The 72,089-nt window shown below is 40.2% G+C and overlaps 1 protein-coding gene across 1 annotated transcript; it reads left to right on the top strand.

Moving 5' to 3' along the window:
* Positions 1–17,891: 17,891 nt before the first annotated feature.
* On the top strand, positions 17,892–46,519 carry MAL2 (mal, T cell differentiation protein 2). Its single transcript, XM_087447520.1, has 4 exons — positions 17,892–18,075; positions 31,910–32,080; positions 41,198–41,353; positions 44,197–46,519. The coding sequence occupies exons 1-4, from the start codon at positions 17,944–17,946 to the stop codon at positions 44,266–44,268; spliced, it is 531 nt and encodes a 176-aa protein (XP_087303646.1). The 5' UTR covers positions 17,892–17,943; the 3' UTR covers positions 44,269–46,519.
* The last annotated feature ends 25,570 nt before the right edge of the window (positions 46,520–72,089 follow it).

Genomic DNA, 72,089 nt, shown 5'->3' with positions numbered 1-72,089 from the left:
GTCATCATTAGAATTGCATTTCTATAGATCTTGAAGAATTTGATTATCAAGACCCATATAAAGACGGCTTGATGATCAATAAATGGATGCCTGAGTAATATAGATGGTAAGTGGAAAGTGGCAGGTGGTAGGTAAGTAGTAGAAATTTTGTGTTAGAGGATGTTTCAATTAAGGGTCCTATCTGCAACTGAGAGAAACACTCTATTTTAAACATAAAATGGTTTTCTTAAAGGATATTGATTCCTCAGGAACACAAGTCTCTAAGAAATAGCTATGAGACCATCTAGCACTTGCCTTCTTCTCTCCTCTTCTTGGCTCCCGGGTTTCTGATGAAGTATAGGGCTTTTGCTCCACCCTCCTCAGAACTGAGATGCAGAATATAAAATTTCTTAGCTTCCATCTAGAATTAGCTCCTCAGCAACAGGGTATCTCACAACTTGCGTTTCATTTATCTGGCTCCTTTTGTTTCGAGGTTATCCTTTTTGGTGTGAGGGACAAAGACACCTTTGGTACCTTTGGCTTACTCTTGTGACTGCTCTCTGTGTCAGTCATAAACTGTCCAAACCTAAAGTGGCTCATTTTATCTTTACCAGTCAAACCTGTTAGGCCTTTGCCTTGGCCTTACCTTGTCTTATATGCATGTCAACCCAAACCTGCTCAAACAGAAGAACACGTATTGACCCATGTAACTGAGAACTAGACCCAGGAGCTCAAATGAAATTATCATGATGCGGTCTCTTTCCTCATTGCAGACTCTGTTTACCTCTGTGTTTGGCTTTGCTTTCAGACTGGCTAGCTCCACAAGATGGTCCCTGGAATATCCAGGTTCACAAAATTCTTAGAGCTAGCAATCAAGTGGAAACAGAATTTCCCTTTCCCAAACATTCCAATAGGAGCCACCAGATCGACTCCCACAGCCCTGATTTGAATTATAAATGGAATATGAAAATGCACTAGGCCTCTGTCACTTTCTTACCCTTGGAGGCAAGAATGGAATTATCCCCATCCAAGCTATGTGGACTGAGACTGGGGAGGTGTGGCTCATTAAAGGAAATATAATCTCCTATTACCAGAAGGGGAAAAATAGATGCTAAACAGTCAAAACTATTGATGCTAACCTCAGAGGATAACTCCCAAAGGTGTTATGAGCTCACATCATGTTCAGGAGTAGTTGAAAGACAGATGGTAGTGACCCTTCCAGGAATGAGATCTGGTAGAAATGGGTGGGGAGTGAACATGAAAGCCCTGGGAGGAGAGAGAAGAGGGCCGATGGAGAAGTAGAAAGCCAGAAAACGCTGACTTTGTGACGATCCCAATATTTCTGTAACAGAGGCCAAGGTACCACTCATTCTATGATGCACATATAAGAGGCTACCCTAAATGCAGTTAAATAGTTAGACACTTGAGAAGTCAAAAATAACATATATGTACCAGGCAAACATTTGTGAGAGATGCATTATCATCTATGCGTAGAAATCACCTGGGATCTTGGTTAAATGCAGATTCTGATTCAGTAAGTCTGAGGTGGGCCTGAGATTCTGCATCTCTAACTAGCTCCCAGGCAACACTGAGGCTGCTGGTCCACGCTGGAAGCAAGGATCCAGGTGGCAGAAACTTGTGATGGTCTAGTCACAGCTTCACAGATGGTGTGAATCAAATCCTGGTTTTTGTTGTTGCTGGTTTTGGTTTCTATAGCAGGGAGCACACATCTGATTGGTCAAGTGTGGGTCATGTGGTCACCCCTCAGCCAAGAAACATTAACCTTTGCATCAATGGGAGAAAGGCAGTTCCCCAAGAGCAAAATTAGGCTGCTGGTACCACGAGAAAAGACAATGGATGCCAAATGGTCCTGCAGGGTCATAGGTAGTAAGGTGCACAGCTGGAATCTGAAAACAGATTGCCAAGTCAGGCGTCTTCTACAGCTGCCGGGGATCACCACACCTAGAGTGATGTATCTCAAACAGTGCTGCACAACCTATTTATAGCCCAATTTCAAACACTTCAATCTGCATTGAAGGGATTAAAAGGCACAAATCAATGTGAAAGTATGCAGCAATCATTACAACACAATCGCTACAACAGGACCAAAGGAATCAGCAGCTACAGAGGAGTCCACTGTTATCACACTGTTCACTGGGCTGCCCTGCAGGCCTCAGTCCCTGTCTGGAAGAAACTGTTTACTGCCCTGAAAGAGCTCTCCTTTATACTTACAGGACAAAGTTGTCTTTTGTTCTAGTAAAGAAACTCTTTCTGCAGGTTTAATCCTATGCTCCAGCGCCTACCTCTTACAACTCTTCATCAAATTCCATCACCCTCTCAGCCCAAGGTCCCATCTGGTAGAATTGCTAAAACAACAAAACAACAGCAACGTTAAAGAATGACCATCTTATGAGTGTGTCTTATGTGTAGGTGCTGCTCTAAGACTTTAGACATATTATCTCATTTACTGCACTATGTGGGGTTTTGTACTGGTTGATTTAGCTGAGCTAGAACTTCATTTCTTGGAGTCCCTCACCTGTATACTTCCAGGTTACGTTTGGCCACCAGCAAGATTTGGGTGAGATTTGGTGAGGTGGAAGTGAAGTGGCAGCTGCTATCTGGTCATCGTTGGTTGGAGGTGATGACGGACAGATGCAGAGGTGCTGGTGGGTTCCTGTCTATTACTGATTTTCCCTGCTCCATACCCAGCTCTCCATCCCAATGGCTGGCTCTGTTGACTAAAAGTGGCCACAGGCTAGGGATGCCAGATTTAGCAAATAAAAATACAGGGACATTGAGCTAAATTTGGATTTCAGATGAGCAGCAATTTTTTAAAAGTATGTCCCATGCAAAAAATTATTCACTCTCTATCTGAAATTCAAATTTAACTGAGCATCTTGCAGTTTACCTGTTAACATGCCATCAAGGGTCTGGTAACCTACCTCAAGAGTCTTTACTGAGAACTCACAGAGGCAGCAGCCGCAAGGAGCCAACAGCCTTCCATAAACTTCTATAGCAGCTGGATGAACCTAGCTTCTGGAAACCTGCTACTCATTCACCCATGCCAGGGCTTCTGGTTAGCAACTTTTTTCTGATCTTTTCAGACCTTTATTCCCTCAGATTCCTCCCACGGTTGTGTAAGGTTAAATTCCTACAAGACATTCTTTATTCCACAGTGCTCAGAGATTTCTGCTCCCTGATTAAATGCTAACTTAATACTCATTCTGTCTTTAGGAGGAAGGTGGTTTTATTATTCCTATTTCACAGGAAAAGAAACTGTCACACGAAGAGGTAATGTTACTTGCCCAAAGTCACACACCTGATAAGTAGTGGAACTGCGATATAAACGCAGGCATTTTTATTTAATAGCTGACTTAACAACCATAATATATTGCCATAACAGACTACACATAGAGAGAGGTATTATGTAGTTGCTATAACAGTATATATAGAGAGCTATAATATATATTATGTATTTCTAGTATATATAATATATACATATACCATATAGGTTATATATATTATATGACATATATAACATGCATTATAAGTAGTATATATCACACATATATAAACTATGTAACTGATTAGATATAGATATTCACCTTACATAGAGAATTTAGCTCCAGGATTTCATAGAAACTGAGTTTCAACTGTTTTCGCTAGTGGATAACAAAACGCCACCTGTGTGTAATGGGGGAAAATATACACACATACACGCATATATTCTCAACTGTATACATTTGGTATTTTGATATCCGTTAGTGACAACAGTTGAAAAACCAGTTTCTAAAAAATCCTGGAGCTAAATTCCCATATAAACAAAAAGAAATAGGTAAAACGGCTTCTTTGGATAATATTGGTGACTCCAGAAAAAAAAAAGAAAAGAAAAAGATGGCTCACTAATGTTCAAATGAGGAAGTGTTTGAATAGAGAAGGTTAATAAGTACTCTGTGTGCGAGGATCCCCGAGACAGTTTAAGGCTGTGAAACAAATTAAAAGTTTAGAAGAAAATGAGAGATAATTCCACTTAATGAGTACACAGCAGACTAATGATTGTAATGAAATATGTTTGATTAAAAAGAAGTCTGCTTTCTATTGATTACACTGACTGTAAATCAGTTTGGAAAACCCCATAGATGGCTGAAGACAACACATATAAAGGCTGCAAGGAAAGTTTACAGAAGGAGGGTAAGTATGTGTTTATTACTGTGGGTTAAAGTTAGCATTCTAGCAATCCTAGGCTCTTTCAATATACTATTCCCTGATTTCTTAAAGCAATGTGCAATTGAAGAGAGAAGAGACTACTTGGAAATAAAAGAAAATCTTAGGAGAATCATTTAAATATATTTTAATATGAATTTGGATAAAATACATTTTAACACAAATTTGTAGAAAAATGTGAAATTATAACAAGTTTCATTCAGGATATTGGTGTTAAAATCCATTCATGGAATCAAAATACCAACCAAGCCCATACAGCTCCAGTTTGTAGTGGGACTTAAGAATGGCGTATAAAGCTTATTTCATGTTCTACTTCAGTCACACAACCATTGGCGGTTCAGTGGATAGGGAACAACACAGCAACGAGAAGAGAGTAGATTTGGAGTTTCAATCCAGGGCTGCAAAAATGTAACCCTTTCTGCCTCCAGTTCCTGTGAGTATTGGAGTGTGGGTAGTATTATCAGACATATCTTCAAGCAAATTTTAATCTTGGGGAAAATCCATAACAATTCATTTTCTGGGAATATTCTGCCCTTGAACCATTCACTTCTTTTGCCTCTTCCCAGACTGATGGTAGGATGGAAGCAGTGGTGTGCTGGAGCCCACCTGCACCAGCTCATGAAAGGTAACTGTCAAATTTTTGAGAAACTTGCAAGCTGCTTATTAAACACAGCCACCATTAAAATTTAAATTATATAAACTTACAAGTAGATAAAGTATACTAAAAATAAAGGTAAATACTCAACAATTCCTAATTATTTTCTTTTTTTTATTATCTATACTCTTGAAGTTATCTATAACTGTCATACCTGTATAGTGGATATTCTATATACTGCTGCACACCTCCTCATAACTCCACTTTTAGTGACTTCACATTGGTAGCTTGAAATTGATCACAGTGGAAATATTTGCACCACGGAAATCAACCCATGCTACAAATTAGAGCTCCCCTCTGCCCTAGATGGTTGTTAAACATTTACCAGCACACCACTGGATAGAGGTCATTATGGGAACTGAGTCACGCTCTATAGATCCTACGTTTGGCGGGTGGAACTTGAGCTCTGGCTGCCGTGTGGAGCAGAGGAAAGTGATAACAGGAGAGTTTACAGAAGAAGACAAACAGATGTAATCTAAATAGGTTGTCATTCTGTGGAAGCCAGGCAGAGAGAAATCAAGATTCTGGCCAGGACCTGTTGAGAGGAGAACTTAGAAAAGCAAACAAAAGGAAGATCTAAATAATTGGGTGGGTGGTGACACCAAAGGAAAATTATTGAACTAAGTAGATTAGTAGGTTTTACAAGGTGAGTCCCAGACACGGACAGGAAAGAAGCATTTAAAGGCAGGGACACTGATTCTCACATTTACCCTATGTCACATCAAACAAAACCCAATTTTTCTGAAATTATCTCCTTTCCTTCTATTCAAAGCTCTCAAACCTTCAATGTGTGATCTCACCTAAAAAGGAAAGAAGCCAGAATAAAACAATTTACACAAAGGTATGATGAACATTCTTTAATACTAGAGCAAATGTTTACACACACACACACACACACACATACACACATGCCCCCTACATACAGTTCGGCTAGAATAGCATTCATTGGGAAAATTTTTGTAGATAGAATTTGTAGCAGGTATAGATGTTCCCAGATGCTCACTCATTATAGCAGGGCCAGACATACGACTCAGATGACCCTAAACCTTGAGCTGTGAACTTTAAGCAGCATGATTTAAGAAGCGCTGGCTCCTCCCTGGTGTGATTCCCTTGCTGTGACGTGGCAGAAACTTGGCTCCAACTGTATCCTGCCAGTTTAGCATTCATGGAGGGTGGGAAACAGTTTCTGCCCTGGGCAATGGGTCCAGACCATATACGATACACCAAACTAGCAGTAAGAGTTGCAATATCAGAATTTATTGTTGGGGAAGCATCAGTCCTCCATCAAGGGTGGGAGCCCAAGCCTTGCATTTGATGGGGATTGCTCATCCTAAGAAGTGGGCCAGCTACCAGAGAGTTTGTGGAAGGCCAGCTCCTTTTCTTGGATGCCAGTCTACAGGGTATTGTTCTTGGACACTTTATCCTTATTTCTCCTTGACAGATAGCATTGATCCTCCAAGAGATTCTGGAAATACAATAGATGAGTTCATCAACACAAATTAATTAGTCTCTATTTGATGGGAAGTTCAAGGATATTTTTTATTAAAGCAGAAAGGTCTGGGGGCCAGCCCCGTGGCTTAGTGGTTAAGTGCGCATACACCACTGCTGGCAGCTGGGGTTCGGATCCTGGGCGCGGACCGAAACACCAATTGTCAGGCCATGTTGAGGCGGCGTCCCACATACAGCAACTAGAAGGATGTGCAACTATGACATACAACTATCTGCTGGGGCTTTGGGGAGAAACAGGGAAAAAAAAAAAAAAAGAAAGGTCTTCTGCCTATTTCCCAGTCTTCTAGAATATCTTATCCTCCTACCAGAAGAACATTATTGGCAAACTAATGCTCCTTTTATGAACGCCTAGAACAAAGATAAAAGATTTCTTTTTTTCCCCAAGTGCCAACTGCTCCAAGGTAAAGAGTGCTATGATTTATTACTGATGTCTGTCTTGGGTACGGGGTGATACCTAGTGCAACGCATGCCAAATATTTATCATTTTACCTAACTTCTTTGTAAATTATTTTCCTCACTTCAAAAAATGTATTTTTGTAGGCATCTGTTTGTCTCCTTAAAAACCACAAACTACTGATTTTTGTTATGATCTTTTGAAGGGCTATGCCTTCATATATGATAATTAGAGGAAAATTAGCTTAATAGGCTATATCTATCCTTAGATTATTTTCTAGTAAGGTCAGATCTGATTATATCTAAGGTTTGAAGAACAGTGATAATACAAATTCCCTGGGGAAAGATCTCTTTCTTTCTTGTAGTGTGATGAGGTGCTGAATGTAAAATTGACCATCTGAAATGTACTTGTTTTTTTTCTGTGAAAGTAATGGCAACACTTGCTCTCTTACCTTTGTAAACATCAACCCATTTCTCTGTTTCATGGATTCTAAAGTCATTTTCTATTGGGTAAATTTAAATGATTACCAGAATGAAGAACAAACACTACGCATATTTCAGGAATAATTTCTGTGATTCATGCAGTATTACTAACGACATTTAGCATTGATTAGGTGCTTACTATGGATTAGGTACTGCATTTGGAGCTCCACATATAATATATCAAACTGCAGAATAACGCTGCTTCCCTACAGAAGTGTAGTTAAAAATAGAGACCCGGACCCACAAGAATAAAGGACATTCTGTAAAATGTGAAACTGGAATATTTCCCCAAAGTTTAATAAATTTGTATACTCTCCACCTTGCTTAACAAAATAATTGAGCACTCACCAAACATTTATTCCAACATCATATTTGTGAGCATTCTACAATTAAAAGTCACATCTTCTATTTCATTTCACCTCACAATAACCTTGAAGGTGGATAAATACAGGAAAATAACTCCCATTTTAAGGATGAGGAATGAGCCTCACAGAGGTTAAATGATTTGATCAAGATAAGCAGGTCTGTTCACTGCAAAGTTCCTACTTTTACCCCCTCACCACACTGATTTCCCATTCATTGTTGAAAAGTTTCAACACTCTAGTGTCAATTTATTCTTCACAAAGAGTCCTGAATTATCTTTTGAAAGCTTGTGCTTCAGAAGTTCACTCCCCTGCTCTAACCTTGCACTGTCCTTATAGAGTTCTTAGGATAAAGCTCACAGACTTAGGCATGACCGAGAAAGCCCTGGAAAAGCAAGCTTTCACCTAACTCCCTGGCTTTGTCTCAAAGTACACAGATTTCATTCAGTTTCTTAACACCAAGCTCCTTCTTGATTACAGGTCTTCACATATGCTCTTTCCTTTGTTTATAACAACCCCTTCCCATCCACCCTTCAGTCAGGCTAGCTTGTATTCATCCTTTGGGTCTATGACGAACTCACTTACTCATCAAAGCTTTCCCCAACTTCCCACATTAGGTGAAGACTTTTTATGCTGTACTGCAGATGAACAAATTCCTTATTTGGTCACTTTCCCAAAGCATGAATTATAGAGAGAGATGGAGCCCACCTTCCATTATGGAGGGCTAAAAGTAGATACTCATGTTCCCAGCTTTCCTTTCAGCTAGAGTGCCAATGCATGGGCTAGGTTTAGCAAATTAGTTGCACCTGCTTCCAGGTTCCAAAGAGAAGGATTTATTCCCAAGGTGATGACAGTGGCTGTGCTGACATCCAGTTTTGAGGGAATTGTAGAGGCAGCAATAGCATTGATGCTGATGGTAGAATCTTTGATCCAGTTCTGGCAACGTAAGGAGTGCAAGTCGTGGATTCCATTGATTAGTGGTGCTGGAAGTAGTGCCATCACTGAACTAATTCTGTAGCTTAATTTTGGGCATGGCTTTGACTATGCATCTTCCCTTATTCCCATCCACTTTCTGAGCTTGGTTTCCCAACCTCCCTGCCAAATCTATGAACTACCACATATCTTTTCAGTAAATTATATTTCTGTTTAAATCAGCCAGGTTCAGTTTCTGTGGCTTGCAACTTAGAACCATGAAAAAATATTCTTGCCCTTTATAACTTTATGATTTAAAATGAATACTTATTTCAGTGATGTCTGCTTCCCCCACTGAACTACAAGCTTGAAGAAAACTTGTTCTTTGTCTATTGTATGTGCCACTGTATCTCTAGTGCCTAACACAGGCTCATATACATAGTACACATAGTAGTTTGTATACATAGTACACATAGTAGATACAAAGCAAATTTGCTGAATGAAAGAATGAATTGATCTATGTAAAGCACTGTGCCTAAATGATGGAGAGGGTAGGTGACAATAGAGTATACAAAGGAAAAATCATAAACATGATCAGAGATCTCATCACCCCTCTCTCAATAATTGATAAAAGAAGGAGAAAGAAAGTCAGTGACAATATAGAAGACTTGAGCAATACTATCAAACTCCCTGTCTTCAATCTGGATCCCCAGAGGCAGACTCTGAGATATGGGTTGTCTATGTATATACACACACACATATATACATATGCACTAATGAATGACCACTATGTAAGATAGAACATGAAAAGTGTTAGAAAGATAGAAAGGTCAAAAGGAGAAGAACTGAAGGCATCATGATAGAGGTGGCTTTCAGGCAGGATCTTGAAACATAGATCAAATTCGGATATTCAAAGGTTGGAGGAGGGATTATTCAAGGGAGTCCAGACAATCGGAGGCATGAACAAAGGCACAGAGGTCGGAATGTACAGAGTTATGAGCGGTTTGCCATTTACTTAGGATGTGTTGGGCAGCCATCAAAGCTATTAGGGAGGAAAATGACATGTCTAGGCTGTCCTATGTGCAAGTCAAACTGACAGAATTATTTAAAATTTACTACAGAGTAGAAGGACTAGACACACAAAAAATCAGATATTAGAAACTACCAGTATAATTCAAAGGAGAGGTAATAGGCATTGTTCTAAGTATTGGAAATGAATGAATGGGGCAGATTACAAACTATCAAAGATGTGGGATTGCAAGGATTTAGAAACTGATTGGATAGTGGAAGCACAATAGAAGAAAAGTTTTTAAAGGTAAAGTTAAAGCTTGGATAACTGGGAAAATGGTACTTCCAAGAACAGAAGGAGGAAACCAAAGGGAAAGGTGAAGTTTATAGAGAAAGAAAAAGTTTCTTGTAGGACATTATGAGCTTAAAGTACAAGTCCATCCAACAGACAATTGGAAGCAGAGGTTTGGAGTTCCAGATAGGAATCGGAGTTAGAAATCAGGGTCTAGATCCGGAAGTGAAGCAGATGACGTCAGCGCTCTCCTAGGTCCCCTCAAATCCCTTTATACCATTTCTGTGTGCCCTTCTCCCCGTTATGGTGTGGGTTCAATCATCAGCACCCGTGGGCCATTTTTGGAAGATGACCGTTAGCTACCGGAAGTGCATTGCCTGCGTGTATAGACTGCTGGAAAAGTATGGAGTTTATGCATCCTCTTTCCTTCCCTCAGCCTTTCCCAGTGAAGGTAAGGTGTATGAAAGCCTTGCCTTGAATCATGCAACAGTGAGACATAACTTACACTCCACTTGTTCTGCAGGATCAGGCTGACCTCTGCCTGAGTTCCCACCCTTGCCTGGGTTCCCCTCCTCCCTGTGCTGCTTTACTCACTCCTGTTCCAGTCTCCTCCAAAAGCACTTCTTTACTGAATCCATTGCACAGGAATCCATATCTCAGGGGCTGCCTCTGGGGAACCAGATTGAAGACAAGGAATTTGATAGTATTACTCATGTCTTCCATATTGTCGCTGACTTTCTTTGTCATTCTTTTATCAATTATTGAGAGGGTGGTGATGAGATCTCTGATTCTAATTGTGGATTTCTCTATTTCTCCTTACATTCTATTAATTTTACATGACTTATTTTTAAAATTCTGTTATAAAGTGCATAAACATTTAGGAATTTTAAGTCCTTTTGATAAATTGACCCTTTTATCATTATGAAATAACCCTCTTTACCCCTGATAACTCTTTTTGCCATTGAAACCTATTTTGTGTGATATTAAAATAGCCCCTCAGGCTTTCTCTTGATTACTTTTATCATGTTATACCTATTTACATCCTCCTACTTTTAACATATTTGTCTTTACATTGAAAGAAAGCTCTGTGTAGACAGTGTATAGCTAGGTCTTGCTCTTTATCAAATCTGATAATCCTTGCCTTTTCAATGAGAATTTTAGGCAATTTACATATAATGTGATTATTGCTAAAATTGGATTTAATTCTACCATCTCTCTGTTTTCTATTTGTTCCACGTGTCCTTTGTTTCTTTTTTCTTCTTTGCATGACTTCTTTTGAATTAATTGTGTATCTTTTATGATTCTTTTATAGCTCTTTTGTTGGCTTTCTAGCTATACCTCCTTCTTTCTTGTTTATTGTGATTTTTTTAGGGTGTACAGTACATACATTTTTTTTCACATATTATACCACTCCAAATGGAGTATAAGGACTTCAGAATATTATATTTGACATTTCCATCTCATGACCTTTGTGTTATGATTGTCATATCTTTTATTTTTACATATAATATAAACACTAAAATACACTTTTACAATTTTTGCTTTAAACAACTATTATAATTTAAAACATTTTAAAAGTAAATTTTGTATTTATCCACATATTTCTCCTTTCCGGCCATTTTCATTCTTCATGTTGATGCAGATTTCCAACTGGCATCAATTTCTTCTGCCTGAAAGACTTCCTTTCCCATTTCCTATTGTGTATTTCCTTCTACTATCAATTTTTTTCAGCTTTTTCTGTATCTGAAAAAGTCTATATTTATAACACCAAAGACATGATCCATGAAAGAAATAATTAACAACCTGAACTTCACTGAAATTAAAAACTTCTGCTCTGTGAAAGACAAAATCAAGAGAATTAGAACACAAGCCATAGACTGTGAGGAAATATTTCTAAAACACACACTGATCAAGCACTGTTATCCAAAACATACAAAGAATTCTTAAAAATAAACAGTAAGAAAACAAGCAATCCAATTAAAAAATAGGCCAAAGACCTTAAGAGACATCTCACCAAAGAAAATATACAAATTGTAAATAAGCACATGAAAAGATCCTACACATCATATGTCATCAGGCAAATGCAAATTAAAACAACAATAATGAGATACCACTACACATCCATTAGAATGGCCAAAATCCTGAACACTGACAACACCAAATGCTGGTGAGGACGTGGAACCACAGGAATTCTCATTCATTGCTGGTGGGAATGCAAAATGGTACAGCCGCTTGGGAAGACAGTTTGGTGGTTTCTTACAAAACTAAACATACTCTTACCATAGGATCCAGCGATCATGCTCCTTGATATTTACCCAAAGGAGCTAAAAACTTAAGTCCACACAAAAACCTGCAAACAAATGTTTACGGCAGTTTTATTCACAATTGCCAAAACTTGGAAGCAACCAACATGTCCTTCAGTAGGTGAATGGATAAATAATCTATGGTACATCCAGACAATGGAGCATTATTTAGTGCTAGAAAGAAATGAGATATCAAGCCATAAAAATACATGGGGGAACATTGAATGTATATTACTAAGAGAAAGGAGCCAATCTAAGAGGTTACAGGTATGTTACTATATGTAACAAATATCTGATATTCTGGAAAAGGCAAAACTATCGAGACAATGAAAAGATCAATGGTTTTCAGTGGTGGAGGTATGGAGAAGAGATGACTAGGCAGAGCATTGAGGATTTTTAGGGCAGTGAAAATACTTTGTATGATATTAAAATGATGGATATATGTCATTATACATTTGTCCAAACCCATAGAATGTAGAACACCAAGAGTGAACTGTAATGTAAACTATAGACTCTGGGTGACTATGATGTGCCAATGTAGGTTGGTATAAAATGTGCCATTCTGGTGAGTGATGTTGAAAATGGGGGAGGCTATGCATGTGTTGGGGGAGAGGGTACATGGGAAATATCTACTCTTGTCTCAATTTTGTTGTAAACCTAAAACGGCTCTAAAAAAATTGTCTTAAAAAATAAATAAAAAATTTTTAAAAGTCTATATTTTACCTTGATTTTTGAAAGGCATTTTTACTGCATATAGAATTTTAGGTTAACAGTGGTTGTTTTTTTTCCTTTTGTCTTTTAGTAGCTTAAAGACGTTGTTCTATGCTCTTCTTGCTTATACTGTTTCCATGAGAAGTCTGTTACCACTCTTATCTTTGTTTCTCTGTGTGTCATGTGTCTTTTTGCTGATTATTTTGGAGATTTTCTCTTTATCACTGCTTTTAAGAAATTTGATGATGATGTGCGTTGGCGTGGGTTTCTTCACGTTTCCAATTCCTGGAGTTTATTAAATTTATCATCTCTGCGAGTATAATTTAGATAAAATTTGGGAATCTTTCAGCCATTATTTCTTCACAAACGTTTTCTATCTCTCTCTCTTCCTTCCGAGACTCTATTTATGAACATATTAAAACACTTGAGGTTATCCCACTGCTCACTATGCTATTAATTTTCTTCAGTCTTTTTTCTTCTGTGCCTTTAATTTTAGTTTCTATTTCTACGTCTTCATGTTAACTAATCTTTTCTTCTGCAGGATCTAATCTGTTGTTAATTCTCTGCAGAGTATGTTTCATCTCAGACATTGTAGTTTCCATATCTAGAAATTTAATTTTGGTCTTTTTTACATGACATGCGCAATCTTACTCTATTTTTTGAAATATGGAATGCATTTATAATAACTGTCAATGTTCTTTCTACTAACACAATCATCTATATCATTTCTTGGTCTGTTTACAGTGGTTGATTATTATCCTTGTTATATTTCATATTTCCTGCTTCTTTACATACCTGGTAATTTTTAATTTAATGCTAGATATTGTGAACCTTATCTTATTGGGTGCTGGACATTTTTGTACTCCTTAATATTCTTGAGCATGTTCTGTGATTCAGTTCAGTTAACTGGAAATGGTTTAAGTATTCTGAGGTTTTTTTAAAAAGCTTTGTAAGGTAGGACCAGAGTAGCCATTTGTCTAAAGCTGACTTTGCCTCAGAACTGAGACAATACTTTTTTGAGTACTCTATCCAGTGCTCCATTAAGTAGGAGATTTTCCACTCTAGATGGTGCAAACATGAACTATTCCTGTCCCTGTATGAATTCCTGGGATTGTTTCTCTGCTCCTTTGGAATGTTTCTTCCCTGGCCTCAGATAAGTCACCTACCTTTGTGTGCTGATAAGCACTCATCTGAATATTTAAGGGGGACCCTCTGCTCACTTTCAAAGCTTTCTCTATATGCAGCTCTTTCCATTCTAGTACTCTGTGAACTCTAGCTCCTTTGGTTCCCTTCAAATTCCCAGGTTCGCCACCTCAGTTCATGGAGACTGCTGCCCTCCACCGTGGTCTCCCTCTCTTGTACTCTGGAAACTCTCTCGAAACTGGGAAAATCATAGGGCTTGTGTCATTTCTTTCCCATCTCTAAAAGATCACTATCCCGCATTGCCTGATGTTTAATGTCTGAAAACCAGTGTTTCATATAGTTTGGGATTTAGTTGTTTCAGACAGGCAGGTAAATCCAGTCCTGGTTATTCTAGTTTGGGCAGAAGTCAAGTGTTGCTGTTTTTGATGACAGGGGAAACTTGTATATGTTCATAGAGAGGGAAAGATTGAGCGTAAAGTGGAAATTAAAAATTGAAGAGAGAGAAGGGAAAATTAATGGATCAATTTCATAAAGGAAGTACAAAGGGGAAATAATGAAAAGCTGAGATGGCTCAACTTTGGATAGGGAAAGAAACACTTCTTATGAAACAGGAAGAAAGGAGGAGAGTAATGGTGATGAAGCAGAGAAATTTAAATACAGAGTTCATTTGGTCAGCTGATATTACTTGAACTCCTATTATATCATGTGAATAAATCTCAGCTACTTCCTTCAGTGTGGGAGAGGGCATGAAGGAGGAGGAGAGTGAAGTGTGATTCCCAGCATAGCTCTCCCCCAAAATCACCCTCTTTCCAAATTCTCATTCCTGAGCTTTCCATATTCTTGATAGAAGTGAAGGGTTTATAGATTATCAAATGGGTTCTGAAGCCTACTTTAAAACTTCTAGTGGTCTAATTCACAGCTCACATTGGTATCTGATATCTCTCATGTCTTGGTGCCTCCACTGAACTTCTCAATTTAATATCCTGTTATACAACACTAGCTAAGGATATGAGACAAATGAAAATATAATTTCAATTTAGTGAAGTAAGCATATCAGGTTATAGAAACACACTGGCTGGGAGGGAGCCCTATGGCCAGAAATGCTGCCATAAAGAATTGCCCTTATGATCCAAAGGAATTATCCAGGAAATATATATGACATAGAGGAGTGGTAAGAAGAAAGGGTGTTCCATTAGAGGGAGGAGAATGTGTAAAGGTCTGGAGGCAGAGGAGTTATTGGAACTGTAGGTGGATTAACAGGACTGGTGAAGTCAGAGAGCTCATTAGAAGCTGCACCCCAGAAATTCCTTGAATGCATTCCAGGGAGTTTTGAATTAAGTAGAGGAGTGGATGTGATCAATTTTGTGTTTAGAAATAATTCTGATAGCAGTGTAGAGAATACAGGGAGGGAAACGAGACTGTTAGAGTATTTGTTGTGAGAAGGAATAGTATCCCGTGACAGAGTGGGAATGGAGAGAAGTGGATATATCCTAGAGAATACCATCGTAGAACTGCCATCAAAACAACTAACTAAATATGTGGCAGGAGAAGAGCTACAAAGGGAAACACCCAGATGTTTGTCTTGTATAACTGGATTGATGGTCCTGTTTTCAATGAAACAAGTATTACTGGTTAGATATCCTAAAACTCCTCGTAAAGTAAGAGGAGAATGATGGAGAGTTACATGAATAGGAGATAGACATCATAGAGAATGTTAGCATTCCAGGGAATGGCAGTAGCAAAATTCCAAGTAATAAGGTAGATCCAGATGTGATTTCACCTCATTGAAGGTAACAAGTGGTTGTGAGGCAAGATTGTTGACAGTATCATGAATATGAACAATGACATTCCAAAAAATGGGATCCCAAGGAAGTCTGTGTGCAAGGTAAAAGTCATGGTGGAAGTCAGTAAACCATGGAAACAGGATGAGGAAAGAGCAGAGAAGTGAAACTGTTAAGAGCTCACAGTCAGTTGTGTGAAGGAAGAGACAGAGTGGTGGGGCAGGGGTGGGGATGAATGCTTTTCTTCCTTTGATTCCAGAAGTGTTACCTTCATTAGAAGCAAACTGGTATTATCAAGAAAAATAAAAGGTTTGGGTAGTGAGGAAAACGATTCTAGGGAGGAATTCATTTTCAAGCAAATGATACATTACAATAATAGAAGAGGCCTCAACAACAATCTTTTTCATCCCACTGGTCATTGTGGAAGCAGGTAGAAGAGGGAAAGCAAGGATGGTCAGGGATGGTCAGGGATATACGGCATAACGAGGAGGGTGCTGGAAGGGACACAGTGAAAAGTTTTCCCCTTGGTGGCAATTTTTTAAACAAGCACAACTGAGGCTCTTGTGAGTCATTAGCACTTCTGGAAACTCCAAAGTCATTTTAACTTTGTTCACTGAAATTTTGGGGGCCCATCATAGTTGCTGAGCATCTCCATGACGAATTTTTTGAAGAAATCTTCCCTTTGAAAGTTCTTTACGTGCTCACTGGGAAATGTTAGGCATAAAATAAAACACACAGAAAGATCACTCTATACCAATCGGATTCTGAACACAGAGAGGGTTCCTTGATGAAATAAATCAGTGCAGAAAACCTTAAATTTCTTTTAAGTAAATACCACGCATTAAATATCAGAAAGTGATGACTAAGAGGTGGAGAAGATAGGCGGTATATACAAAAGGTTTCACCCACACCCAATTTTGTGGTTTCTACCCTGATGCTGCCACCACACCTATGAGTTTCGCTTGTTAAAATGATAAAGACGTAAAATGACTAAAATCTGCTGACCAGTGCATAGAGCTAAATACAGTCCTCAAAGGCTAAACCTGACAGACAAGGTAAGTATTCAATTTGGAGAATGTCTGATATTGTTAGCTAATACTGTTTCCAACCTGGTCTACATGTGTATGCTGGTGTGTGTAGTTTATCTTCAGCTGATCTTTGAGAAAATTAATCTCATCTCCTTTATTTCACTTATAAAATGTTGACATTAAAACCAAAGATAAAATGGGGATAAATTGGGGCAGAGAATGCAAACTATACATAGAATCCCCCCCTTTTTTCCCTTAATCCTTTTAAGTGATTAAAAGACAACAGCAAGGAGAACTAAGTTTCAGACATGTGAAATCAATAAAAGTTTTATGTGGAAAATATAACCTATGCAACATCATGTGTACACAGGAGTGTGGTATGTGCATGTGAAAAAATTAGAAAAACAGCAATCATCATATTAGCTACCATTTGAGGAGCGGTTACTATGTGCTAAATTCTTTGCACCTTATATCATGTAATTCGGGCATGCATTCGAGGTAGGTATAATCCATGCTCATGCCCATTTCACAGATGAGCACACCACGGGCGCACAGAGCAGCCGGTTACCTGCCGGGCATCCATCGCCAACGCGCGATGCTGTCCTAGTGGTGTTTTAAAAATCCCACTAGAGTTCCATTTAAAGCAGATCCACTCCACACCAGGTGTGACTGGTGACCTGGATTTTATCTTCTGAGTCACAGCTCGCAGACCTGTCTTCCAGTTAAATTGAGTAAAGTTGAGTAGGGGAGCTGTGAGGGTTGGGGGAAGGACAGGTGGAAGAGAACAGGTGGAAACTAAGAGGTGGGACAAAAGGAGCAAATAAAAAGCAAGACAGCGGGGTGCGGCGTTGAGAGGCTCGGGGAGCGCTGGGCGCTGGCCCGAAGAGGGGCAAGAAAAGCCGAGCAGGACGCACCGCGCCAGGTGGCGGCCGCACCTGTGCACGTGACCGGCGCGGGCGCCAGGGCGGAGGCGCGCTCACCTGGGCCACGTGACGGGGCGGGGCCCCGCGAGGGCCCGGGCAGCGCGGCCACGCCCCCTCCCGCGCGGCGCGCCCGGACCCCACGGACCCGAACGCCGGCGGCGGCGGCGGGAGCCCGGGAGGCGGAGGCGGGCGGCCGGAGGTGGCGGCGCGCGGAGACGCAGCAGCGGCAGCGGCAGCATGTCGGCCGGCGGAGCGGCAGTCCCGCCGCCCCCGAACCCCGCCGTGTCCTTCCCGGCGCCCCGGGTCACCCTGCCCTCCGGCCCCGGCATCCTGCGGACCTCCTCGGGCGCCTTCGTCTGCCTGGAGATTGTAAGTGGGGCGGCCTCGGCGAGGGTCGCGGCTGGGGAGCGAGGACTGGCAGCGGCGGCATCCTTGTCCCCCGGGCTGTCTCCCTCTGCGCACGCCCCCGGCTCCCTTCCCTTCGACGTGGCCTTCACCTGCTCCCCTCCCGGGGTCCTTTCGATGCCCAGCGCAGCCCGAACCTGGGCGGCGGCGCAGCTGCCCGGGCCCTCTCGCCTGGCACTTGTTACACTGACACCTGCTTCCCCGCTGGCGACAGAAATGGCCACGAGAGAGCGAGCAGGCGGCCCGGTGGGGCCGAGGATTGGGGACTTGGAGAGGAGAAGGGTGTTCGGGCTTGGGAGCGCCGTCAGAGACGCCCGGCGGCTCGGCCCGGGGCCGCGCTTGGCTAGAGCCGGAGCAGGCGCTCGCGGCCTCGCCTGTTGCTAACCTGCCATTTTGTTGGGCGGTGCAAAGGTGTAGCCGATGACTGGGTGACCGGGAGGCTGCCACCATAGGAAGAGCGGGGGCGGGAGGTACCAGGAAGAGGAGGAGGAAGGCTGAAGACTTGGGCATTTTTTCCCCCCATGCCATTATTAGTGCCCTTTGGATTGGGAAGAGGAGTAGGGCTCAGGAGACAAGGCAGGGGAAAAGGTGAAGTATGTACCGTGCCCTTGGCAGTTTCTATTCAAGTGGGCGTGAGAATGGGGGGAGAAAGGTACAAACGTGGCTGTCAAGTTCCCCGCTGCCTGCCTGCCTGCCTTCTCCTTTCCTGGGCTGTTTCTGGAACTCCAACCTTCTGGCACACTTTGTTGGGCCGAGGTGAAGATAAGGTCACCTGGCCTGTCGTGCAACCTTCTTGGGCTAGAGACTTCAGCTTTTTAAGAGGAATTTTATGGAGTTGGAAGCTTTTGAAGCTAGTTGTGGACAAGGGGAAAAATGTGCAAATATGAATTGGGCAACCTGAGGTTGCATCATGCTCTGAGAATGGCAAATACAGGGTGAAATGTTAGCGAGTCAGTGCCTTTCCTGCAGGCTGGTTTTGTTTGCTCGGTTTGGGGTGTTCATATCTTGCCCCTCACCCCCTCCTTTGAGTTTGCATAACCTGGATTTGAGTCGCTTCGGTTTCACTTTTGTGCTTGTGGAACTGGAACGCCTGTGAACATTGGTTTTCTGTTCTACTATGCTAAGGGTAGCTCAGGCACCCTAAGTTAAGTTGAGCTCAGATTTGAATCTGAAAAAGGAGACAAGTGAGTTACAGGCTATGGCATCAGTAATCGGATCGTGACTGCAAGGCTAGAGGAGGCTGGTTTGAGTCTGAGCCCAGTTCAGAAGCATCTGAATGCTTGGGATGAGGCACTGGCATCCATGTGAGAAGAGCGGGGAGAGGATGGCCTTGGGCCGGCTGCACTGCTGTGGGAGGGAAACACGTTTGGAACAGTAAGAGTGGGGAAGAAAGATTTTATAGATGCTGGGCTACGTTACTTCCGTGTTCACCAAACTCCATTTGTTTGCATACTTCCTTTAGAAGTTTTTGCCATATCCCCATTCCACCTGTACTAGAATTTACAGAATGTTCATTTTAATATATTCACTTTCTACACTTCAGGAACGTACCATTGCCTCATCCTAAGCAATAATATATATGAATTCTCAAATTTGATATGCTGGTTATATTTTTTCTGATATTCAAATGTATTTATATATATATATATACACATATGTATATATGTAAAGATAACGTATATGTATATATCGAACCATGTAGGTATATATATGCAAAGAAGGTTTATCCATGTGCCATCAAAGCATATACCATCTCAAGACCCACCTGCAGTCATGTGACACCTTAGGAAACACTGCCTAATTTTGAGGAATAAAAGTAGAAGGTGATTTATTCTGTTTCCTCTCCCCCACCCCCAAAGCTCTTTAGCCCAGTTGTTAGTTCTCAACTCTTGCTGTACTTAATTACTTGGGCAGCTTTTAAAAATACTGTTGCCGGCTCAGACTAATTAAATCAGAATCTCTGGGGGAGTACCCAGAGTCGGCTAGGTTTTTTTAAAAGCTCCCTGGAGGTTCTAATATACAGTCATGGCTGAGAACTAAGGGAGACCTTTATCAGGGCTCTGTGGACAAGACAGCTCTTCTCTTGCAAATGTGAATTCTCTCTCTCTGCTAGAATTTCTACCACTCCCCCATTCTAGGAGTGATTCCAGACTCATGGAAGAATCCAGTCTTTTCCTCTTATCTCTTCATTTCCTCTGGCTTCTTAGCCCTGAAACATGTCTAGGAACCATGTCTAGATAAAACAGCATGACTTCCAAAAGACATTACAGTCTACTTTTCACTTTTTGTGGCCAAACATCTTGATAGGTGTAAATCTTAGTCCTCCATTGCCTCTTTTACTTGAGTATCAATCTCCCTCCTCCCCAACCCACTCCCCAAAAATAAAAGGATCAAAATATTCCAATGAAACTAGTGACCTTAGAGAAACAAGAGACCACTTTGGAGCTAAACTATAGCTCCTTCTTGGCTCCCATCCTTCCAGATCACTTAGAGATATTGGATTATATGCTTTAAGAGAGCAGAGGTCAAGACCACTTTGGTACCCCACTATCTAGAATGCCTATACTGAGCAGACACACAGATAGGAGCTAAGTAAACACTTTTGATGTACCTTTTCTCCCAGCTTTCTTAATTTCCCTGTAATTTTCTCATTCCTTTAAAGTGTTCATCTCCATGGCTCCTCTTTGGAAGTGTCTCCCCTGCAAATTAAATGTGCGAATTCTCCAGGAGCAGTTCTAAACTCTGGGTGATCTGCTTTCTGGGCACTGATTATTTTAGCCTTTGCCATTGGTTCTGGATATCCCCAAACTCCTCCTTAATTTTGACCTCTTATCCAGATCCGTTTGTCTTCATGATTTCTCTATTTATGTCCTGTTGCAGTCTAGAACTTAACACATGAAAACTGCATCTGACAAAGATGAGCCATCAATAGTTGACTAAGCTAATGAGACCATGATCTTGGAGTTCAGGTCTCACACTAACCAGTAGGTTTGCTCAAAGAATTTGCTCCCAGTCCCCCTTATTATACCCCATTCTCAATCTCTCAGGTGTAAGCCATTTGTCTGGGAGATAATTCAAAAGGTACAAATAGTGCCAGCCTAACAGCACCAGGTAAAACAATTTATAGCACTGGCTTCATGGGTGGAGAATATTGCAGCCAGTGTGGTGCGGTTTCTTGAGATAGCTGTGTTCCACTCCTAGATACCTAAGTCATCAGCGCCTCGGGTTTTGGATTCAGCTGGACTTAACCAATGCATGCTTGCCATGAAGAGTTTAATACTAAGTTAGTTTTGCAAAGTGAAGCCTTTTAGTTTAGTATGGAAGACATCACCTTCAAAAGTTATCATTTTCAAAATTCACAACATTTCCTGAATTAATGCTTTCTACGTCATTCATCAGCTGTTTATTGAATAGCTACTGTGTACAAGGCACTCTTCTGTGAACAAAGACGTTTAGATCCTTCCTTACCTGAAAGAGCTTATAACCTAGTTGAGAGGATATGCACAAAAATAACTACCATTCAGGCAAGAATGACATGGTATGGAAAGTGAACCACAGCTAAAGCATTTTCCATTTTCTATAAGAAAATATCATTGGAGCGCTTGTACTATTGGTCTAAACAAGATATTTCGGGTCCCTGTTCTCAATGAGCTTATCTTGTGTAATGCACAAGAAAGATTGGACGTAATAGTATTAAACATGGAAAAGAATAAAGGTCATTATTGAATTCAGTGTGTTTCGCAGTTTCAGTGTTTAGGAAACTGTCTACATTGCCCAAGATATTCATCCACATATCCCTTTATGGGGGATATCTAGAACTCTTATTCTCATGCTTCTAACTTTGGTGTTTTGGGTGCCACAATAATTTTCATTTATTCAACAAATAATTAAGAACCCGCTATGCATCAGGTCTTATTTTATGCCCTGGGAATAAGATAATTAACATAACTCCTGCCCTTGGGCCCGCCCCGTGGCTTAGCAGTTAAGTGCGTGCCCTCTGCTACTGGTGGCCTGGGTTCAGAACCCTGGGCGCATACCGACACACTGCTTCTCCGGCCGTGCTGAGGCCGTGTCCCGCATACAGCAACTAGAAGGATGTGCAACTATGACATACAACTATCTACTGGGGCTTTGGGGAAAAAAAAGGAGGAGGATTGGCAATAGATGTTAGTGCAGAGCTGGTCTTCCTCAGCAAAAAAAAAAAAAAGAGGAGGATTAGCATGGATGTTAGCTCAGGGCCGATCGTCCTCACACACACAAAAAAAACATAACTCCTGCCCTTAAAAGAAATTCCTGTACAGTGAAGTATAAAGTTAAGAAGAATTACAATGCTGTGTTTGAAGTGGTAAAATTGGTTTATGAAAAGTACTATTGAAAACCAGGGTAGGGTACATTTGACCACTGAGGAGGCCAGAACAGGCAGCTTTAATGGGATGGTGACAGATGAGTTTAGCCTTAAATGATGAGTAGACATTCAATAGACAGAAAAAATGGAAAAGAGAATTCCAGGCAGAAACAAGGGCATGTGCAAACTTCAGAGACGAGGAAGAGCATGGCATGAAGGAGATTCTGGCAGTTGTTAGGTTTTTTCTTTTTCTTTTTTTTACATGAGTTGTGGGAAGGTGGCAGAAGAAGGAGAAACAGCAGGTAAGTTTCAAGTTATGATTTGCTGAGAAATGATAGGCCAAGGCATAGAATTTATTCTGTCTGTGGTAGGGAGCTGCTGAAGGACAGGGGTAAACTTGATCAGACTTGTGTTTTAGAAATCTTTGAGCAGTGAAATTTGGTTATAAACCAGAGAGATTGGAAGCAGGGAGACCAGTTAAGGGGCTTATGGCAGTAGTTTGGATATCTCATCATCCGTCAGTGATGAGAACCTGAACTAGGACAAAGGAAAGAAGCAGAGAGAAAGAACAGATGTGACATTTGACGTGTCCTGAAATGATACTAGACCAAACTGAAATAGAAGATGTAACTCAGAGGAATTATGCCAGAAAAACCAATGTTGATGAGAGGAGGATGGGGAGGGAGGGGCTGTGAAGCAGGCATGTGCAGTCATGCAGATAAATTTATGGAAGGGATTTCAGGTTATTTTCAACCCAAAGTTTTGATTTTAGACAGACTAATGCATAAATGTTCAGATGTATAGAGTTTTATTTTCTTGCCCAGAAAATAGATATTGGTTGCAAAGGGAAGTTGTGTGTTTGCAGTGCTGAAGAGGGGTTATCCATGGCTATGTTTCCCTCTCTAAAAGGGTTTTAATTCTGTGAGATTTTTCCTTTGCCTCTGGGTTAAAAACCTCCATCCATGTGAAAAGACTTTAAAACTTCTTAAGAGAAAATAAACTGATGCCCCTGCCAATGATTTTCAGCAATCATTTGCCCTGACTGGCAGCCCTGTAAGAAATATGACAACTGAAATTTGGAAAACTTTAAATCAAGTTCCTATACACCTTGACTTCGAGTTTCAAAGGCAAAGGTGAGGGAGAGGGGATTTGTTTTATGGAGCCCTCTAGAAATGTCATATCTGGTAGTAGAAGCTGTGAACGTGGCGTATCTGCATTGATGTGTCTTATTAGAAAAGACTGCATAATTACCAAGACAGGAACCGGGCTGGCATACCCAATATCATGCATGTGAAGTACTTAACAAATGCTGCTGGATTGTCCTGTAGGACAAACAGAACAGCGTGTGAGAATATTTTAGAGAAACTGGCTAGAGTGAGACAGGCAGCTTGGGAGCAGATGTCCTCGTAGGTCTTGCCTAACTTGAAATGTCATGATTCTTCTCATCTACGGTTTGACCTGAAGTTCCTGTGTCCTATTTTATATGAAAAGGGACATGTCCTTTCATCGTCACCATATATGACATTCTTAACTTTTGGATAATAGCTTTCAAAAGGAGGGAGGTAAAAAGAAAGAAAAGAGGCAGTGAGTTGTAGAGTTCTTGCTGATGTCAAGGCATTGGCATGCATGAACATTTTTAACCTAGGTGATAACTAGTTACCTATAAAATGAAAAGAGGATTTTAAAAATTAAGGAAAATTATAAATAAGAATAAAAAGAGACCAGAACATATTTCTTCCCTGTAATATGTGCTTTCCATTTTAGAGTTAGCATCAGCTATTTAAGAAACTGAAATGGCAATTGGGGTCAGATGGGGAGGAAGAAAGTGTAACTCCTTACAGCATCCTCAAACATTTTTTTGTGTGTGTATAAGGAAGATCAGCCCTGAGCTAACGTCCGTTGCCAATCCTCCTCTTTTCGGCTGAGGAAGATTGGCCCTGGACTAACATCCGTGCCCATCTTCCTCTAATTTATATGGGACGCTGCCACAGTGTGGCCTTATAAGCAGTGCATAGGTCTGCGTCCAGGATCCGAACCTGTGAACCCCGGGTCGCCGAAGCGGAGAGCACAAACTTAACCACTATGACCCTGGGCCGGCCTTCCTCAAAAATTTTAAAGCTTTCGAATTTTAGATTTAAAATGTAAATCTAAAAAGCAAAACTTCTTTTGCATTAGTATATGTTGTACATAGGCCTCTTACTAATATATGTCATCTCTCATTGCTTCCCAGAATGTGTCTTGTTTTCCCTTCCTTGATTTAAAAAAAACAAAACACCTTGCCAAATTGTGCCTCTAACTCAGAACTGTACCAGGGCTAGTCCAGGACCAGTTTGGATGGAAGTCAGCATGGTGAGAGGACAGATGGGGATTAATGGAGGAGAGCAGGAGGGGGTGGGATAAGGCATAAGATAAACACTACCCTGGTCAAAAGTTCCAGTGGCAATTACAATAGAAGAGGTAAATTGAACAAATTTAGGGCCCTAAGAAGATTGAAAATGGGGTGTCTTGAGCTAGACAGGCAAAAGGTGCCAACTTCCTCATAACTTTCCACCCTAGCCTCCTGAGATCTTGTACTAGATGGTGGGTGTTGCCAATAATAACTTGAAAATTGAGAAGTACATGTTCCTGCTTCAGTAGTCTTCATGCCTATTTTTGAACACCCACCATGTACCAGGGAATGAGCTGAGCTCCAGACAGCAGTCTGTTTCTAGCATCCCAAGCTGCACTTCTGAAGCATTTTCTTCTAGAACCATTCATTACACAGACCGGTTGGTTTCTGTTCATTTCAAGGAGGAACGCAATTGAACATCTTCTGTAGAAAGCACTGTCCTGGTTTCTGAGCATACAGAGATGTTGAAGGCAGTGCCAGACTCGGACCTCACAGTCGAGTGGGCAGAACAGGCATGTGATTGGGCAGAACCCATGATTTCAAACGAGTTGTTGTAAGCACTATGAAGGATGCATGCATCAGTAACCATGGAAGCACCAAGGAATGGCATCCAGCCAGGGTACTCTTTCTGGAAGACATGGTACTGGAGTTTAGTTATCCAGAAAAAATTTTGATGGCAGCATGCTAGGCAGAAGCCTGGACCAATGTATTGGACTCTGTGTGTGCAGGGGATGAGGGACAGAGGCTGGAGTCAAAGATAGGGTGGTAGGGAATGAGCTTGGAGAGGCAGGCAGCAGTATTCTCTGGTACTGGTACCACTGGATTGCAGTCACCTTGTGAATGAATTTACACTTTTATGGGTTGCCTTGTAAACACATCTGTCAGTTCTTGCATCTGTTGACTGCCTATGTTCCCAGTTAAAAAAAAATCTTTTGAAATACAAGTTGTGTATAAAATGAAGTTAAGTGTAAGTAATCTATTCACTAGATGATAACTAGTCTGAACATGTTAAACATTCTTTAACCATGTAATTTCATTTGCAGGTGCCAAATAAGTCAGCACCCATTAAAATAGGAGGGGTTATCAAGGAGATAAAGTATTCTGAACTTTTGCAGGGGGTCACAAACCCCTTTGTGATTCTGATGAAAGTTATAGACTGTGTCCTCAGAAAAATGCATATGTACTTATCTACCCAACTGATATGATTTCAGGAAATCAACCTCCCCCAGCACCAAGCCGCTCCATGGCAAAAGGATAGAAACCCTGCTCTAGAATGAACACTAAACTTTGAGGGGGGGCAGAAGAGTATATTAACAGAATAAGCTCTGGAAGGCAATTGCCAAGTTCAAATCCCAGGTCTAACATTTAACTCTGTAGCTTAGGGCAAGTTATTAAGGGCTCTCTACCTCAATTAACTTCTCTGTAAAATGGGAATAATAATAGTAATTATCTCTCAGTGTTTGTGAGGATTAAATTGGTACAAATAAAACCCTTAGAACAGTGTTTGGAACATAAGAGCTCGATAAATGCTAGCTAATATTTTTGTTGTCCTCATTAGCTTCAACCTCTTACTCTAACTCTATAAGTCAGACTAGGAGACATTTTTTTTTTTTTAACTCTAGGCTCACTGGCTGATTCATTCTCACTGCTATACTGATGAAATGCTCAAAATGTAAATAACAGGAGAATTGGAAAGAGACAGGTATGTGTTATATACAGAATGTTTAAATAATGTAGTATTTTTCCTTAGGGGAAGTCTAACCAGTCCTTTATACCTTCAGATTCACTTACCTTTCCCTGTTCTCATTCCAAACATTGACTGAAAATAGGTCAGAGTTAGAATTAGCCTGTTTACTTAGTGAATAATAAGAGTATACTAAGATGAAGGTGTCAAATTGGTTTGAAAATTATTAGCTAAGATGTCGGAGGGCATGTTTAAAAGCAAGCTATTAGGGAAAAAGTGACATTGGAAAAGAAAAAGGGTATTTGCAAAAGGAATCCTTTGGGGACATAAGAAGACATCCAAATAGGAGACAAGTTGAGAAGTCTGTAATCCACGCAGCCAGAATTACAAGAGTTGCTGCTTGCTCAATACCATGTTTTCCCATGGGGTTACGTATTTTGCCAGTCTACAGTTTCTAGTGAAAACATGTTTTAACTCCAACTCTGAGGGTTCAGTTCAGTGTGATGTGTGGATGAATACTTCCATGGTTTTCTTATGGGAGGGCTTCAGCCAAGTCATACTCGTCTGGCTTGCAGGGGCCAAACCAAAGTGAAAAACATATGGTAAGCCACGAAGGAGATCTGTGGTTTTAGAAATGTGTAGCAGTGTAATAACCACAACTCAGAGTGTATTTGAGCACTTGAGATGTGTGCCAGGTACATCTAAATCTCAGCTCAGAAGGTAAGGGGTAACTGTATCACAGGGACACACACATATATTTGCTTCTGCGAAATGTTTACTTTTGCATTATCTGGAAGTCGGGTTGTCTTTTTGTTAGAGCTTAAGGTTTGGAGTCATGAGCCCTGCCTTAGTCCCTGAAAGAAACTTCAAAATGCAGTGCATTTGAAAGTTTTATACTTAATTATCAGATTTTTTAGGACACCAGAGAGCAAGGGAAGGCAGTGATAGACAAGAGGTCAGAATGTGGATTCAGATCCAAGATGAGAACAATGGCTGAGCATGGCATTCCACCCTTCTTCCCAGTGTGTATACTCTGCAGTTACTACGATATTTTATCAGCTGGTCTCCCTCAGATTTTAACCGTTTTTGTGCTCTTCTTTTCACCTCTGAAAACAAGGCTTCCTTCAGAGTCACCGCTACTAAACAAGGATGCTGATAATTACAGTGTCTGGTAAATACTCTGAGCTTAATAACACCCAGAATTAGATGAAGTGAGTATACTGAGCATTGGTAATGTTATTAAAAGCTCAGTTTTTAAAGTTGGAGACAGGTTGAGAAGCTCGGGAGAGAAGGGAGCTTTTGGCAAAAGGAAATCGTGAAGTAGAGAAGAAATAACTGTGTTGAAGCCCTGGTGACCCTACACCAGTATGACAGTCTTGCAGTAAGGAAGGTGGATCTCCAAAGTGGGCTTAATCATGTTCTCTGGCCTCTGTCTTCCCAAGCTACTGTGACGAGCAGGACTTAAACCCAGATTTCCCAGAATCTCTGATCTAGGGATGTAGTGTGTGTGTGTTTATGTGGGGAGGGACCTTCATACTCCTCCTCCCTCCCCTCCCCCTTCCCATGCAACACACGCCACAAATGGGGAGGCGAATCTGTCTTCTTGGCATGTAAGCACTCAGTTTTCTTTCCAAGCCTTTGAGGTGTTAGAAGGGCTGTAATTTTGAGTATGACAAGAACAGTTAATCTATACTGTTTCACGTTAGCATCCATGTCGAAGCCCTGGTCTGTCTTGAAAGCCTGCTTCAAAACCTGCCTCCCCTGCCTGCTTTCTGGATTCCTCCCTTTCTGTTTCTTCTCCCCACTCCCAGCCTCGGAGCACACTGTGTTGAGCTCTTTTTATAGCACTCCCCACAATCTGCTCCTGCATCAGATTTGATGGTGTCTGTTTCTCCCTCATGTGGAGCTCCTGGAGACGGAACCTTGCCTTTCTTTCTTTTTTCTTGAGTATTCCTCTGTGGTGCCTGCCAGTAGATTTGAGACTGACCAGTCTGAGGTCCAGTCCTGGTTTATTAAGTGGTATGTTTAATTGCAAGGGATCTATAGCCTGTTCTTCAGAGGTGTTGATTTATCATAATCCCTGTATCATATAATTATGCTTACCTATTTGAATCTGCTTGCCGCTAATAAATGGTGGCCAATTGTTCATTCTTACCCTTTATACTTGCACATAGGTTCTTAATAAATGACTCTTGAATTAACAGGTATTTAATAATGATGTATATTTCTTAAACAGTATTTAAAGTAATGTACATTATTTGTAGTGGGAGAGTAAGAAAAGGCTACCAGGAAGAAGAAGCTGAGAAAAAATGAAAGATCTGAGATCTTATCACCTTCAAATATTTATTAAACAGTATGAAAGAGTAGAGAATCTTTTACCAGGAACATTATTTTTTTCATAGCTACTAATAGGTTGTGGTTAAATTTTTTTATATGCATTAATATTCATGACTTAGATTTATATCATAAAACTTTCTAGGTTGATTGTTCATTTTTCATTTGAAATTAGGACTTGAGATGTACCACGACAATTATGAATTTATTAATTGGTGCTTTAGTTATCATTGCTCACATGATAATTTGTTATGCTTTCAAAAATGTTTTTCAAAGTAGTAATGAATTGTATGACTGGGCCTTTTTTTAGAAACTTGAATTAAAACTTGTATTTTTAACTTTTAGTGACCTGTGCAATTTGGATATTATCTAGATATTTAAGATGCAAGATACAAATGTATTGGTTTTTAATATTTGGAGTTCCAGCTGTTCTCATATGTGAACTAGGAATTTATTTGTTCACTAAACAAATATTCGAGAGCCTTCTATGTGCCAGATGTACATGCTTCTGTGATATTACCTGTGTGTGTATGTGTTTGTGAGAGTATTGGGGCGGGGGGTGGAATTGATTCCCACTTGCCGGTAGGTGGCCTCAGGACAGGTGTATAGCCTAGGTTTTTACGTTACTGAATCTAGCATAGTGACTGACTGATAGTTAGGAAAGTGTTGTTATGTAGATTAATAAATGGCTTCGGATGCAGAGACATATAAAGCAGCATACTGCCAAGGTGTAACATTGCAGTTGGACTGAGAGCCCAGAGCGTTCAGTTACCATGTTTCTTGTTGATGTAACATGTCACAGTAGGGAGTTGGCCCAGAGGAAGGAGAGGTAGCTGAGCGTGGATGGATCTCAGGAAAGACTTTTTGGATGACGTGCTTTTCAGGATGAGCGATGAGTGGGAGTTTCTCAAATACATGTGAGGAGGGAATGACATTCTGGGCCAGCATTTGTCAGGCCACTCAGATGTCAAAAGGCTTTATTGCGGACTTTTTTTCTGTAATGTAAAATGTGAGACTAGTGGCAAGAGACAAGGGTGAAAAAGACAGATTAGATCCTAAAGGGTCTGGAATGCCGTGCAAAGGATGCATAGCCTTTGTTGCTTTAGTGGTTGTATGGAGGACATTGCTGTTGTTAGAGTCATAAAACTGACTGTCTTCAACCCCTACCCATTTCTCCTGCTGTGTTTTCTCACTCACTCCTAGTTTCCCAAGCCAGAAATCTGGGTATTTTCCTTATCTGTTTTGCTGTCGTGTCCCACATCTGATCAGTCACCAACTACCATCACATCTACTTCTAAATTTCTCTCCGATTCATCCATTTCTCTCCGTCCTCAGTGTCCTCTAGTTTACACTCTGTTGTTGTAACAGTCTCCTATGTGGTCCTCAGCCCTCCATCCTTTCCTCTCCACTGTCGCACTCTAGCCAGAGAGAAACTTCTAAATACAGAACTGATCTTGCTAGTTCCTGTTCACGGTGATCTGTGGTCTCCCGTTGCCTTGAGTGAAGTTCGGCTCCTTGACCTGACCTTCAGGACCCTGCAGCTCTGTCTCCAGCTCACTCCTCTGGCTGTTCCCCGATTGGTGCCTGCTGCCCTCACCATGCTGAGCTCTGTCCTTCAGCTCAGCCAGGCACTCTCGGCTCCCACCAGATCCTCTCAAGACTCACCTCCTGCCCTGGAACAGCCCTCTCCTCCCTCTGCTACCCTCCCTAGCCCTGTCCTTTGGGCTGTTGCTTCCAGGGAGTGTTTCCTGACTTTTCAGATCTGAATTTAGAGCCCTCACTGTGGGGACCTGCAATTCCCAGTGTTTGCCCAATTGTGACATATATGAAGCAGCATTTTAATCACTTGCTCGTGTTTTTCCTGTAAGAGACTAGGAATCCTGTGATGGTGAAGACCAAGTATAGCTTGTTTACTATTTTATTCCCAGCACTTGGCACAGTACCTGGCAGGAGTAGGTATTTATTGAGTATTAGATCCATGAATATCTAAAGTACCTATCCCCCTGCCCGCACATAGTAGAATGACAATAAATGATGGTAGATTTTATTGTTTACTGTCATGTACAGCAGCTGCAACTATTATTCAGTATAGAGGCAATAATCTCACATGTACAAATAAGTCATGGTAAAGACTGAAACATGGCCATTAGAAGTGACAGGTTAGAAAGTTATGGCTGATCTTTGCTAATAAACTCGCTGAGAAGTGGTGAGAACAGAAGCCAGTGCACAGTAGTCCTCCTTTATCTGTAGTTTCAGTTACCCCTAGGCAACTGTGGTCTGCAAATGATGCTACATCACAGTGCCGACGTCATTCACTTCATCTCATTACATAGGCTTTGTATCATCTCATATCATTGCAAGAAGGGTGAGTATAGTACAATAAGATATTTTGAGAGAGAGAGAGACCACATTCACATAACTTTTATTACAGTATATTCTAATTGTTCTATTATTGTTAGTTATTGTTAATTTCTTACTGTGCCTAATTTATAAATTAAACTTTATCATATGTATGTATGTATGTATGTATAGGTAGAAAACATAGTATAAATAGGGTCTGGTACTATTTGTGGCTTCGGATCCACAGTGGTTCTTGGACGTAGACCCCGTGGATAAGGGGGGACTATTGTACAGTGGTTTGAAGAGTAACAGCAAGGAGAGGAGCTGGTGACCAAGCAAAGATGGATTTGTAAAAATGGTTGAATGAAAAGAAAAATACTTAGAGCAGTTGTTAGAGAGGCAGTGGGGTCAAAGGAAGATATTTTTAGATGATGCAAGAATGCTGGGCCTGTTCATGGGCTGAAGACAAGAGTCCAACACGAAGGCAGGTGCAGAAACAGGTGTGGAGTCAGATCAGGCCTGCGAGTAGAAGCACTGGCCTTCACCTGAGGGAAGAAGGCATCTGGCGTAATGAGAGAGAAGAGGATGGGCGGGGTTGCAGGACTGTGTGCAGGGGCCTGGGAGAAACAAAGGTAGTGGTAAGGGTGATACAAGCGTGTTCAGTTCTGTTGCCCAAACTTCTTACCGTCTTTCTCTTTTCCTTCAGCTGTTCGGGGGACTCGTCTGGATTTTGGTTGCCTCCTCCAATGTTCCTCTACCTCTGCTGCAAGGATGGGTCATGTTCGTGTCCGTGACCGCTTTTATCTTTTCCCTCATCTTCCTTGGCGTGTTCCTCTCTGGCATGGTGACTCAGATTGATGCCAATTGGAACTTCCTGGTAAGGGATTTTTAAGTCTATTTCAGGAAAATGTGAAAAACTTATAAATATCTCCTTCTGTCCTGAAATGCCCGATCCCCTGTTCTATCTGTTGCCTCTAGTGAAAGAGAAAAGGTCGGACCACAGTGTCTGCTGTGTTGCCATGCGGCTGCCTTGCTGAACAGCAGGTCCCAGTTTGCGACATTCCTCTGCTGATAGAGCTGAGCAATCTTTCCTTTACTCCTTTATGAGTTAGATGACCTTTACTCAAAGACTGTTTTATTTCATTCAACAAATGAATTGTATTACAGTTATTGAACTATTGAACAGATGCCTTTGTTGAACTATTGAACAGATGCCTTTGGGAGATGGATGCTATGACATATATTAAAATTTTCCATTGATTTCTGCTTCAGATATTAAATGCATATATTCTTTTCAGAAAACGTTAGCTATATATTCTACTCTCCAGATACTTAGAAAAGAAAAGAGGATATTTTATATTTATTTTCAATTCTTATCCTAAATTAATAAGAATTGGTAAGTTTTAAGACATGAATTTGCAGTCAGCACAGTTTTTCAAATTATGACACCATTAAATTGGATCAACTTACTTTCCCTTTCACCGTTTAATATAGAGGGACTCTTTCATGCTTGTGGTTATTCATGCTCTAGGACTATCTCAGAATGGCCCAGGGGAGCATGAATTCTAGTCCATGATGGACAGTGCTTTAATGAAGTTCATGGAGAACCTCCATTAGGTTTTAGTCACATTTTGGTGGTTAGAAAATTTAATTAGGCCTTTAGTCAGACTTTATCTATCTTCCTTTCAAGTATGGTAGCATTTTATTCAGCAGCTTTAGGACAGATGTTAGAGGAAAATATTTGTTCTTGTCCTATTTATAGAGCATAAGGAAAACCGTCATCTCAAATGTTATCAGCACCAGTGAAGTCTAGCGAATGTGGCTGCCCATTAAACCCGCCCAAGGGCAGATGGCCCGGGTTAGTGTAAAGCTAAGGAGGAAGTGCAGTGCAGTGGTTACAGTCACGCACAGACTTTGAGGTTAGGTCTGGTTTGTTCAATAACTGTGTCACTTTGGGTAAAATATTGAACTTTTATGAATTTCAATTTCTTTCTCTATAAAATGGTAATAATAATACCTACCTCACCAGATGCTGTTATGGAATTAATGTATTATAAAGTGCTCAGCTTTGTGTACTATTTATAATAAGTGATCAATAATCATAATTCCTTAAACACGCTGAGGCTTGCAATTTAAAACTTTGAAAGTCTGTCTGCTCAGCCATAAGAAACGATGAAATCCAGCCATTTGTGACATCATGGATGGACATTGAGGGTATAATGCAAAGTGAAATAAGTCAGAGGGAGAAGGTCAAATACCGTATGATTTCCTTCATTAAGTAGTAGATAATAACAACAATAAACAAACACATAGGGACAGAGATTGGATTGGTGGTTACCAGAGGGGAAGGGGGGAGGGAGGAGGGTGAAAGGGATAATTCGGCACAAGTGTGTGGTGATGGGTTGTAATTAGTATTTTGGTGGTGAACATGATGTAATCTATGCAGAAATAGAAGTACAATGATGTACACCTGAAATTTTTACAATGTTATAAACCAATGTTACTGCAATAAACAAAAAATTAAAAAAAAAAAAAAAAGAAAGTCTGTTTCTTAGGTTGCTGATACAGTGTGTTCCTACATTTTTGCCTTGATTTCTCATTAATAATGAGAAAATATTTCTAATAATTGTTCAGGTGATGAAGATCAGAGGTCCCTATTTAAGTTACAGATAGATGCTTAATCTCCTCTTTCTAAATGCCTGACTTTCCCATAATAATATAGGAATGAATCAATCAATCCCTAAGGTTGGTTAGCGCCACCAGACTCTTTTAGTATCAGGCCCAAAGATGGTAATTGGCCAGTATGTGTATAGCCCTACTGGTACTTCGACGCTGGTTAATACATAGTCATTGCCCCAACCTACTACCTCTTCCCAGGTGCTGTGCTCCCCATGACCCTGGCCTTTCCTCTGGGACCTGCCTGGACCACCTAATAGCCCAGCAAGTAAAGGGTTAATACCTGGAAAAGTAGTGAGTCTCCAGGATCCTGCAATGCCCAGCATTCTTTCTAATTGGTTGATGCACATGCCTTACCAATGTTTAAATATTTTTCCAATATCACTCCTGTTTTTATTATACATATGTCCATACCATCTTTTTTCCTTTTGCTTATATTGAGTCTTATCTTTGGTATTGAGTACAATCATTAATGTCCTTCTTAATTTATTAGGTTTCCTAAATTTGTTTCCCCCTGATTTGTAGCATTATTTGATGTTCAGACAATAAAATGTAAGAGTTTTTTTTGTTGTTGTTGTTAAACCACTTTATGAGAGGAACCAGTGTAATTGGAAAGACCTGCTAGTCTATTCCATGGGTCACCTGCAGAGTTTATCCTGTGGTTTCTAGCTGGAGCAGTCTGCTCTTAGGGAAAAAATGGTGATAGCGACACACAGCACACAGAACAGCCTTGCCACTGCACAGCCTTGTCATATGATGGGCATACTTTCAAAGAACCAACTCTTGCCTTCAAGGAGTTTACTGAAATGCTTGCATATTTAGAAAGGGCTCTTTTTCTTTCTCTTCTTGTGTGATTTTCTCCATGCTCAGTCACTTTTTGACTGTTTGGTTGCTTTTGATAGGTTTTGTGATATATCTTGCACATTCTCAGCCAGGAAAAGTTTTGAGCTGTGCATATCATGGAGTTGTCACCAGATGGTAACAATTTTTAATTGCTGCATTCTGGAATTGTTAGACATTAATTGCTCAAAAAAATAATTGTTTCCTCCTATGGTAACAGTTCAGTGTCGTCTGTACACCATGTATGAAGGAAGCAAGGGTGCATTTTGATAAAGAATTTGTTTTCTAGAAGTATTTGTTGTGGGATGGTAACTAAAATATTTGTAGCTTCAAGCTTTTATTGATCATGAGATTAAATTAACATTTATGGTAGAAGTCTTCAGTATTTTCTCCCGAGCTTCTAACTTTGGTATAAATGGTGAAATAAAAATACAAGATGTAATAACATATATTTAATGCTAAAAACTTGCCCCATTCTAATTTACAGAGAGAAGCAGATTTTTATTTTGAGATGGTTTTTCTTTATTGTTTTTTTGTGGAGAGAAATAATACTATTTTGCCTAACTTTAAACAAAAGATGCCATATTTATTTTCCCCTTCTTGGGAGGTGGGGTGTTAAGGAAAGATATATTTTAGAAAAATAAGAGCTACCAAAAAAAATGTCCTGTACAATTAAACATTTCCCTTTATTCCCAAAAAATGTAGCTGGCACACATTTGATCATTTGCCTATTATGGACGTCACTTAATATTGCAAATGTCCTGAGCTAGACTTGTGGTCCCCACATTCATTTACTTATTTGGCCTTTATGACAGTCTTTTATGGAAAACTATTATCATCCTCCTTTTTACAGATGAGAACACTAAAGCTCAAAGTGACTGTTGTCCCTTTTTCATGCTGCTGTTGTGTAAACCAGGATCCCCCTACATACAAGGTAGCTTTTTTTTTTTTAGCTAGTTAGTGAAAGTTTGACCTTGAACTGAGGAGCAAAACATGGACTTGAGATAAGAATGTGAGGGGTGGTCACTTGTCACTGAAAAAAATCAAGCTACTCTTGAGGCTGAGTTTATCTGAGGAAAAGGTGAAGGCAACTGGGCAGCTCTCTGGGGTGTGTGAGTGTTGGAAAGATTGGCAAAAGAGCAGAAGTCTGTGAAGGTCTCAGAAAGGGGATGAGGACATCTGCCAGTGGGCAATGCCAAGGGCTCAGGACAGGTGGCTCACAAAGGGCGGTGCCCGACCAACAGCACCAGCATCACCTCGGAACTTGTTAGAAATGCCAATTCTCAGGTTCCATCCAGACCTGCTGAGTCAGGAACTCTAGGGATGGGGCCCAGTAGTCTGCTTTTTAACAAGCTTTCGAGGTGATTCTGATGCATGCTAACCTTTGAGAACCCATGGCTTAGATCTGCCTTGTCCAAGACAATGAGCAAAATTTGTGGAAGACCTTTCTGCGCGCATCCCATACATAGCAGGAATTGGAATAAGATGTCCAGGATGGCCCAATATAAATGTGAGTGTAGCTCTCCAGCGGTGGGAAATATTTACTGAGCACCTAATATGTGTCTGGTCCTGTGCTAGGCCCTGGAAATACAATGGTGAACAAGACAGGCTTGCTAGTGACTCTCAAAGAGATTGTTGTAGTAGACAGTGGCAGTAAAGAAATGATTACATGATGGGTGCATTAATTAAAATTATGTTAATGGTCAAGAAGGGAATGCTCCGGGTACCAGAAGAGCATATGTGTCCTCTCGAGTCCACTGGGAAGCAGACTCTAAGATGGATTTACAAGTGCTAGAGATTTTCTTGTTTTTGAGGGTGTGGGGGGGGGGAATAACACCTGTAAAAGATAACGGGGGAGGAAATAGGATACAGAAGAAAAGTCTTAGAGTGTGATGCAGATTGACAAAGGCTCGGCCAAATCAGTGAGAAGCTCCAGACCACAGCCTTCCTTTTGAGAGTCTTGTGTTGGGCAAAAGTGGCCAGTATGCCCACTGTGCCATAATGTGGCCTTGGCTCAAGCACAGGGGTAGATCCCAAGTCCACTGAAGCAAAGGTGTCAGCTAACTATACTCCTCACAGCTGAATGTCGGGTTCTTTCTTGAAGGGAAATGTGTGCAGTGCATGATTGTGGAGGCTACAGTCCACTTCTTGCACCATGCATATCCACTCTCCATTCATGGTTGGGGAGTTGCTCCTCCAGGGTTCCAGTGTGCTTCTCTTCCTGAAGGAGAACTTGAGAGAGAGAGGCTAGAGGGACAAACTATAGCTCATCTAACTGGAGTTGGTCTCAGGGACACAACTGGTATTCATTGTCTCCCTTTTCCACTAACCGTCTTAAACTCCTCTTGCTCAACACTTGTGTCTGCTGGTCTTGGTGGCTTACCTGATGGTGTAATCCAAACCCTCATTCCTGGTAACCATATCCTTTTTAGGCCATATTGCTGCCATTGTTCACTTTTAGTCACAGTTGGGCAAGAGAGTTCCAAGAGGGCCCCAGGTAGATCACCTGAGTTCAAAGCATACTTCTTCCTTCCCTCCTGTGTATCAGCAGCTGTGTCTTCTATTGATGATAAGGATAAGCTACCCTTGTCAAGATGGTGACTCCTCCTCTTGCCTTTTGGTCCCTGGGCACAAAGAATCCAAAGTGCACAGGCAACTGCCATAGCTTATAGTTCAATGGGATGCTTGCTGTACCCTCTAGCAAGAGTACACCCTTTGGGGACCAGCACCTCTGGTCATGCAAAGCCCAGAGTTGCAGAGACAGCAATAACAGTCTTTCATCAGATCGTTGGGAGTGTTGGTAAGTGGAGAAACCCCTATTTCCCATTGAAAATGGGGACATGTTGTAGAATGTAGAATTCTCTACATGTAGAAAACTCTTCTTCACTGTTTCTGCTGCATCCCAAAGGATGGCTGCACATCCTCACAGAGTGGTGCTCCAAGCTGTGCCTTCAGCCAGCCATTGCATCATGCTATCAGGCCAGCAGCTTCTAGATGGTTGTGAGGCCATTCCCGTTCTTCCTGTGCTGAGAAGTTGGTCCCTTGGTCAGATGCTGTGTTGAGTGGATGCCTGTGAATCAGGAATTGTGTAGGTCCCTGAGTAGTCGTGGTGGCTGAGGCTCTGAGGAAAGGAAAAGCAAATCTGTACTCAGAATGAGGGCCTGTTTTTGTGAGAATGAACCATTATGCCTTCTAGGAAGGAAGGAGCTCAATTTCATCAATTTGCTACCAGGTAAGGATAGTGCCATATCAGGGTCTCAGAGTTGGTCTCTGTTGCTGGCAGGTTCAACATTCAGAAGAGGCAGTAGCTGGATCAGCTTTGGCAATTAGGAGTCCATGCTATTGGGCTTTACATAGCCTCCTTCTCACAACTGTGGCCACTGTCTTCATGTGCCCATAATGCCAGTCATCAGGTGGCTGCAGACAAAGTCTGGCTAGCATCAGCTGGTCATGCCATTTTCTCTATGTGGCATTCCATGGCGGATGCTTCTGGTAGGCATTACCATGGGACAGAAAGATCATACTGCACTCTTCGTGCCTAATCCCATATGTCCATCTCCCTGCTCTATACTTCCTTGTCTCTGAACTTTTAGTCTTTTATTCTCCCAGGGCCCTGACCAACCTGCCAGACCATTTACCACTAACCGTGAGTCTCTGTGTATTCTCACCTTGGGCCACTTTGCTTTCCAAACAAAGAGCATGAAATGCTGCACCACTCGTAGTTCCACCCATTAGGAAAATATTCCCTAACCACTGTCTTTCAACGCCAACCCTGAATGTGGCTATAATGCACATATAATGTAGCTGCTGTCCCTTTTCACCTGCAACCACATGTCATGCCACCATAAACAAGCTCAGGTCTTTTATTTCTCCTTCAATAGACATAAGGGAACCCCTCCCCTAGGTGGCCATAGGTGTGAGCTGAGGAAGGAGGCAGTTCCATTCTGGTAGGTGATATGGGGGCCTGGGCTACCTGCTCAGGCAGCTGACTCGTGCCCTCCAGCCCGGCTCAGATTGCTCTCTGATGTGCCATTTCCATCTTAAGTAGCCTTGCTGTTGGCCTGCCTGACTTTATGCGTTGGTGGCTTTGATAGAACTCAATTCATAATGGGCAGTTCTGGATACTTAGTAACTTGGTGTCTCAAGATCAAGTGTTCCTTCTCTACAAGGGCCCAGGGGTACACCAGGAGCTGCTTTTCAAAGACATGCAGTGCCCCCCTGCAGGTTACATGCCTGACTCTAGAACTCCAGGAGCCTGCGTAGTGATAGCATACTACATACTACATCTTTTCCTCCAATACCTTAGGGTACATATGACCCTAAGGATAATATGGCTAGCTGGATAATATGGCCCAAGCCATATAGAGTTAGAGTGCAAGAAGTTTATTGGATGGTAACACCTATGAAAGATGAAGGGGGAAGAAACAGGATTGGACAGGAAAAGCCTTCACCACAATTCTATTCTAATACTCCTGAAAAGGAGGGAGGAGACAAAATTAGGCGGGAATAGAAATCGTATGTGAGGGGGTAGCGGGGGACAAGGCTAGGGGAAAGGTGCAAATAGTAATTGGTTGTGAGAAGAGGCTTTCCAGTCAGAGACAATATCATGTGTAAAGAGTATGAACCTTGAGGTATAGAGTGCTTTCTAAGGACCAAAATGAGGCCAAAGTGGCTGATGTTCAAAGAGATGTGACGGTGGCACCAGATGAGGCTGGTGAAGAAGGGTCACATCATACCAAGAGTTGCAGGCCCTGCCACCACACTTCTCCTGTCCCTTTTAAGATAAAAAAAAGCCATTTCTGAGAGTCTACCTCAGTAAAGTAAGTAAGTACCTGATGATCTCAAACTTATTTTTCTCTTAATCTTTATTACTAATTAAGATCTAGCTCTATTACATTTAATCCTCAAATGTCATGACATTTGGATTTTGACCTTCATCAATTAACATTTGTTGAATAACGACATGTATTTGAGCATTTCTCCTATAGATTAGACACATGACCAGTATGTAACACTTTTCTTAAATCTTTTGAAGGCATTCGTGGGTCAGTTTATAAATTAGAGGTGTTAAGTAGAAAACATTTTTAGTGCTGTACCTATGTAATTCTCACGCCTGGTTAGTTAACTTTGTCCTTATTGTTCTAGGCATGATAAGAGCAGTTCCTATGGACAGTTTTGTTTGCTGAATGGGCATTTACAAAGGCAGTGCAGTGTTCTGCTTTTGTAATGTTGCTGTATCAATAACAGACAGTTTGGTAGATAGGAAAGAAAGTGGGCTTTGGAACCAGACAGACCTATGTGGATTTGAGTTCTCCCTTCAAAAGTTCATCTTTGTGTGACTTTGGAACAGTCACTTAATTAAAAAAAAAAGAAGAAATTCCTTCTTTGTAAAATGGGGATAATACATGGTGGTTGTAAGGATGAATGATAAGGAATGAAAGTACCTGGTTTATGGAAGCTGTTAACAAAAACATGCAGCAGTGTGTTGATGGTATATTAATTCCGGTAAGACGATGTGAATTTTTTTATTTTTATTTATTTTTATTTTTTATTTTTTGTGAAGCAGATTAGCCCTGAGCTAACATCCGATGCCAGTCCTCCTCTTTTTGCTGAGGAAGATTGGCCCTGGGCTAACATCTGTGCCCATCTTCCTCTACTTTATATGGGACGCCGCCACAGCATGGCTTGACAAGTGGTGTGTTGGTCCACGCCCAGGATCCGAACCTGTGAATCCCAGGCCGCCGAAGCGGAGCACGTGAACTTAACCACTATGCCACGGGGCCAGCCCCAAGACAATGTGACTTTTAATAGAGTTATGCTTCACATTAATGCCAGCAACATATGAAATAACCTAATAATTGATTTTTGTATGAAAAGTCCCTATACTTTTTATATAAAAGAAGTTTATGATATATTATTTTTTTAGAATATCAGAAGATGTGTTATTGAATTCTATGATTTCATTGGTCTTCTGTATCTTACAGTGTATGGAGTGACAACCTAATGAATAAAAACAATAATTGCTCAAAAATAAAAAACTTAATTATAAAATGTGTGTATGTATTATATAACTATATAATTACTACAATAATATAGTTATGTAATAACTATAACAAGATGTAATTTAAATGTTATTTTACTTGAATTTTAAGGAGAACATGTTATTTCTTTTTTATATTAATTAATATTGATCTCTATGGCACCTTAATCTAAACTGAAATTATAAATTTTATTATAAAATTCAGTGTATCAAAAGGTTTGCCACTGTGCCATTTATAATGGGTCAGTAGATTTTCGTTTGGATTCTAATAGTTTGGCATTGCTAAAGTGGCCAAAATAAATTGTGAATGTAGTTAAAGATTGTTTAATTAAATGTTCTAATCTTCCTGATTGTACACTTCATCATTTGAAATGAGGAACAACAACAAAATCTTATTATTTTTAATTGTAGATGTCTCTCTTTTCCCTCCTTTTTCAGGATTTTGCTTACCATTTTACAGTGTTTGTCTTCTACTTTGGAGCCTTTTTACTGGAGGCAGCAACCACATCCCTGCACGACCTGCACTGCAATAGAACCATGGATCTGCAGCCGCTCTTGAGTGATAACCAATATAACATAAACGTAGCAGCCACAGTAAGTGTGTGATGAATACAGTTTCCCAGCGCTTCCCCTCCACTGTTGGGGTCTCCAAGAAACTCCTCAGGCAACAATAATTTTCTTTAATAATAGATATTAGCATTAAATATATAATAGCTATTTATCTGTACAATAACCTTATGAGCAAAGTACTGTTATTACCCCTAGTGCTGTCAATGATGAAACTGAAGCACAGAGAGATTGACATTCACGTAAGATTATAGCCGGTCCGTGGTAGTTGGTTGGCCTAGCCCAACAAAGTCTACTTTGTAAAAAGAATTAATTGTGCTTTTTACTTCTTGTAACTTCAGACATGGTAAGGGAGATTTGTTCTTCAGTGTTCAAGACCTATTTGTAATCCATTTTAATTCAATGAATATTTACCAAGAGCCTACCACAAGGCAGGTAATTTGCTGCGTGTTGGGGACAGGGATGAATAAGGCATAGTTCCTGCCATTGAGGAAAGTCCAGGTGAGTGGGGGAGGTAACTATGCCAGCCATTACAATAGATGATATGCAGATGAAATGCATTCCATGGGGAAATTTTTTTATACTCCTTAATTCATATACTTAAGTGAATTTGTCACTTTGTGTTGGCATAGGAAATTTAATAAATGATATACTGTTTCTGTTTTTATAACTTAAGGTGTCAGAAATTTAAATTATTCCCTGAAATGTCTTGATATTTAATGTGACTATATAGCAAGTAAGTGACCCTAATGTTTTACTATTTTATGTAAATAGCAAATAAACTGCCCAGGACTCCCCATATAGCCATTAAAATCTGTCTGGAACAGTGCTGTCCAGTAGAACTTTCTAAAATGATAGAAATGTTTGATATATGCACTATCCAATATGATAGCTACTAATTAATTAATTAAACTCATTCATTCATTTTAGTTAACGTGAGTTTAAATTTAAATAGCCACATGTGACTAGTGGTTATCATATTGGATAACCCTAGCACAGGTCTAGAGTCTGGATTTTGACGGGTAGAGGACCGATGATTCCAAGACCCACTATCATAAGCTTTCCAAGTCTCTGTTAGGATTTGTCAGAATTCATTGAGCATCTACAATGAATTAGACTGAAGGTGAGATTGCAACAGGAGAGAGGCATGGTTCTAGCTTTGAAAGGCTTATAGTTGAGATCAGTGATTTTTATACTTTCTTTTATAAGAAATGAAACTGTTTTACTCAATGAACTCTTACTTAATACCCAATAAATGTAGAAGGAAAAGCATAGATGCCATAGTTGGAGTAGGGGAAGATGGTCTTGAGTGATGCCCATCCTCTCTTCTCATAAGGCCACCTCTATCCACCTCATCATCTCTGAGGTACTTTCATGGAATCCTTGTGATCCAAAGGTCACAGTTAGAAAACCACTGGTTTTAACAATTTTACAAAGCAGAGAAAAGTTCAGCAACTTGGAATTGACTTTTTTCCAAATGTCCTTCCTATTAGTCATCAGTTCCCATTGGATTTTCCTTTACTACTTCCATCCCCTCCTTTTCAATAGGGCAGGCTAAATTCTCCTTACCTCCCTTGGATCCTTGAAGTGGCCCCAAATTTATTTATAGTTTCCCTGAGATCCTACTTGCATGAGACTAATAGGTGCTCAAGTACTTGATGGTCAGTGGTGAATGTCACTAATTTCTCACTAATATCCCTTTGCCCTCGGAGCCCAGTTTTCCATGTTCTCCATAGTGTGATTCTGTTCTGACTCTCCCTCTTCTGTGACTTTGTCCCTTGTATCCTTCCCTTTCTCTCTCTGCCTAAGTGAAGCCGCCTTAGTAAATCTCTCTGTGCTTCAAGTTCTACGTTAGGTCCCATTTCATCCATACACTCCAGTAGAAGTTAATCTTTAGTTTCTGAGTTTTAATAACACTTAAATGTATGAGCCATTCATTGGTGACATTATATTAGGTCCCTCACTTTTCTTTTTATTTCAGTACCTTAGAGAGAGGAAAATTCCTTTTCACTAATAATAGGTATCAAAAGTAGTCATTCTCATTCAGCAGACAATGTCTAGATTAGAGATGTGTCAGAGAGACAACCAACAGAAGAAGGGTGGATAGAACAGCCGAATGGTAATTATACTGTGAAAATGTTCTATAGGTGAATCTGATATTCCTTCTCAGAACTATAGTTTCCTGGAAAAGGATCCCTGCACTAAATCATGTTTTATCATATTTCATTGCTTTGTCTTCTGGTTTTCTATGGATCATAAACCCCAAAAGGGTGGGGACAATATCTACTATTTATTTATATGCACCAAACATACTAATATACACATAGTAGGTGCTAACGAAATCCTTGTTGAACACTAAGGACAGTAATTCAGTGCCGAGTACAGACTTGATGACTATCTCCCTTGCTAACCTGATGATTCATTTCTATGAGTTTTCTTTGTTCGGTTCTAAAGTCACTTTTCCACCATCACAGAAATGATTTGATACATCCTCAAGTCCTGATAGTTGCACTTTCCTTGGCTGTGAGATCACTGTATGAATAGACGCCTCATGATGAATTTTTGAATACCCGAAGGGGGGTTCACAAATACCTGACATGTAAGTCCAGTATGTGAAAAAATGTTCAAACTAAGGCTGTCCACAAATGAGAAAATTTTTAGGGGCTAGAATGTTTAAAAGGGCTAATGGTGTGAGGGGATAAAATAGTAGTACAAATCATCAAAAAAGGAGATGACTATAAGCCATTTTCGTAAGTGTTGAGTATCTTTAGGTAGTCTGCTCAGTCTTCAGATAGTTGTTCCTTAGGATGAGTGTTTTCTTCAAGTCAATGTTATAAATCTGATGTGAACTTCTGCTTCTTTTTTCTTAGATTTTTGCCTTTGTGACGACAGCTTGTTATGGTTGCAGTTTGGGTTTGGCTTTACGAAGATGGCGACCGTAACACTCCTTAGAAACTAACTGCCTGTGTGTTAGTTTCATTTGTCTACTTTATATGTCTGATCAATTTGGATACCATTTTATCCAGATATAACAACATTCCAAAAGTAATTTGTTTAGTATATGTAGAGAATCTAAGTACAAGCTTTGGTTCATTTCATGGATGGAATTTTAATTTTATTATGATGTTAAGCAGAGAAATGGCCTTTAATTTTACATCTGTCTCTTTCTTTCTTTTTTTTTCTTTGAAAGAAAATTTCCCTTTATAGCCATAAAATATACAGATATTGTTCATAAGAAAGGGGTATCTCTTTGGTTTAGTTGCTGCGTCACCTGAATTTTAATTTTAATAGGTAACTAAAATTCCCTAAAAAAAAAAACACATTTCAAATAGGCTTCCCGCTGAACTCTATCTTTTAGTATAAAACAGAGATTGGCACCTTTTTTCTATAAAGGTCCAAATGGTAAATATTTTAGGCCTTGTGGGCCATACAGTTTCTGTTGCAACTACTGAGCTCAGCTGTCACTGTATGAAAGCAGCCATAGACAATACGTAAATGAATGAGTGTAGCTGTGTTCTAATAAAACTTTATTTACAAAAACAAGCAGCAGGCTGGATTTGGCCTGTGGGCTGCATGCTATTGTTTGCCGACCTGTAATGTAAAGCCTCAGTTATGTGTTCTGTATTTTATTGAAATCCTGAAAAGTATAAAGTTAATTAGACAAGCCACATAATTATGCAATAATCACATGACCTTTGTGTTAATGATCAAATACTTCCCCTAGAAAGGGTGTATAGTTTCTCAAGCTAATTCAAGCAGAATGTTGGATACAGAAAAAAGTAATTTATGAAGTGAACCCTAGTTGCTTAATCAAACTAAAGGTCTCCTAGTAACTGAGCAAAACTCTCATCTGGCATCCTTAAAGTGAGATCTCTAGAGACCATTAACCACTACTGGAACTGGTATCTAACTACTTATGTCTTACTTTGGATTTATTTATGCTTCAGGATATAGCTGTTTGCCCTGTGCATGAATATATGAATATTTGTGTGTGGATATGTGAGGTTTTACCAAATAGAGCTCTTTGAAGAATTAACTTTTTACTTCTAATTATTTTACATTACTTTCTGAGTTACATTTGAATAGAGTATTGAATAGAACTTAAAGTTGTAGATTCTTACATGTTTTGATAATAGCCCTGACGTAAAAGCCGTGACATCTATGTTGTTTTTCATTGGTGACAGAGACACAAAATCAGTTTTAAAACAACAGTCATCACAAAAACTGTCTCTAGGTGAATAGCACAGAAAAGTATTTTAACCCACCTGTAGAGACCTTGGTCATGGAAAGGTGCCAAAATGAATCAGAGAACAAGTTATTGTTAGTCCCCAGCTCCCACCATGCTGTCCAAGCAATGTACTTATCTCTTGCCCCAGGAGGGCTACTTCTGGGAAAAGAGGGCTTTCAATCGTTCCATACTTTCAGCCCTTTGTTTTTTTCACTGAATCATCCCCTAAGAGTGCCATGTATAAATTGGGCTATTAGATCTCATGGAACGTAGAACAATCCTGAACGAATAGCATGATCAATGCTCAGTGATCAAATGCTATTTATGTAATAATCCCCTAGAAAGAAGAATCTTATTAGAGTTTGGTTTGTGATGTAATTATAAAGATAAAAGACATGTTTTGATTTGTGACAATAGGAAATCAGTCTTATGACTTTATACTCACATCATATCTTCTCTGTAATATCCAACTTCTTTTTCTATAATATCCAGCTCCATACCACACGCTTAAACCTGTATTATGAATTGTATATTACAAAGTCATAAATGTGCCATAAGGATATATAGTCCATTCTAGTTGGAATCGTTTAAAGTTAGTCTGCTAGATTTAGTTTTGAGATTGTATTTTTGTTTCCAAGGGGTAACAGGTCCACGCTTGGTGGCATTAAATTAAATGATTTCATGAAACTGCTTTGGTGGCACTTTTGTAAATGGATTGCTTTTAGATCATTAAGAACCAAGCCTAAAACTCATCTAACTGTGAATACTTAGATTTGTAGATTAATCGCACTCTAGATTTGTGAGTTGAGTGACAAAGCACTTGAACAAAAATTATGGCATTCGAGGATTTCTTTATATATCTTAGCTGTAAAAATGTTGGTTGGTTTTAAAATCTGGTAACTCCATGATGAAAAGGAATTTATTTTATAAGTGTTATGACTCTTAATAAAGTATTCATTTGATAATCGTTTTTGGTCATCTATTTTTTATACAATTCACTTTGAAATTCAGTTAAAGGTTTGATATAAACTTGACAGATTTGGAACTTCTAGACTCATAATATGTAAAAGAGTTCTTTAAACATTTCTACCTAAAAGATGGTCTCTTGGGAAATGTCAGTAAGTCTTTTTTCTTTGATGAAGGTCAGAGGTAAGTCTTTGAAAGTAATATTATAAAGGAAGTTTAAATTATACTCTATTTTATTTAAAAAGCATTTATATGGTGCTTAATGTATGCCAGGCAGTGTCCTAAGCATTTTTTCAAATATTAGCTCATTTAATTCTCATCATAACAACTCTATGGGGTAGATACTATCATCTCATTTTAAAGATGAGGGAACTAAAACATAGACCTTAAGAAACACCCAGGGTCAGGTACCTAGCAGGTGGGAAAGGTGGGATTTAAACCCCAGCAGTCTGACTCCAAAGTCTGGGCTCTTAATGGCTATGTATCCTTTAGTTCTCCCAGATTTTACATATTTTATATATAAAAATATAACCCTTTTTTCCCCCAAAGAAGTTTTTAGTAGCATGTTTAATAACAATTGTTTATGGTAGATGTCATCTTTTAGAACTTTTTTGTCATAACCTAGGACTCATGAGTTGAGCTATAAGACTTAAGCCAAACCTGCATAATAGGGAAAATGTTAGGCAGCTTTGGTCTGCAGAGATCCCCGGAATGCTTAACTGCCTGAATATTGCTCTGGTCCATTAATTCTGGTATGGACTATGGGGTTTCAGTTCACTCCATTGCCTTACGTGAGTCAGCCCTTTCCTGAATTAGCCTAGTTTCCTGATCACCCCTGGAACTAACATCAAAAGGATTCTCTCTTCTGAGATATGCCATTCGATCTTCACACATTAATTTCCACCTCTGAATATGCCAGAATCTGGAATTCTAAGTCATTGTCATGAAGATTATGGCCTTAACATCGCGCTTCAATTTTATTACTAAGTGAGCCAGCATCTCAGGTGGCAAGTTAATGGATTCATGCGGGAGGAATCCAGGGTTTAGGGGAAGGCAATCATCTTTAGAACATATGCATTTTCTAATGTTTTTGAAAGTTCACCTTTCTAGAGAGAACATGTATTAGGCTGTGCCCCGGGCAATAGGTCAATCCTTGTTCCTCTCTGGAGTGTCTTAAGTCCAGTACTTAACGTGGCTGACTTCCTCACCCTCTTTGGATCTTTGCTCACTTATCACTCTTGCAGTGAAGCCCCTCCCTGAGAACCATGTTTAAACTTGAATCTCTCATGAGCACTCTCTGTTCTCCTTTCCTGCATTTTATCCATGGTGCTTATGACATATTTCAATATAGCAAACATTCCATATATTTTATTTATTTATTTTGTTTGTTCTCTTCTCCACTAGAGTATGGCTGTGGAGAGAAACTGCCTGCTTTGTTTACAACTCTATCCCCAGTGCCTAGAGTAAAGCATAGCAAATAGCGGGTACTCAGTAACTATATATTGAATTAATGAGTGGATGAATATTAATAGCAATACCTTACTCTTGTGTTCCAATCAATATATTCTATGAAAATTAATCTTGTTAGCACTTGAAAAATTCTGGTATAAAATGACCAGGTGTTTTTCTCCTAGCTCTGGATGTATTTAGAGTGAATGCTAACCTTACAAGTTCTCTAGTAATTAAATATATGTGTATCATAAAAATGTTTTATAATCAGTCTTCTATAGCAGAGGAGTTGTGCATGTAAAAATTAGACATTCCATATAAACTCTTTAGATCTTTATTGTAACTTTTTTTCATGACTAAAGATATCAATGTAGACTCAACTGACTTAGATAATCCTCAAAGCATCATCAGAACTAAAAACTAATGGTCAAAGGCTGTTGTTTTTATATAATTATGATAGGAGGGTTATGGCTACTAGTAGTTTGGGCCGGAAATTATGATAGTCACTGTTCTAAACCTAATAAGACATGGAGGTATCTGTATATATAATGTGGCATTTTGATTTTTCATGTCTCCCAACTCCAAGCTTTATTCTTGGCTATGTATGAGAAGTGTTCTAGATGAAGGATATTGTTGAATTCTCTATCTGTAGTTCATCATTCTAAGAATGCCTGATGTTCTGAATCAATGTACAGTTTAGCTGAAGCAATGAAGTTCTGATGCATCAGTATACTGGACCACGTTGCTCTTTCATGAAATTGTGCATGTTATTGATTGTTAAATATGCCATCTTACTGAATACACTAAAACTTTTGTGTGGAAATTTTTTAGAATATGAATAAATTCATTTGTATACATAAGGTATATAAAATAACAGTGGTTGACTAAAAATTTGTTACTTGTAGACAGTTTGTTTTAATTGAGTTGTCTCAGGTTTTTAACATACATACCCTATTTATGTATATGAAGTATATGAACTGGTGTCAATCTATTTTAAGTATTAGTAAAGTATTTTAAGTTTAAGTATAGGTAAAATACATTTTTTTGTCACTCTGTGTAATAAATGATCTTGAGTATTTCTTAAGGTGCCTATACTCATTTTGGAGGCCACAGGGATGGATCATTGATCTAGAGGTCAGGAAACTAATTTATCTCTGTTGCTGGTTTGATGGAAGTGTTAAATAAGATAATAAGGGGAAGTGTCTAATATAGGGTCTGGCAGCCATAGACACAACTTTTATCAATACCTTTGCTTTGGTTTCCCAGTGAGATGATAACTACTCCATGTCTTTCAAGTGGAAAAGTGGCCTAAATATCAAAAATTAACTCTTGGCCAAATAAACTTTTATAAAACAAATAAATTCTTGGCAAATGCCTATGATATTATGCTCTTTCCCAATGTGAGATGAGTAAGCGTTGCCTCAGACATTTTTTTTAATAGTTACATTTTCAAAGTGGATTAGGAAAATATGACTTGTACATCAAAGGCGTGATTTCATGAATATTATTCAGCATGAAACTAAATAAACATTTAAGTAGGAAAAAATATTCCATTAAGAGCTTTATGACTTGAGGTGAATCACTTTATTTGTCCAAGCCTATATTCTCATCTATCAATGGTGATCACATTTACAAACCTGTGACAGTACGTCCTTTGGAAAGAAGAACCCAAGATGGAGTTAGAAGTACAAGCAATTTATTGGAGGAAATGGCTGTAAAAGATAAAGAGGAGAGGGAGAAATAAGCAAGATTAGGTAGGAAGAGTTGCAGACTGTGTTCTAGTCTGAGAAAGTCTCAACCAGCTTACCAGGGAGCTCAAGCACCGAGATTGTCCATAGAGGAGTCCCACACCAGCTGGAAAGGATGAGCCTTTGTACCAACACCGTGCTCAGTTATTGGCTGTGGATTGCCCAGAAAGAGTATGACCTCGGCTTGTTGGCTTAAAAGCTGAAGGGCAATCCCGAAGACACCTGCAACTGGAGCCTGTCAAATAACTGCACTCTGTGGGTGGTTCTCTGTGGGAAATCCGAACAACACACTTGGTTACTACCACTTTCTGCCCCTTGTGCCAAATAAGTCCTGTTCTCCATACATGTCCTGGGAGCCACTTCTCCAGGGTTCCAGTGGCCCTCTTGTCCTAGGGAAGAATTAGAAGAAGAGAGTTAGTGAGACAAACTGCTAGCCCCATCACTGCAGTTGTATTGGGGCCATAACTAGTTCTCATAATCTCTCTCTGCGATTATCCATTCTGAACTCCCCCAGCAGCTACCACCTACCTTTCCAGGTCTTGGTCGCTTATCTGACGTCGTGACCTGAACCCTCATCCCTGAGTGATCTGAATCCCTGGCAACAATACCTTTTTCAAGTGGGGGTGACTGCACTTGTCCATTCACAGTAAGAGTTGGGCAAGGAAGTACTGATAAGGTACCCAGGTGGGTCACCTGAGTTCCATACACATTCCTCCCTGTCTCCATTGTGTAATATCAGCCCTACCACTTCCTGACCAGGATCAAATACCTCTGCCAAGATGGTGAATCTTTATTGCCTGCTGGTTTCTAAAGAGTCCAACGTGCCTCAGCAGAAGCCACAGCTTGTAGTTCAATGAGACCTTTGCTCTGTCACCTGATAAGAATGAGCCTTTGGGGATCAGAAAGGTAACCATGAAGAACCACAGGTGGCACCAAGTCCACAGTGAGTCATGGGGAGATGGTACATGGGGGCTATTCCTGCTTCCATCTCTTTTTTCCCAGCCTCATGAGTTCTTTTGAGGACACAATGCCCTGTAGAAGTCTCAGATTCAGTGTGTATCTGATATCTAGGAAGATGGCTCCCACTCCTCACAGAGTACTGGCTCTGTGCTGGTGCTTCAACTGTGCTTTCAACAGGCCATTCCAACACTCGCTCAGGGCAGCTGCTTCTGGATGGTGCAATATATGGTATGACCAATGACCACAGTCATAGGGCTATCTCTCTGGTTAGATGCTATGTTGAGTGGGATTCCATGCTTATGGATAAAGAACACCATAATCTCATTGTGCAGGAGTCTATACATATTCTCACCTCAAGACACTTTTCCTTCCACAAAAGGTGCATGAGATAAAACTCATAAGAATAGTAAATCCTCATGACCTTGAATTCAACAATGAATTTGCAGATATGACACCAAAAGCAAAGCAACAAAAGAATAAATAGATGAATTGAACTTCATCAAAATTCAAAACCTCGTGTGCATCAAAGGACTCTATCAAAAAAGTGAAAAGACAGAGAATGGAAAAATGCAAATCATGTATCTGGTAAGAGTCTAGTATCCAGACTATAAAAAGAACTGTTACATCTCAGCAACAAAAAGACAAGCAACCCAATTTAAAAATGGGCCAAGGACTTGAATGGACATTTCTCCAAAGAAGATACACAAATAGCCAACAAGTACTTGGAAAGATGCTAAACATCATTAGCCACCAGGGAACTGCAAACCAAAACCACAATGAGATACCACTTCACACCCCCCAGGATGGCTGTAATTTTTTTAAAAAGGAAAATAAATTGGAACCCTCATACATTGCTGATAAGAATGTAAAATAGTGCAGCCACTGTGGAAAACAGTTTGGCAGTTCCTCAAAACATTTTAGCAGATACACATAGAATTATCACATGACCCAACAATTCTACTCCTAGGTATATATCCAAAAGAATTGAAACAGATATTCAAATACTTGTATATGAATGGTCATTGTAGCACTATTTACAGCAGTCAAAATGTGGAAACAACCCCAGTGTCCATCAATGGATGAATGGATAAATAAATGTGGTCTATCCATATAATGGAGTATTATTCAGCCATAAAAAAGGGTTGAAGTACTGACATACTAAAAGTGAATGAACCTAGAAAACATTATGCTAGGTGAAAGAAGACAGACACAAAAGATCACATATTGTATGACTACATTTATATGAAATATACAGAATAGGTAAATCTACAGAGACAGAAAGCAAATTGGTGGTTGCCAGAGGCTAAAAGGAGGGGGCATTAGGGAGATTTCTCTCTCTCCTCCTCTCTTTCTCTCTCTCTCTCTTTCTCTCTCTCTCTCTCTCGCGCGCGCGCGCGCGCTATCTCCCCCTACTGTGAGGACACAGTGAGAAAGTGGGCTGCCTACAAGCCAGGAGAGAGTCCTCACCAGAAAATGACCCTGCTGGACTGTGATCTGGGACTTCAAGCCTCCAGAACTGCAAGAAAATAAATTGATGTTGTTTAAGCCACCCAGTCTGTGGTATTTCGTTACAGCAGCGTGAGATAACTAAGTCGGCTGCTGTGCCAGAGCCTGGGTCTGCTGCAGAGCTCTTTCCTGCTCTGGATCTCACTCGAAGGTTCCTTTTTGTGTCAACCAGCATGTGGTCCAGAACAATACTCCTACACATGGAATGCGTTGCCTTCAGAAAACCCAGAGAAACCTATAGTCCATGGTACTTCCATCTTTGTGGTTAAGAAAGCAAGATGCGGCAATTTCACTTCTTTGGAGGGATGTCTCAACATGCCCCTGACAATTAGATGCCTACAGGTTTGGCAAGAAAAGGCAGTTCCCTGAATCTTTGTAGAGTTTTTCTCATGCCCTCTGGAGGTCTTCAGCCTACTCTTGCTTATCCTGATGTTGCTGATGTCATGGGTCAATATCATGTTTTGTGGTTATGTCCAGATAGCCCAGGTCTCTGCAGACTACATTATGACACATAGCAGAAGAATTATTCTGGTTCTGGGACAAATCTTTAATCTATTTTACTACCCGATCCATGTGAAAGCAAACTGTTTCTGATCTTTTTTTTCTTATTTTATTGAGGTCACATTGGTTTATAACATTCTGTGAATTTCAGCTGTACTTTATTATATTTCAGCTTCTGTATAGACTGCATCGTGTTCACTAGCAAAAGTCTAGTTTCCATCCATCACCATATATATGTGCCCCTTCACTGCTTTTGCCCTCCTCCCACCCACTTCCCCACTGTTAACCACCAATCAGTTCTCCTCATCTATGTGTTTGTCTATTTGCTTATCTTCCACATATGAGTGAAATCGTTAAGGTATTTGTCTTTCTGTCTTACTTATTTCGCTTAACATAGGTCCATCCATGTTGTCATAAATGACACGATTTTATCTTTTTGTGGCTGAGTAGTATTCCATTGTGTGGATCTTCTTTATCCATTCATCCGTTGATAGGCACCTGGGTTGCTTCCAAGTCTTGTCTGTTGTGAATAAGGCTGCAATGAACATAGAGGTACATATATCTTTTCAAATTAGTGCTTTTATATTCTTAGGATAAATGCCCAGAAATGGAATAGCTGGATCATATGATATTTCTATTTTTAACTTTTGAGAAATCTCCATACTCTTTTCCATAGTGGCTGTACCAGTTTGCATTCCCACCAGCAGTTATTATTATTTGTTATTTCTTGTCTTTTTAATAATAGCCATTCTGATGGGTGTGAGGTGATATCTCATTGTAGTTCTGTGATTAAGATAGAACAATTCCTTCACCATACCATGTGCCTGATACCTCACCTGGCATGGCAGTCACAATCGGAACCACTACTTGGTTGGGCTTGTGGTATTCTATGGTCATTCTCAAGGAGGCAACAATTTCCACAGAGGCCAGACTGTTGAATTAAATAGAGTTATGTTAGAGACCACCTCCCCTGCATCCTTAAGAGTCTTAATGATGGCACTAATCTCTGTCATCTCCATTCTCATGGAATGTAATTTTTTTTTTAATTTAGTATATTGGCTGAGGGACTGTGCAGTTTCAGAAGCTTCCACTTGGCCTTCTCTACTATGATAGCTCTTAATCTATAGACCAAGGATCCCATATGGGGTTTACTTCAATTACCAAGTGTGGAAAACCCAATTATACATTTGGAGACCAGGGAGATGACCACCAGGTTGGTTCTCAAACATAGTAGGTCCTTTGTAAACTAGAGTTTGGCCAGCACTCTATTTATTACCTGTCCCTATATGCCCCTACTCAAATGAGGACAATAGTCATGTTTTGAATCTTCAAATTCAATGTCAACTCAGTCCTTGTGTCCACAAGTCCTCAACCCCTTTACTCGATATTAATCACTTGTTTCAGTGGTCGTACATCCCTTTGGAGAAGGACCAAGAGTATCATTATTGTGTGCACTTGCCCTGGTGTTATGAGGTCCTTCCTCAGGGGTAACTGGCCACCTCTTCAGTCAATAGGTTCCAGGTCTGAAAACTGGTTCAGGTTTGTGAACTGAGCAAGAAAACATGAGCAATTGCCAGCAACTTCCTGCTCATCCCATCTTTCCTTCTTTTGATTGTATGTAGTAAGCAGTACCCTCATTGGTTGCCCATCTGTTTTTGCCCCTACAGATGGCCATGTTCTAGTAACCATTTGCATAAATCCCTGTATGAATACCTCTCTCAAAATTTGCAGCCCCTCCGTGGATTTCGGTGGTTAAGTATCACCTTCTATATTCTATGCATCAGGGATCTGTCATCCTTATTTATTTTGATGAGACAAGCTCGGTAAATCTGTCTCCTACCTTCAGTTCTGTGTTTTAAAGGAAATCCGTCACTGACCTTCTTAGTGATGCTGCTGTTTCTCCCACCAGTGCCTTCTTGAGCCTTGGTGACTATGTGTCCTCTAGGCCTTCACATGGAGTAAAATCTTTGGGATGTATTCTGCCCTCATGTAATACATCATTCCAACATGCTCACTTCACTGAATTTTCTTAATCCCTTTTTCTATTGTGTTCCTTGGCAATTCAACTGGGAGTTTGCACCATCCTCTGAGGTTAAGAAATTCTTTCTTATCCAGTCTTATGTTCTTCTTTGCTTGATGAAGCATCCTTAAAATCCAATCCCATTGGTAATCCCCTGGCTTCTGCTAATAATACATGCTAGTTAATTTTTGCTTCAGGGTATAATCGTTCTTCTTTATTAGATCCAACATGAATTCAGCTGGGCTATCCTGGGATTTAACCATAGTTATCAGCCTGGCATCCAGGAGAAAGGTAGAGACATGCCCGGAGGGGAGCCTTCTGCTGCCTCCTGGGGGAGAGTCTGCATGGAGAAAGTACTAGCTCTTAAAAGGAGGGATGAACCACCTCTGTAGCTCCAAGGATTCAGAGAATTCTGGAGAGCCACAATCTTGGAGGGTATCCATTCAAACACCATCATCCTGTGTTTCAGGGGCCCAGGCTTTCTCACCAGGGTGCTGAAGTTAGCATTACAGATTTGCCTTGGCAGAGCTTTCTACTACCTTTGAAATTCAGTAAACCTGTCAGATCTTGAGCGTGCTCTTTAGCTATGTTGCTCTCCCACTGCAAAAGATAGAATCCCTTTATAAGCTACCTCATAGGGCCTCTGGCTGTTACATTTAGTTTTAACTCTTTGTTAAGGACCTTCAGTTTCTCATTATTGATGTAGGGCATCAACAAAACTAATCACCAGCTTTTGCTATTGTTTGTAACTTAATGTGTTATTTCCTCTGTAATTTCAAAGACCTGAATCATCACATCGGCCAGAGTGTTCTCCTCCATGGGGACATTCTCCCATGTTAGGATGATTATATTTACCCAATATGGTATTTGTGCCTTTTAATTTATCAGCACCACTGACTATTATTACAAAATTTAATATAAATATATAATTTTTCTTGCCACTAACCCAAAAGAGCCCTATTTCAGAGTATCATTGCTTAATTTGCCAAGATTCCAATAACTAATAATAACATCTTTTTTAGTCCAGAGATTTGAGTAGATTTGGTTTCCAAATATAGAAAAAGAATCCAGATGACATGCTAAAAAAAAGGAGAGGAATAGTGTAAAGGCTTCCCCCAACTGGCACAAATCTCCAAACTTCAGACAATTCTATGTCACCTGGAACCATTCAGTTTTCGATTTACTTATGGTATTTGTTCATTTTGTCTTAACAGTGAGCACTCTTATCTTGATAAATTATTAAAGTCCTCCTCCTGCCTCTTTCTTCTCTCTTTTCTTTCTTTTTCCTCTTCCAGTTTTGAATCTCTTGGTCATTTCAGGTAAGTCTGACATTGGATGTTTAAATTGTTAAAATATTTTATGATGGTTAACTGGGGGAGTGCAAATGAATTGTTAGTGTATTGAGTGCATTACTCGTTTTTTAAAAGTTACGTAGTTTAGTCATTTATGTCGCACTGGATTTTTTTGTCATGTATATAAATGGAAAAAGTAACAGACTGATCTAAGAGACCTTTCATTCATCCACTTATTCAACAAATATTTATTGAACCCTTTCATGTGTCAGCCATGGTTCTAGATGCTACAGAGACAGGCAGTGAAGAAAACAATGTCCCTCTCCTCATAGGGCTTAAATTTTGGTGTAAGGAGAGAGGTGCATAGTACATATAGCACTCAAGAGTGCTAAGGAGAAAAATAAAGCAAGGTAAAGAGTGTGGGAGGGCCAGGGGAAGCAGAGTTATAATCTTAAATAAGTTGACTAGGGAAAGCCTAGCTTAGAGGCAATGAGCAGACCCTGAAGCTGAGGGAGGTGAGTGAGTGGATGTTTAAGGGAAAAGCCCTTAGGGATTTGAACAAGCCCTTCAAAGGACTGAGGTGAGAGCATGCCTGGTGTGATCAAGGCTCAGCAAGGAGGGTAGTGGATCCAGAGAGAAGTGAGCAGGAGGAGGAGTGGGCTGAGATGAGGTGGGAAGGAGTGCTGGTGGATGCAGCTCATATAGGACCTTGTAATCAAATGAAAGGACTTCCTCAGAGGGAGAAGGTCAAATATCGTATGATCTCACTCTTAAGTAGAAGGAAAAAACAACAACAAACAGACACATAGAGACAGAGATCAGATTGGTCGTTACCAGCGGGAAGGAGGGGAGGGAGGAGGGTGAAAGGGATGATTAGGCACATGTGTGTGGTGATAGATTGTAACTAGTATTTTGGTGGTGAACAGGATGTAACCAATGCAGAAACAGAAGTATAATGATGTATGCCTGAAATTTATACAGTGTTACAAACCAATGTTACTACAATAAAAAAATAAGTTAAAAAAAAAAAAAAGGACTTCCTTTTTCTGTGTTGGTTGGGAGAAAAAGTGTGGCATGATCTGAATTAAGTTTTAACAGGATAATGCTGGCTGCTGGGCTGAAAATAATCTGTAGAGGAATAAGAGTGGAAGCAGAAACACTCATTAAGAAGCTATTGTATTAAACCAGGTGAGAGATGCTGACAGTCAGATGGGAGTGGCAGCAGTGGAGGTGGTGATAAGTGGTTGGACTCTAGGCATTCTGTGAAGAGAAAGCCAACAGAGTGTGCTGGTGGACTGGGTATGCAGTGTGAGCAAAAGAGAAGAAACAAGACTGAGATCAAGGATGGAACTGCCGTTTACTGCTTTAAAAGAGACCATAGGAGGGGATGGTTTATAGGGGAATCAGAAGTTAGGTTTTAGATATTGTATTAGTTCTCTAAGGCTGCTGTAACAGATACCGCAAACTGGTGTCTTAAAATAACAGAAATGTATTCTCTCACAGTTCTGGAGGCTGAAAGTCAGGGTGTCAGCAGGACCGTGCTCCCTCTGAGACTCTCACAGAACCCTTACTTGCCTCTCCCTAGCTTTTGGTGGAGACTGGCAATTCTTGGCATTCCTTAGCTTGCAGCCGCATTGCTCCAATCTCTGCCTCTGTCATCACATGGCATTCTACCTGTATATGTCTGCCTCTTCTTTTTATAAAGACACCAGTCAAATCAGATGAGGACCCACTCTAATACCTTGCTTGATTGCATATGCAAAGACTCTAATTCCAAATAAGGTCACATTCACAGGTACTAGGGATTAGACCTTCTACATGACTTTTGGGAGGACACAAGTCAACTCATAACAGACACGTCAAGTTCATTGTTAAGTTTGAGATTGCTTAGGCATCCATGTTGAGAAGCGGTTGGATATACAAGTCTGGAGTTCAGATGCAAGCTCTAAGTTAAAAATATTTAGGGTTGTCAACACTGGCACCCACTTATTTACTGAATAAGCCTGGGAAAACTATGAAGCAATCATAATCTCCTTCTCTATAAAACTGGAAAACACAATCCCCAACTGTAAGGGGCTGTTGTGAGCGTCTAATGGGACAATGAGTGTGAAAGCCCTCTAAGAGTGTCTCAAGCACCAGGTGAATGAATCAGAGCCCCTCGTATTGCAGATAGCTCTGCATCAAGCTATCGTGTATTTGGAACAAGTATTTTCAGAACATAACATGTTTTAGTGTATTGCTGGTTTATATTTCATTTTTTTTTTAATAAACCCTTTTTTCTTTTTAATTTTATTCATTTATTTATTTTTCCCCCAAAGCCCCAGTAGATAGTTGTATGTCATAGTTGCACATCCTTCTAGTTGCTGTATGTGGGACGCGGCCTCAGCATGGCTGGAGAAGCGGTGCGTCAGTGCGCGCCCGGGATCCGAACCCGGGCCACCAGCAGTGGAGCGCGCGCACTTAACCGCTAAGCCACGGGGCCGGCCCTGGTTTATATTTAAAGCTAAATGTCAGCTTGCTTCAGGGAAGCCGTTGTATACAAATAGTGATAAATTATACATTGGTAAAGATTCTTAAAAATAAAATAATTCTAGCATGGTTGTTGACTTCAAGGCTTTTAAAGTCTGGACATTGCCTTAAGCAATGCCCAATGGGTGCCTTCACCACTAAGATAAAATCAACCGCCGACTGAACGTCTCAGGTAGAAGTTCTGCGTTATTCCTAGGGAAAGTAAAAGAGTCTTTTCAGTTATACAAAATATATATTGAGAACCTATTTTAGGCCAGGCATTGAACAAGAGATGAAACTATGGTGATGAATAAGACCCAGCAACTGTCCCTAAAGAGGGAGATCTACAAATAAACATACAATTACGATAGAAAAAGCTAATTTTAGAGATAAGCATAGGATGCAATGGAAGCACAAGGAAAGACTAACTACCCTGGCCATGGAGGGGAGGGATGTTAGAATGCTTCTTGGTGGAAGTGATATATAAGAGATCTGAAGGATGAATTAGAGCCAATCAAGAAAATATCAAGACAATAAGGAGAAGGGCATTCCAGATAGAGGGACCCACTGTGTAAAGGCCCGACAGAAAAAGAGATGCTGCATCCAGCAAGCAAAGTGGTTCAGTGTGGCTGTAGCTTGGAGTGTGACAGTGATGAATGTAGGGATGATGATGGAGTTGTTAGCAAGGTCCCACTATGAAGGCCCTTCTGTGTCATGCTAAGGAGTTTGAGTTTTGTTCTAAGAGGCTCAAGGCCACTCTAAACCAAAGTGCACCTGCCTAGCTATCTCCTCATAATTTCTCTTTCTTCACCTATAGAAATTTTTTTGGCCTCAAGTGAGTGTTGGAATTTTTCCAGTTGCCCTGGAAGAGTTTGTGCAAATGTCTTGGCTATGCCACTTTAGTCCGAGAATTTGAGTGCTTCATTTCAGGAACATGCAGCAGTTCATCGTCTGGCAAGCAGAGGTAGCAGGTCCTATTTTAAGTCCACCTTCCTTTCTCTTTCTATCACCTCACTCTCGTAATTTCCTGATCAGCTGCCAGGTGTCCTATGACCTGGTATTCTAACATGGCAACCCCACCTAGCCCACAACTCTCTCTTTTTGTTTCTGAAATGAAGAATGGCCAGAAGTCCCTCTCCCTTTTCAATTTTTGCTAACACATGCAAGAGCAAAGGTGCACATCCGACATGTGGTATAATCATGTGCCAAGTCTTCTTTAGCAAAAACTCCTGGATTGATGCTAGATGAAAGGCAAGCAATACGGGAGCTGACTTACTGTCCCTCTGTAGTGAGTGAAGCCCTTGAGGAGCACTTATCATTGCCTGGCCGTTTTGAATGTGTGTTTTTCCTTCAGTCTGAATAGCAAGCTTTCTCTTCCTGTACGTTATAGGCTAAAAGGTATAGCTATATAATGCCTTTCACAGAATTTCTCATTAACCTATAATAAATTCAAATCACTTCTGACATTTTGAGCTATCTGTTGGATACTTGACCTGAAGACATTTTTTTTTGTAATATTTACTTCTCTTCAATTAATTATGTGGTTAGAATTTTTTATAAACTTTGTTTCATGTTTAGTACATAGAGTATTTTCTTCCTCTATTTATATGTCTTAAGAGTTGTGATTTTATTTTACCACCATGTTAAAACTCAATCAACAGATTTAGTTACGGAGTGAACAACATTCTGTTCAGAATTTATAGTAAATCTTCAGAGTGAAATTAATAACAGTCCATGGCCATACCACCCTGAACGTGCCCGATCTCATCTGAAGACATTTTTAATGTAGAATTTACTCTGCTTCAAAACAGCAGCAGTAAAAACGTGCATTTGTGTGTTGTGTGGGTCCCAGTCAGGCAAAAGGTATATAAAGCTGTTGGTTGGCAACCTGTGGAGTTCCCCAAGTGAAATTTGAAACTGGCCTCCGCATATGGAGGGCAAGAAGAGATTGAAGAAAGAGGCAGACCACTCCAGATTGGTAGGTGGCAGCCTTAATAAGCAAGGGAACTTACATACAAGGCTCATCTTAGGCAAGACGAGTAGATCTCCACACCCACCAGTCAGAATTTTAAAACTTTATACAGAAGTTTTAACTGAATTCAGTCACGTATACCAGCCAGGTGGTCTCAACAACACTTTACTCTCTCACGGCTATGTTCTTGAAACAGCTTCTAGTGTGGGAATGGTTGGCAAGGCGTACATTCCGAGGACAGGGTGGGTAAGGAGCCTCTGACTGCCTAGGGCCAGCCCACAGTCAACCAGTGGTCACATCCTCTCGTTGACCACCTCCGACACTCCACCTCTTATGACCAGTTCTTACACTCTTACAAGCCTCCCTCTTCCACAATGTGCCCTGAGCAGTCGCCAAAGGGTTTCATTAGCTTGGAGGTGGCTCGTTTGGTGGCTATCTGGCTGCTTTGGAGGCAGATAACACAGCAACAGTGTAAGCACATGCAAGAGAAAACACAGATTAAGATAATGATTCCAAAAATAAGTAACAATTTTTTCCGCCAAGAGACCCATGATCTGAACCATTAATTTACTAAGTCCCCTAGGCTTTGATTTGGATCACTCAGGGTCTTCATGTGATTTAAGGAAGATGATACATTACAGACTCATCAGGTACGAACACACAACATTCTCTTTGGATATGGGCACAGGTACCTCCTTGTGAGGCAGTAATAACGTCCAAGGCCACTCTATTTTGAAGGACAGCTTTTCTCATTAGAGACATTTCAGTGTTCAGTAAGGACAGGCTTTGTTGGACATCATTTAAGGCTTGCTGAGTGAGTTTATTTAGGGCTTCCATGTGTGCTATAATGTCCTCCAGGCCAATGGAGGGAAAAAAGATGGCGGTCAAATGGTCATACCAGTAGAAAAAAGAACATGCCCACCTGGCCTTTAAGACAGGGAGGTTGGCAGCTTTAGGAATTTGGCCTGGTTGTGCATAGCATACATGTTGGCCAGGGAAGAACAGCACTGTCAGGCATGAGGAGATGGAATAGGAGTGGGATATGCCAGACCAGGACCCCCACTTCTCCCCTTTTTCAATGGTGCGTGTTCCATTCCAGGTATAGTGCATTTCAATAGGTCCGATTTGCAGCAGAATCCCAGTGGAGACTGAATAGTTCCCCCTCACCCAGGGCTGCAAAGTAATTCACCCATCCTGGTGGGACATCCCATTGCAAATTCCAGTAGATAATGCCTTTTCCAGGTGTGATGGATCTTGGTGTTCTCAGCAGCATAGCACCTTGATTCATGATGAGAGTCAGGGCAGTGGCTGTCTCCTGTGACTTCCAAACCTTTACGATGCTGGGTATCTAAGCAGGGGTCCTTAGTCTGCCATAGGGGGTGACAGGCCCTACTGGTTGATCATTCAAATGTATTAAAGCCTGGGACTGTACTTTAGTCTACCTGGCCAAGGTGGTTTTACCTGTTAGTAAATTAATCTGCTGCTTCAATATTCCATTATTCCTTTCTACTAACCCTGCTGCTTGTGGGTTGTAGGGGTGATGGAACTTCCATTCAATGTAATGTACTTCTGGCTAGTCTTGCACATCACGATCCTTAAAATGTCACCCCCAATGACTGTCTATTTGATGAGGGTGTCCATACGTGGTACTCAGCTTCTCTAATCTCCTAATGGTGGCAGCCCGGTTTGCACTGCAACTGGGGAATCACCTCCTCCAACAAAGGCAGATCTTCAGGGAGCAATGAAGATCTATAAAGTGTTTTGAAATCAATGTAATTCTACTCTCTGAATGTTAGACATGTTAGTGTCAAGGAATGATTTTATGGCTTCTCTGTGAATAAAGATTTTAACAAAAGCTCCCCCTATTTTGACTGTAGAATAACATTGGCAATTAACATTTACTATGTGCTGTCACTGATCTAAGAATATTAGATGTATCACATTTAATCTTCCCAATAACCCAAGACATACTTCTATGATCACCATTTTCCAGATGTGGAAACTGAAGACATTGAAATTTGAGGACTTAACATAAGGTCATGCAGCTAGGAGCACAGCCACATTTCTAAACCTAAGCGATATAGTCCAAGAGGCCAAGAAGTACTGGTATCCAAAATATTCTTTAAGTCACAATTCTGACCTTAAAAAATGCTTGTAGGGGCCAGCCCAGTAGCGTAGTGGTTAAGTGCGCACGGTCCACTTCCACGGCCTGGGGTTCGGATCCGTGGCGTGCACTGATGCACTGCTTGTCAAGCCATGCTGTGGCAGCCTCCCATATAAAGTAGAGGAAGATGGGCAGGGATGTTAGCCCAGGGCCAATCTTCCTCAGAAAAAACAGGAGGATTGGCATCAGATGTTAGCTCAGGGCTAAACTTCCTCACACACACACAAAATGTTTTTAAATGCAAGAAGTTGAGTAGATATACACTTTTTAGGTTTTATCATAGCCATAAATTTGGTCAACAGACACTGAAAAAATGCAGGAGTGTTTTGTAATGAAACGTAGAACATTTTCCATGGATCTCCAGCTATCTCTGTTTTTGCACTTCAGCCTGATATCAGCCTTTTTATCTGCCATTGGGGTGCTACAAAGGACACCAGGCTATGAAGTGTATAAACAAACGAAAACAAATGCAACATTGGGGACCCCAGGCTCCACTGAGTCCTGTCCTACAGTTCATGGGGCCTGAGACGAACCTATCCAGAACTTGGGTGAGCTCTGATTGCTCACAATAGATAGCTATGGGACAGCCCTACTGATCAAATGACCCTAATGCCAGACTTCAGTCCACAATCGGGATGCTTTTTTATGGAATTTGTTTAGTTCGGATTTATATTTGCACTGCAAAGTCACATGTGAGAATTCTTTTTCTGTCCCACTGTTTTTCTCTTTTGATCCCTTGGTAATTTCCATTTCTATTAAATTCAGATTAATCTAAGAGCTTGCACTGCTAAAACTAATGTTCATACTTTTATTTTAGCTGTTCTTCCATCCAACCAGGAGAGGGCAGTCTGAGTACATTTTAGAGACTTGATAGGCAGCTGCTCAAGGGTGGAAGACCTCAGAGAGATTTTCCATTTTCATATGATGTACGCTTGAGTCCCTCTCCTCAGGGTGACGTGTAAACCCAAAGTTCAAGGCCAAATGTAGCATGCTGTTCTAAGTCAGAGCTGAGCACCATGGCCCCTTTTAAGGCACTAGCCAAAACTTGATTATTAAAAGCATAGATAGCAATAATTATAATCAGATGCCTTTTTCCACTGGAGAGAAAGGGGGATCTAAAAACATCAGTGCCTTTCATGTCCTTGAGACACTCACTATATTACAATCAAAAGTCATCTTTTCAATGCCTTTCAATATCTTTCACTGTTAATCAAAATACAATTTTGGAACATACTCACTGGGTTCCGGCAAAACTTGGCCATTTCCTCCACTGAGGTTAAGCACTGCTCCTTCAGCCTTCGCTTAAAACCTTAGCGGTGACTGAATTATTAATAACAACACACACTTAAGGCCATCATACATTTCATGCAATAATCAAAAGAAAAAGAAAAAATGCTGTGTCTTGTAGTAAACTTTCTATTTTTGTCTTTTCCTTCTTGATTGAAGTCACAGTTATCCTCACAACCAGCTTGCTCCGGTGGTGCCCGGAAAGGAACACAGAGTTTGCAGCCAGGTAGAACTTGTTTCATATTTTGGCTCAGTTGTGAGATTTGGGACCAGTCTTTTAATCTCTGGGTCAGTTTTTTCTCCAGTCTGGAGGATGAGCCATGCTCTGATTTTACTGAGCGGTAAGAATTGAAGCGGGAGTTCCTACTGCTGCTGGTTTCATTGCTATTATTTTGAGCAAACTAGCCAGGTACCAACCAGTGACTTCCCTCCAAAGGGGAGCACGTCGTTCGCTTTGCTCTGGTAATACAGACATTAGCCCAAATAAATCTGGTTTTAGCGAACAACTCAGTTTTCAATATTACGGAGAAAAATTCAAATTTTGTTTTCATCCATCCCCCAAAATATCATGTTTCTCAATTTTCCTCTTTTATATAAAATTTGTTCTTCTATATGCCTTCTTTCCCTTAAGGAATACCAACACCAAAAGAAATAAGAAATAATAGCAAAAAATGTTCTCAATACTTATTTGTAATTGGCTCTGAGAGTCTGTAATAGTTACCTCTTAGAAAGGAACCTAATTTGGTCTTAAAGAGACAATGTTTTCAGTAAATACCACAAATAGAATGAAAGTCTTTCTCACATGCCTTGACTATTACACTATGTTCTATATGTGTAACTAGTATACAGAAATCAAACTATCAATTTAAACAAAACATTTTCACAAATATAATCTATTAATTACAACAGTCTTCTAAGAAGGCAGATATTACATTCTACCAAGAAATAAACTGATGCTAATGGATCCCACAATTAGCTCTAGACAGATCTCAGAAGACAGATTTTCAGACTCCAAATCCAGTTCTCTTGCTTCCGTACAGCATTGTCTTTCTAGCCTGATCTCAAGCAATTCAAGTAAGGTACATTTACCAAGGATCAACAAGTGTAACACCCTGGTTCTCAGGAAGTGCACCCGCGCCTGCTGTAATATCCTTCCACCACCTTTAATATTACAAAGCGTGGTGGATTTATAACACACCATCCCTAGCAACTAAAAAAAGCAAATTCTTCAATCTTCCAAATAATAACAACTTTGAGTGGCTGCTTAACTGTTGGAAGTCACAGTGAAACTCAGCCAGACTAAGGACTATATAAGTGCATGCCGTCACTCGGGTGATAAGAACTGGAGTTATTCATTGCAGAGAACTGAGTTGTAATTATTTATCTAGTTTTTCAATATGAATGATTGGCATTTGTGTGTTGGTTAGTATATTCTTTATTTTCAGGGAATCCTAAGAAGAATGAGGGTGACGCTGGCGTGCTGCATAGGCCCTGATAATTACAGGGATCGCTAATAAGAACGTCAGAAAGGTGTAATATGTATTTTTCACCATGTGCCACAATAATATCAAGACCTGACTCTCTGTCAGGGTGATGTGCTAGGGGCTCTTCATATATTGTTTCATTCAGTCTTCATGACAACCTTATAAGATAGAGACTGTCATTATCAAACCAGCACAGATAAGAAAGAGAAGGCGCAAGGAGGGCCCCTTTGCATGAGCCAAAGGCTTTCAGAGGGAGATAATGAGAAAATGAGTTCACAGTGGAGGTCAGGAACAAATTATAAAAGGCCTTGGATGATAAGCTGTAGGTTTAATATTTTATTCTGTAAGCTCTGGAGAAACACTGAAACACTGAAACACTGAAACAAAGGAGTGTTAATAGGATTAGCCTAGCTGCACTGTGTAGGGACACATTGAAGGAGGAGAGACTGGGGACAGACAGCAAGCTAGTGCTATAATCCAGACATGAAGAGATGATGGTCAGAGTAATAACAGGAGTCAGGAGAGGAAGGAAGGAAGGAAGGATTCCCCTGATGGAGGGGTATGTGGTGGTCAGGGAAAGTGTTCAAGATTTAGAGGCTGAGAGAATCAGGGCTTCAGATGCTGAGATAGAAGGAGTAGATGAATGAAGTAAATTCATATTGATCTAGAAGTTGCTTTTTAAAAATGAAACTGTGATGTTAAACTGTGTGCTTTCACTCATAAATGTGAAGTTCTAAATGTGGAGGAAAAAAACAAAAGTTTTCATATCTAAAATTCTGCTGGTCCTCAAGTATTCCAGATGTCCCATGATTTTGGGCACATGGTAGGCTTGCCCCCTGCTTGGGGCCCTGGTGGTAAACTGAGGCCGTGTGACCTCTGAGGTTCGAGATTGTTTGTTACTACAAAATAACCTCATTTATCCTGAATGATATACTACTCATTTGAATCATAAAAATCAAAAAAGCATTTCCTAGAGTTAATGGGCCAATATTTAACATCTTAGGAAAGTAAAAGAACACATTAAATGCTTTATAGGAGCCTTAATATGTGGGGTGTGAGTGTGTGTGTATGCGTATTCATTCATTCATTCATTCATTCATTCAGCAAAAATTTATTGAGGGATATTACGAGTCAGGCATTTTTTTAGGTAATGAGGATATGAATTTTTTGGCCTCTGCTCACAAAGAGCTAACAATCCTATGAAAGAAAATAGACCTCATAAAGTATGTTATAATACAATTGTAAACAGAACACTGTAGGTGTGCCGAGGAGGAAACAGATCCAAGCTGGGCATGATCAGAACAATTTCCTGGAGGAGCAGTTGTCTAAACTGAGTCTGAATCACAAATGTAAGTTAATTAGGCCTTTGAGGGGATGAGTAGTTTTAGAAAGTGAGGATACCGTGTGCAAAGAAACAAGGCAAGAATGGCTTGAGCATATTGGGAGAACTACAATTATTCCTATGATTGGGGCACAGCATGGGAGCCAGAGTGAGTCTAGAAATTACAGGCTAGGTCACCTGGAGTGTCGTGTCCATATAAAGAAGTTTGGAGTTGATCTTGAGGGTGAGAAAAGCCACCAGATTTGAAGCAGTCTTGACTTGATCAGATTTTTGCTTGAGAAAGATTTCTCTAATACTGATGGAAAGAATGGATTATAGGGAGTGGTAACTGAAAAGAGAAAAGTGAGTTAAGAGGCCACTGAGTAATCCAAGTGAGACATAATGAAGTTCAGAATTAAGATAGTGGCAGAGTAAATGATGGAGAAAAAGAAATGCATAGGGAAGATATAAACTAGGTATAATTGATAGAACTAACTAACTCTCAGGATTCTGTCTTGAATACCTGAATGGATGGTGGTAACTTTGACCTAAAGTAAGCTATGGGGGTGGGGGTCTGGGGGAGTGGGAATAATAAATTCTATTTGAAACTCATTAGTACATTTGAGTTTGGAAATGCCTTGTCAACTACAGGTCCTGATCTTAGAAGAACCATATAAGCTGGAGAGAGAGACAGCCTTGGAGATGTGAGCATACAAATGGTGGGTGATGCCTGGCCAGTGATCTATACTAGATCACCACTGAGAAATGTACAGAGGAAAAAGCAAAGAGGAGCACCAGCATATCAGGGTTGCTGGAGGAAAAATAGCCCAAGAAAGAGATCAAGGAGGACCATCCAGAGATTTAGATACAGCGTGGCTTGACACAAGTCAGTGACAGAGAGACCCAGGGAGAGTGCTCAACCCATCAAATGCTGTAGAGGCATGAACTTGATGTGGGCCATTCAGTAGAGAGGGTGAGATGATGATGAGAACACAACCAATGAGACCAAAATGGATAGAGAGATTAGTTACTGAACATCTACCAGAAACTAGGCACAGAGGAAAAAGACAAGGAGGTAAATCCTATGTCCCTTGACATTAACAAAGAAAAATGATTCAATTTACCCATTGACATTCCAGACTCCGTCTCTTTTCTTTATCTTACCCAAAATGATCTCAATCAGCTCCGGAACATACAGATCCATAGATCTTTATCTACAACTCCAAACCCCAAAAAGCTCTGAAAACTGAGTTGTTTTTTTTTTTTTCCAAAAACTGACCTGAACTAATAGGAGACTATTTTTAGTCTTTCTTTATCTCTCAATGTGAACCTTCATACATTTTACTGCAGAAATATTGATATAGATTATTACAGAGTGCTGCAGTGTACTCTACTTTTGGTAATATTTTATATGGTACATGTTCTGTATTTGCTTTTTAAAAAAAAATTGAATTCCAAAACACATACGACTTCAAGGATTTTAGATGAGAGATTATGGACATCTAGAATCATAGCACTTTATTAAAACACCTCAGAAAATATACATTTTTTTTCTTTCTGGATTAGGCACCACTGATGGGAGCCATATATAATATTTATTTTGAGCGTGAAACTTTCTGGCAGAAACCAAGTTATTGCACCAAACAACAGTCTATTTATCCCTCTCTATGGCAACTATCACCACCGCTCCAGTGCACTCACTCACAGAGTACTCAGCAGGGACTGGAGGGTGCTCCTCAGCTTGCAGAGAGATGTCCTGTCCTGGAGTTGACCTTGCTCCCCTGAGCATTCTCTTTACTTCCTTTGCTCTGTGGCCCGGGGTCTGCTGGCTCCCTTTTCTGCCCTGCACCTGGGCCTGCTTCCGTTTTCTTTTCCATGAAATCTTAGGCCAGAAGAATCTTCCCATTCTCATTTGGCAAGCTTGGGATCATTACCATTTCAGAGCTGGAAGAAAACTTGGAGAGAGCATTGAGTTCAATCCCCTCCTTTCAGAAATGAGGATACTGAGGCGCAGAGAAGTGAAAGGACTTGGCCACCTCACCTAGGTGATTTATGACAAAGCTAGCACTTCGATCCAGCCTGCTATTTCGCTTTCCCAACTCAAAGGATGTGAACATCAGATGAATGGGTGCAGTAGACTATATAGCGGATATTTTTGTTTGGCTTTGTTTGTTTGTTGGAATGTTGGTTTTACTCTTCAGTTTTCCTCTGGAATATCACTTCCTCATATCTATCCCTGTGGTTCAAGCAAAATTCAATCAAATCCCTAAGTTTCATGGGTAGCACATAACAAGAGCCAGGCCAATTAGAGAATCATGCCCTTCAAGCACAGAAACGAACTCCTGACCCAATCAGAGATCTGGGGAGTTTTGGTACAATTACTGCAACAGGGACATGTGCATGTCCCTTTAATCCTCCTCTGGACTTCAATGGAACCTGGGAGCACATGGCTTCAAGGGACTTAAAGCCATCTTGCTGTCACATGAAGCCAAGAGAGGAAGCCAAAGCTTAGAGGTGGAAAGACATAGATTTCTGATGACATTGTTTTGAGTCTCTAAATTCTCTCCTCTCTGAAATCACTTTTACCTTTCACTTTTTCAGTCACATAAACCAGTTAATTTCTTCTTTTGTTTAAACCCACTCTGGGTGGATTATCTGTCGCTTGCAACCAAAAGTGCCTTAGCCAATAAAATGACCTTTTATAAAGTGTCTTCAAACACTGTCAGTTTATGATTTGATCATTTTTTCCTGAAGGTTTGGTCTTTCGGAATCTCTGAAATTCAATAACTTGCTGAATTGACGTGAAGTGAGGAAATATGCAGAATGAAACTCTTGTGCCTCGATAATATGCTACATTTTTCTACCTTACATAAAAGACACCATCGCTTATTTTACTAAAGTTGGATTTTCTCATTATATCACGGATGTGTGAATCTATTTGCCTAATATGAAACTTATACAAGCATCATAACTTTGTACGTCGCAAACTGAACTCTAGTATTGGGTTTTTCCATTTATTTGTGTTTATAAAATAATAATTTTCCGTTCTTAAGAACAAAAACAATTATAAGGGTTTTTAAAATTTAAATAGTTTTTTTTTAAATAAATAAGTCTCAAGAGGCTTCTTAACTTCAAACTACTGTAAAAGAATGACATGGAAATGAGCTAAATGCAAATAAATCAGAACCTTCCAGATTAAATTTGCTTTCAAATTCACATGAGTTTATAAACCAAAGGGAAACTTTTTGATTTCTAAAACCCCCGTGGGAGAATGGATAATATTTTGCATGTTTGTCTACCCTAAATCAGGCCATTTTTATTGAATAAGTATCTTATTTGCATATAGAAATCATCTTCCCATGGCCTTCCAAAAAGGGGGTTTTCCTAAGTAAAATCAGGAGAGGAAGCACAATGTTATAAACCAATGTGACCTCAATAAAAAAGAAAAAATCAATGGAGGAAGCTCTGAGTTAGAGAAGACAACTCGTACACCCCTGCTCGGATGAGACAAGCCAAAGGTGACAAGGCAGTTTCAGGTTTAGGAGGAAAGGACAACAATAATTGATTTGTCCATCTTCTTTTGAAAGGAGATTTTATTGCTTTTATTTAGTTTCCATATCACCTGCCTGCTCATTTCTATTCTCCTTCCTGGTTTTGGCCACCTGCTTCTCTGACTTTCGTCCATGTCACTCTCCTCTTTCTTACTCCCATTTAGCTATATATAATACTTTTTGCTATAGCTTGAACTTGTCAAGCTCTTTTGTACCTCAGGGCCTTTGCACTAGTCATTTCCCCTGCCTAAAAGACTCCATGGCTCTTTGCAAATTAGTTCATATGATAGTCTCAGAATGACTTCTCTGCTCATCCTATCTCACATAGCCCACACCCCATTATGCTCTCTCGTATCACCCAACTTTCTACATAGCTGTTGAAACGATTGTATATATCTTATTTATTTATTTATTTATTTATTCATTTGTCTGTCTCTCCGTTAAACACCTAAAGTGCAGGGATAATTTTCTTTTTTGTTCACTGCTGTATCTCCAAAGCCTTGAATAGTGCTTGCCACATAGTGTACAAACAATAAATATTTGTGGAAGGAATGAGAGGGTGAAGGAAGGAGGGATGAAATTGCATAAATATGCTCCTTTTCCATCTTTTTTCACCAAGATTTTCCCTTCATCTAGAGGATTATTTATAGAGAGGGAAAGTTAATACACCTAACTATTAGCTATCCCAACTACGGTTGGAGGAGGAAGGCTTTTCTTTCCTTGTTTAGCTTCCAATAATTTCCATTAAGAAAAGCAGTGTGCACCATGACTTCATTATCCATAGCCTAATCTAAAAAGATGAATACATCACAGTGAATTGTTCCACCAATGACTATATACTGTTTACTTATCTCTACAAATTAGAAAAAATCAAATCTCCAGATTTCTAGGCTGCTAGAATGACTTCTATGATTTTCCCCCTGGATTTTCACTTAGAGATGAATAAATAGGACAGATTACCCCTAAGCTTAACAGCAAACAACAATAGCCCAGAGTGGAAGTGACTCCGTAATGATGGAAAACAGGAAAGATATCAGGCTGGATATTGTCCTTGGTGAGGTCAATTATTTAAAAACACATATAACTGTATTTTTAAAACAGTGTTTAAAACTGACCTTATATCTGTGAGTTCTCACATAATAAGTTCAACATAAACCATAATACATTATTTCATTTGACTTTAAGACAACTCAAAGGACTGGCATAATAGGTATTTCATATCCTCAAAGTCCTAAACCAGGAATTTTGATAAGACTACAAAGGAGTAGCTACTTAGAAACCAGAACACTAATGGAATCTGGAAGCCAAATGAAAAGAAAAGCCTAAAAGAAAAGAAAAGGGATAAGAGGGGCTTTTCTTTATATTTCTCATATAATTAAAAGTATATAAATCAATAACTTATCATGTGTAAAGTTTATGCCAGGTTTGGTAGGTGATATAAGAGTATGTAAAACAAAAATCTCCTGACTAGGAGCTATCAATCTAGTTGGTAAGATCAGGCATGCACACAGAAAAAAGTTGCATGACAGTATAGAGCAGATGTGGTTCCTGTAGAAAGAGATTCAGATCATTGGTGCTAAAGGAAATGGGGAAAGGTGGAAGGAGAACATCAACTCCCGGGTAGAATATAAAATGAAGGTGCCCCTTGGAGAAGATGGAAATTCAGCTCAGTAGAGTCAACTCAGACACAAAGGTTTGATGGGTAAAGTTTCAGCATAAAGAAACACAGAGACAAGGGAGAAATTATGCCATGTTTCAGAAAAGGAAAAAATTTGGACAAAGGGTCTACATTGGTGGAGAGGAACT

Source organism: Ceratotherium simum, chromosome 23, assembly GCF_057802395.1.
Source record: "Ceratotherium simum simum isolate JZ-2026a chromosome 23, ASM5780239v1, whole genome shotgun sequence".
NCBI lineage: Eukaryota > Metazoa > Chordata > Mammalia > Perissodactyla > Rhinocerotidae > Ceratotherium > Ceratotherium simum.
The sequence above is the reverse complement of the archived record's forward strand: the minus strand, read 5'-3'. Positions and strand labels throughout refer to the sequence as shown.

Coding starts and splice junctions, on each gene's coding strand:
- MAL2 (XM_087447520.1), top strand. CDS start 17,944: ATGTCGGCCGGCGGAGCGGCAGTCCCGCCGCCCCCGAACCCCGCCGTG. Junction 18,076..31,909: donor CCTTCGTCTGCCTGGAGATT/GTAAGTGGGGCG, acceptor CTTTTCCTTCAG/CTGTTCGGGGGACTCGTCTG. Junction 32,081..41,197: donor ATGCCAATTGGAACTTCCTG/GTAAGGGATTTT, acceptor CTCCTTTTTCAG/GATTTTGCTTACCATTTTAC.